The sequence below is a fragment of the Jaculus jaculus genome, chromosome 5, assembly GCF_020740685.1.
Source record: "Jaculus jaculus isolate mJacJac1 chromosome 5, mJacJac1.mat.Y.cur, whole genome shotgun sequence".
Lineage (NCBI taxonomy): Eukaryota > Metazoa > Chordata > Mammalia > Rodentia > Dipodidae > Jaculus > Jaculus jaculus.
Genome location: NC_059106.1, coordinates 5,541,685 through 5,602,632, shown reverse-complemented (window position 1 = coordinate 5,602,632; position 60,948 = coordinate 5,541,685). Strand labels below are relative to the sequence as shown.

At 47.3% G+C, this 60,948-nt stretch overlaps 1 protein-coding gene across 2 annotated transcripts; it reads left to right on the top strand.

Annotated features, from left to right (window-relative positions):
* The first annotated feature begins 5,150 nt into the window (after window positions 1–5,150).
* Ercc3 (ERCC excision repair 3, TFIIH core complex helicase subunit) lies at window positions 5,151–30,424 on the top strand. Of its 2 annotated transcripts, XM_045150687.1 has the most exons (15): window positions 5,151–5,269; window positions 5,496–5,701; window positions 6,983–7,219; window positions 10,269–10,318; window positions 12,896–13,031; window positions 13,211–13,375; window positions 14,141–14,345; window positions 15,933–16,247; window positions 18,594–18,778; window positions 22,913–23,115; window positions 24,041–24,137; window positions 26,019–26,136; window positions 26,394–26,512; window positions 27,718–27,870; window positions 30,040–30,424. In XM_045150687.1, exons 1-15 carry the CDS (start codon window positions 5,242–5,244, stop codon window positions 30,169–30,171), a joined length of 2,349 nt encoding a protein of 782 aa, XP_045006622.1. In that variant the 5' UTR covers window positions 5,151–5,241; the 3' UTR covers window positions 30,172–30,424. The 2 variants fall into 2 exon arrangements, with proteins under 2 accessions (XP_045006622.1, XP_045006623.1); XM_045150688.1 differs by lacking the exon at window positions 30,040–30,424 and having other exon boundaries at window positions 26,019–26,135; window positions 26,392–26,512; window positions 27,718–27,854.
* Window positions 30,425–60,948: the final 30,524 nt, after the last annotated feature.

The following is a 60,948-nucleotide window of genomic DNA, read 5'->3' as shown; positions in this document are numbered from 1 at the left end:
TCCAGGACTTCTGGGTAAGATGGTGGACTAGAGGCTGTTTTTGTGAAAGCTGGTGAAGAAGACTTTACCAAAAGAAATAGAGGAAAAGCTTGGGAAATCCACAAAGGATCTGGGGGAAAAAAAAATACTGGAAAAGAGAAAAAACTACAGTGATACAGAGAAGTGGGTCTTAAGAGCCTCATCTGCTTTAGTTCCCTGCCGGGAGGGGATTCTGGCGTTTTGAAAGCTGTCCTGCCTGGAACAAGCCCCGCCTCCGTGAGCCACCAACCCTGTTGTGAAGGTTGGAGTGATACTGATTCCTCTGGCAGGCAGGCCAGTGGCAGATCATGTTTTGTCACTACATGGCTTGGAGGGTGGTGGCCATATGCCTTCTTGAGAGAGAAAATATCTATTGTTAAGAATAGCTACCCTAGCCGGGCGTGGTGGCACATGCCTTTAATCCCAGCACTCGGGAGGCAGAGATAGGAGGATCATCGTGAGTTCGAGGCCACCCTGAGACTTCATAGTGAATTACAGGTCAACCTGGGCTAGAGTGAGACCCTACCTTGAAAAACCACCAAAAAATAAAATAAAATAAAAAAAATAAAAATAGCTGCCCTGAGATCAGGGGACATGAAAGTCAGGGAGCCTCCCTTTGGCCTGTCATAGGCCCTAGGGTAAGGAAAGTTCAGAGAGGCAGTTGTGGAGAGCGGCAGGGTCAGATACTGATTAACAGAAGGGTGCTTGTTGCAGGAGGCTGGCCTAGCTGGGAAGAGAATAAGAGATAGCTTCTCCCTCAGACCTCACCAACTGAAAGTACCCTGGAGTCTGAGATCTCAGAGCCTGAGACCAGTGGTTGAGCCAAATTCTGGAGCCATCTATCTGTCTGTCCTTCACTCTGAAGTTTCAGGGGAGCACATGGTAACCACAGCAGTGTTCAATGGACCCTTCCCTGCTCATTCATGTAACGAGAAGTCTCCATTTTTTGAGGACCAAGAAGCTGCCGTGCTCCAAAATTGTGTGTGTGTGTGTGTGTGTGTGTGTGTATGTGTGTGTGTGTGTGTATATGTGTGTGTTTTGGGCGGGTGCATATGTGTTAGTTTGTGTGCATGTAATATATGTATATGGCTATATACATGCTGTGACACATACATGAAGGTATGAGGACAACCTCAAGGTGTCCATCCTCCTCTTCCGCCCTCTTGAAACAGAATCTCTCTCCTTTTGCTGCTACATGCAGCGGACTAGCTGACCTGCTACTGCTGGGTTCTTCTGGCCCTACCTCTTCACTGCCATAGGTGCACTGGGGTCATGGGCGCGCACATCCCTTGGCATCTGACTTTGTGTCCATGGCTGGGTAAAATCAGTTGGGTCAGCAGGCTTGTAAGCAAAGGCCTATAACCACGGAGCCATCCTCACAGCCTCAGCATCTTTTTAATACATGCTTTTTTCTACACATTTAGCAATATTTTCATTATGTGGGCTTTGTATACTTTTGTTATTCCTCCTTGTAGATTCTAATTTTGTTTATGCATTTTTCCTTTTGTAGGCAATATTCTTTCTTTTCCTTAGGTTTTTTTTTTCTTTTTTTAAGATTTGTTTTTATTTATTTATTAGAGATGGGGGAAGAGGGAGAGATAATGGGCACACCAGGGCCTCTAGCCACTGCAAACAAACTCCGGGCGCCATGTGTCACCATGTGCAATCTGGCTTATGTGGGATCTGGAGAATCAAACCTGAGTCCTTAGGCTTTACAGGCAAGTACCTTAACTGCTAAGCTATCACTCCAGCCTTAGTTTTTGTTTTTTTAATCTGCACCCCCACAAAAAAAAATAATCACTTCAAAATGTATTAAAGTCTTAATGTAAGACTGGAAACTTTGAAACTGCTAGAGGAAAAATATAGGTAAAATAATTCAAGATATAATAGGCATATGCAAGGTTTTTCTGAACAGGGCTTAATAGCACAGGTAATCACAAGAATTGACAAAAGGGATTTCATGTAATTTAATTTAGAAGCTTCTCCATACCAAAGGAAACAGTCACCAGCATGAAGAAACTTACAGGATAGGAAAAAAATTGACAGCTGTTGCAGTTGGCCTCGCTGTTGCTGGCAGAAAACACCCAACCAACAGCAGCTTGTGGGAAGAAAGGGCTTATTTTGGCTTACAGACTTGAGGGGACAGCTCCATGAGGGCAGGGGAAAATGATGGCATGATCCTTAAAATCATCCTCCAAACTGTACTTTCCCTAGAATATATCATTTTGCAGTTGCTCAGGTCATAAATCTTAAGAGTCCTCTTTTATCATTCTTTCCTACTTTCCTAATTATCTGTGAGCAAATCTCCCTTTAAAATAAATTCAGAATGAAATCATCTTTATCACTTGTACCTTAAGGGGTTATTAAGCCTTTGGTTTCTCAACCAGAATGGGAAAATACCTACCCCTAACCTTGTAGAGTGATCCTTAATACTAAGTCAAACTCATTTTTAAAAAAGTATTTGAAGCCGGGAGTGGTGGCACATGCCTTTAATCCCAGCACTCATAGGCAGAGGTAGGATCGCTGTTGAGACTATAGATTGTAGGTCAGCCTGAGCTAGAGTGAGACCCTACCTTGATAAACTAAAAAAAAAAAAAAAAAAAAAAAAAAAAAAAAAAAAAAAAAACCCACCAAAACACACACACACACACACACACACACACACACACATCAGAGAGGGAGAGACAGTGTGATTGTGTGGGTGGCCATGGCCTCTTGCCACTGCAAACTCCAGATGCATTTCTTTGTGCGTCTGGCCTTATATGGGCATTGGAAAATCAAACCCAGGCCATCAGGGCTTTGCAACAAGGGCCCCTGAGCCATCTCCAATCCTAAACTCTCATTTTTTCTGCTCAAAACTCTGCAATGGTTTCCAATTTAGCATTGAAGTCTTTATCAGTGGTTCTCAAAGTTGAGAATAAAGAATCTCTGGGAGGGTAACTTTGTTGGGTCTCTCCTCCAAGGTTAGGATATGGCCAGATACGTTGCATTTCTAACTCATTTTAATCAGCTTCCGTAAGATGTTGATGCATAAAGAATCTGTTCTGTTTATTATTGTGCTTGGTGCCCTCCACCTCTCTCACCACTCCAGCTTGCCATGCCTAATGCGTGTGGGATTCGTGTCCTTTGCCTTGGTGTTGAGACAAGACAGTTTTTTAATAACTATTTCATTATTTTTATTTTATTTTCTAGTGGCGACAAACTCTGATAACCTCACACACCTGGATGCTGAAACAGAACCATGGGTTTTGGGTCATCTGGGGTTTCAAAGCAAGACACCTTGAAAGTAAAATTTACAACAAAAGCTGAGGAGTTAAGATTATTGTAACAGTGCTTGCCTAGCATGTGTGAGGCTGTCATCTCACTGCACGTTCACTACGCAGGAATTGGGAAGTTCTTGGGCACTAGAGGGAATAGCTGATGGCTTGCTTCAAAACCCTTTCCTGTCTGTGTAGACCCTGGTGTTGCTGATCCTGTTGTCATTCGGGTAGGCACACTCTCCCACTCCTCGGATGAAAGCTATGCTGTTATCTTCAGTGCTGTCTGTCCATCTCCAACCACGCTGGGATGATTCTCTGTACAGGCCAATGCAGTGGTCAGAGGTGCCCTTGTATCGCCTCAGGAAACTCATTTCCTCCAGGCTGCCAAACTGAGCAAGCTGGGCTCCTGATGACAGGCAGGAGGTCTGGCTGAATGTCTAATTTCTTGTGTCTTCAGGGGAGGAGGGGGGGCATTTATTTCCAAATCCAACCCAGTCTCTTGGGCCAACTTTTTGTCACTCAAAGTGCTATGGAAAGCCCAACTACATTCCCAAAGAGGCTGGGAAGAAGCAAAAGGCATCAGTGAAACCTCCATGGGAGTTACTGGAGAGAGATCCCGGCTAGACATTTTCCTTGGAGCTTTTTACCACTTTCTCCTTCTGTCAGGAGCTTCCCACACGAACCTCTGCAGCCCTCATGTTTTGGCCCAGATGGAGTCTCTGTTGCATCTCTTGTGGGATCCTGTTGGAGTTCGAAAGTAGAAACCACTGACAGACACGTTTCCAAGGAGAATAAAGGAAGTCTTCAGCACCGCATTTTCTGACTGATCAAAAATCATCTGGGTTTAGTCCTTCATTCAGTTCTTCATCCCCCAGGCGCTCACTGTGGAAAGACTCTATGAAGTAGTATTAGCAATCTTCACTTTGAGAAATACTTTTAAATATTTATTTATTTGAGACAGAAAGAGGCATAAAGAGAGAGAGAGGGAGGGACGGAGGGAGAGAATGGGCACGCCAGGGCCTCCAGCTACTGAAAACAAACTCCAGATGTATGCGCCCCTTGTGCATCTGGCTTACATGGGTCCTGGGGAATCGAACCTGGGTCATTAGGCTTTGCAGGCAAACGCCTTAACCACTAAGCCATCTCTCCAGCCCACAATCTTCACTTTCGATACGGAACTTTGTTTCCCTTTGGGCCTGCAGAAGTAGGAAAGGAAGGCAAAGGAGGAGGAGGAGGTGGTCTGAAAGGAACGGAAAGCAAGCTCCGTATTTATTTATTTATTTATTTAGGTTTTTCGAGGTAGTGTCACACTCTAGCCCAGGCTGACCTGGAATTCACTATGGAGTCTCAGAGTGGCCTCGAACTCACGGCGATCCTCCTACTTCTGCCTCCCGCGTGCTGGGATTAAAGGAGTGCGCTACCACTCCCGGCTGTCAGTTTTTAATTTTTATCTGTTGGAGAGCGAAAGCGAGCAGTATGGGTGCACCAGGGCCTGTTGTCTCTGCAAAGGGACTACAGGTGCATGCGTCACTTCGTGCACCTGGCTTTACGTGGGTACTGGGGATCGAACCATGAGCCGTGCCTACCGAGGCGGCGTGTCCCCATTTTAGAGAGGTACGCCAGCACATTTAGAATTGGCACTGCCAGTCCTTCTCGTCCCATTTTCTTTTCCTTGAAAGCCCTTTATTTCTCACATCTCCCCTCCGGAATTTAATTTTGCTCACGGACCTGGCGACTAAAGCTGCGCAGCTCCCGGCACAACAGAAAAGCTCAACAGACAAGAGAAAGAGTGCGGCGTGCGCGCAAGCGCAGCCCGACCCCGCCCTCTCCGGAGCCAGGAGCCAGGGGCGGGACTTCCGGTGTGGCGTTGAGTTTCCGGTGGTGGCCGGAAGTTCCTCCGAGAAGACGCAGGCGTCGTGGGTGTGTAGCGCGCCCTCGGCGGCTGCGTGGTGCTGTGACTGCCATGGGCAAAAGAGACCGGCCCGACCGCGGTGAGAGGCGCCGGCGGCGGGCTGTGGCCGCCCGTGGCCGCCCGGGGTCGCAGCCGCGCGGGCCCGGGGGGATGCTGGAGCTGGGCGTCCCCCGCGCCCCGGGCGGTCGGGGCCGGGTGGGCGGCGGCCGGGGACTGGCCGCCCGCGGGGTGCGGGCGCCTCTTCGCCGGGAGAGGGTGCCGAGCGCGGGGAAGCCGCGGGCTCACCTGCGCGCCGGTCTCCGCAGACAGGAAGAGGTCCAAGAAGAGGCACTACGAGGAAGAGGAGGACGATGAAGACGAGGCGCCCGGGAACGACTCGCAGGAGGCGGTGCCCTCGGCCGCCGGGAAGCAGGTGGATGAGGCTGGCACCAAAGTGGATGAGTATGGAGCCAAGGACTATAGGCTGCAGATGCCGCTGAAGGGTGACCACACCTCCAGACCCCTCTGGGTGGTAAGCGTGCCCTTTAAGCCAGACTGGGCTTGAAAGTCTGGGTGGCAGCCAAGATTTTGGCATTGTCAGATTCCGGCCCCCCCCCCCAAAAAAGGTGGAGATGCCGGGTACTGTTCTTCAGAAACGGGAGAGACAGCTTTCATGCATGCACATTGGAACAGTTGTACATATATGTGCTGACCCGACCTTGGCTTTTTCCATCGCTAACCCTTACATCTACTTACACTAATAAAAGGAACAGTTTGGGCTGGAGAGATGGCTTAAGCGGTTAAGCGCCTGCCTGTGAAGCTTAAGGACTCCGGTTCAGGGCTCGATTCCCCAGGACCCACGTTAGCCAGATGCACAAGGGGGCGCACGCATTTGGAATTCGTTTGCAGTGGCTGGAGGCCCTGGCGCGCCCATTCTCTCCCTCCCTCCCTCTCTCTCTGCCTCTTTCTCTCTGTTGCTCTCAAATAAATAAATAAAGAAAGAAAGAATTGTTTTTTTTTTTAAAAAAGGGACAGCTTGCCTTTTTATTTACTTATTTAGGTTTTTTTTTTTTGCAATTGGGTTTCACTACATAGTCTCAGGATGGCCTCAAACTTAGCAATCCTCCTACCTCTGCCTCTCAAGTGCTGGGATTGAAGGTGTGTGCCACCATGCCCTGCTTTCTTTTATTTTTATTTCTATTTTTATTTATTTATTTGAGACAGACCGATTGGCATGCCAGGTCCTCCAGCCACTGCAAACAAACTCCAGATGCATGCACCACCTTGTACATCTTGCTTACGTGGGGCCTGGGGAATCAAACCTGGGTCCTTTGTCTTTGTAGGCAAGCACCCTAATTGCTAAGCCATCCTGCCATCCCCCTTGCTTCCTTTGTTGGTAATGATAAGGTTGTCAGACTGTCTTAATCTCTGCATTAATTTTCTTTTTTTTTCTTTTCACAATTTTCATTAACATTTTCCATGATTATAAAAAATATCCCATGGTAATACCTTCCCTCTCCCCCCTGCACTTTCCCCTTTGAAATTCTACTCTCCATCATATTACCTCCCCATCTCAATCATTGTAGTTGCATATATACAATACCAACCTATTAATTTTATTTTTTTTTAATTTTTTGACAGCCTTCATACATATACATAATATACCATGATCATAATCTCCTATCTCCTTCTTTGTTTCACCTCCACTTAATCCCTTCTTTCTACCTAGGCCCTGTTCCATTTGATGTCATCATTTCCCCCTCATTATTTGCATTAGTTTTCTTGCTGATTATGCCTGCTTGATGTTTTTCAGGCTCCTGATGGCCATATTTTCTTGGAAGCCTTTTCTCCAGTTTACAAATATGCCCAAGACTTCCTAGTGGCTATTGCAGAGCCAGTGTGTCGACCGACCCATGTGCATGAATATAAACTAACTGCCTACTCCCTGTATGCAGCTGTCAGTGTGGGGCTGCAAACCAGTGACATCACTGAGTACCTCCGCAAGCTCAGCAAGACCGGAGTCCCAGATGGAATTGTCCAGTTTATCAAGGTGAGTCTCTAGCAGTTGCCTAGCAGTAATATATTAATAGTGGGTCAGATACTGTACATTGTTGATTCACAACCATGAAAATGTCACATCTCCTGTGAGAAGCATTGTAACATTACCCCAGCTATTAACTTTATTTTTTTCCTCTTTTTGGTTTTTCAAGGTAGAGTCTCACTCTAACCCAGGTTGACCTGGAAGTCACTTATGTAGTGTCAGGGTGGCCTCAAACTCACAGTAATCCTCTTACCTCTGCCTCCCAAGTGCTGGGATTAAAGGCATGTGCCACCACGCCTGGCTAGCTGTTTTGTGGTGGAAGCTATACTTCAGATGAGTTGCACCCAGCCATGAGTACTGATACAATGGGGCGGTAATTCAGGTCCATTCTGGCCAGGGACATTTGGGAAAAGAGCCCAAACTCAGTCATGCTGTGGACTGCATTCTGTATCCCTAGATCCTAACCTTCAATATATTTGGTCAAACTAAATAAGGCCCCCATCTGGTGGGATTAATGTCCTTATTAGGAGCCATTATAGAGTTGTTGTTTCTTTTCTTTTTCTTTTTTTTGGTACTATACAATTAGAAGGTGCCTTCACCAGAAACTGGATCAGCTGGTCCATTAATCATGGACTTCCAGTGTCCAGAGCTCAGAAAATAAATGTTGAGTGACCCCAAGGGTATATGATGTTGGCTGTTACAGGTAGTGAACTCCAAGGTTAAATACCTTCCTGAGACCCATGGCAAATGAGTTTTCTTAGGGAAAATCAAAATTATGCATGTTAAAGGGGGTTGCATGAGAACTGATGGGTAAATATCATTTAAAAAGGGGGAGGTGGGATGTACAGTGGCTTTTGTTGCCTTTGGCTAAAGAGATAGGATTCTAAATCCAGATGCAGAAGAGTAGTGTGGGCATCTAGTCCCAAGGAAGCTAGGAGCCCTGCAGAATTCTTTTTATGTGGAAAGATGCCCAGGAATATGGCTCCTCCTGGGATGAGTCTGCATGAACAACGGGGGCTAAGTCCAGCCTTGGTGGGGAACTGCCTACAAGAATATCAGTATTGGAGCAATACTGTGGTGAGTCTGAGGGGCAGTCCACAATCCTAGTGGTGAGTTTTTTTAATGGTCAACCCACAAGTTTGATAGGTTTCTTCCAGGGGATTGGCAATATGGAAGGATTTGAGCTATGTTCTCTGTCATCAAGAAGCTTATACTCCGGTGGGTGTGCTGTGGTAAATGCTGTGATTATGGTGTCCCAGAAAGCTGAGAGAGGAAAATTCCAGGTTTAAGGCTAGGTTGGACAATTTAGCAAGACCCTGTCATAAAGTAGCGACCATAATAAAAATTTATGAGGAGGTCGTGGGGCCTGGAGATATAGTCCAGTTGTCCTAGGTTCATTTGCTGGCACAAGGAAAAAAAAAAAAAAAGCTTAGATTTTAATTGGGGAAATAGGAACATGGATGGAAAGGCTCAGAGCCTTTGTTATGTATGTAGCAAATAGTTACTGAGTACATACTGTGTCCTACTGTGTTGTGGACACTGTAGTAATTCTACTGTGGCAGAAGGAGCCTCCAGTTGGAGTGGGGACTGTGGGCATGTAGGGGAAAATGAGATGGGAAACAGAGGGGAGATTTTAGGAGTGTTTGTTAGTCAAGAGATATGCATAAGCATTAGGCAGGGTGAAAGTTCTGTTCCCAAAAAGCTGAGGCCAGTGGGAAAAGCTTTTAGGCAGATGTGACTGTTTTAAGATTGCATAATGGAGCCAGATGTAGTGGTGCATCCCTTTAATCCCAACATTTAGGAGGCAGGGGTAGGAGGATCGCTGTGAGTTCAAGGCCAGCCTGAGACTCCATAGTGACTTCCAGGTCAACCTGTAGAGCAAGACCCTCCTCAAAAAGCAACAACAATCAAAAACAAACCAAAGGAAATGATTGTACACTGGGATTTCTTTTTCTTTTAATATTCATAGTTGTTTGCAAGAAGAGAGATAGAATGGGCACACTTGGTCCTCCTGCCACTTCAGAGAAACTGCAGATGTATGTGCCACTTTGTGTATCTGGCTTTATGTGGATACTGGGTAATCAAACCAGGACGGTAGGGTTTGCAAGCAAGTACCTTTATAACCGCTCAGCCATCTCTCAAGCCCCCACAGTGGGATTTCTTTTTGTTACTATTGTTTGTAGCAACTTTATTTATAGATGCCAAAGCTTGAAAACAAGATGTTATTTAATATGTGAATGACTAAGTAGACTTTGACATTTGGACAATAGAATATCATTGAATTATAAAAAGAAATGAGGTATATACACTTAAAAATATACAGGAGAACTGCAGAGTATATTACTCAAAGAAGCTAATCTGAAAGGCTACACATGTATGACCCTGGGACAGACAAGCATAAGGGATAGTTGAGCCGCTTGGAAGGCTGGCTTGAGCACACCCTTTTCCTAAACAGTGCACCTAGCAACCTATTGGGAACTTGGGGTCCCCACTTGTGTCCAGTGCATATACACTCCACTCTACACAGTGAACTTGTTTTCTTCCTTCCATGGTAGACATAATTTGTGATCAGTTCCTAATCAAATTGTTCTTACATAGATCAGGATTGGAATAACATGGGGCCATCCAGCCCTAAATGAACTTTTAGGGCAGAAATCCCTACTTAACATCTTTTTCTATGTATAACTAAGCATATATATGATTAAAATAAACCATAATCTGTCAGTCAAATCAGAGAGACACCTAAGTTATGTTGTTAACAGCTGGTCCAGTATGCTGCATTTTTTGTTTTGTTTTGTTTTGATTTGAGGTAGGGTCTCATTCAAGCCCAGAGTGATCTGAAATTCACTATGTAGTCACAAGCTGGCCTCGAACCCATGGTGATCAGCCTGCCTCTGCCTCTTGAGTGCCGGCATTAAAAGAGTACACTGCCATGCCTGGCTTACACTGGGATTTCCTGAGTAAACCGTTGACTTGGTTGGGAGGTGGTAAGACATGACCAGTAGTGAATGCATTTTGAGCACTGATCTTGCCTGTCTGGTGCTTTGTCTGCTTGCAGTTGTGTACTGTCAGCTATGGAAAAGTCAAGCTGGTTCTGAAGCATAACAGGTAAGAGATTCCATGAGAGGCCTGTCTAGGGTCACTTCACCCTCCACATGCCAGGTGAGAGAGGGCTGTGGCAGAAGCTGATACTATGGGTTGTCTTCTCTCACTGTCTTGCTCCTCCGAAGCCATAGATAAAGGAATAAATGATGAGGCCTAAGCAGGAAATTCATTCACTGACATGTGTTCCCTCTCGGTAACTTCAGAGCTGAGATTAGATCCTGATTAAGGCAGAATAGAAGGAGAAAATAAGGGGCACATGAGAAAAGAGCCCTTTACCCAAGTCTGGAGAGTCAAGAATTCCAGCACAGGTAACAAAATATGCTGTGGAGAAAGCTGGCCGTGGTGGCACACGCCTTTAATCCCAGCACTTGGGAGGCAGAAGTAGGAGGATCACCATGAGTCTGAAGCCACCCTGAGACTACATAGTGAATTTCAGGTCAGTCTCAGCCTGGGCTAGAGTGAGACCTACCTTGAAAAACTTTTAAGAAAAGAAAGAGCAAAATATATATATAGTGAAGATTGCCTTTGTAGAGACTATTCCATATTGTGTGCGTGCGTGCGTGTGTGTGTGTGTGTGTGTGTGTGTGTATTGGGACATATGTGAGTATGTGGAGGCCAGAGGTTGACATCGGGTATCTTCCTTGGTTACTCTCCACTTTATTTACTGAGGCAGAGTTTCTCACTTGAACCCAGAGCTTGCCAGTTCAGGTAATATAGCTAGCCAGCTTGCCCTGGAAATCTCATCTCTGCAAGGGTTGGGATTACAGCTGGGCCACCACATCTGCCTGGCATTTATTTATGTAGGTGCTTATAAGCACTTTACTTTCTGAACTATCTCCCCAACCGCACATTATTCCTTTTATGTAGAGATATTTCAAATATTTATATATTTGTGAGCAGGGAGAGACAGAGAGAAGGAGAGAATGCTAGGACCTCTAGCCACTGTAGCCACACTCCAGATGCATGCTCCATGTTGTACATCTGGCTTTATATGGGTACTGGGGAATCAAACTCAAATCATTAGGCTTTGCAGGCAAGCAGCTGAGCCATTTCTCCAGCCCTGTAGCTATTTCAAATAAAAATGTATAGTGAAGCTGGGCATGGTGGTGCACTCCTTTAATCCTAGGCTAGAACTTGGGAGGCTGAGGTACGAGGATCACTGTCAGTTTGAAACCAGCCTGAGACTACATAGTGAATTCCAGGTCCGCCTGGGCTAGAGCGAGACCCTACCTCGAAAAACTAAAAGAGGACAATGAACCATGCTTATGATCTTTGACTTTTAGCCTTCCTCCTTTCCCAGTGGTAAGCATGTAGCATTCTGAGAACTTCACAAAGAACATGAAGAGCTGTGCTTACAGTCAAAATGTATGTCCTGACAGTAGGAGGAAGAGGTTCATTGGGAGTAGGAGGGGGACAAGAGCATGCAAGGGTGAGGTGAATATGATCAAAATATGTTATATGTGTGTGTGTGAAAGTGTCAAAAATAAAGCATATATAAGCAAATACCGTCACTTCCTCCTGACCTCGTACAGCAAGGATTCCTTCTATCCTTGTGACCTTTGGTTTTATTTTAGCAGCCTGTACCACTGCACCCCTCAGGAGCCACTGTATGATCCCTTTTACTTTTTAAAAAAAAGAAAAAATGCTGATAAAAATGCTTAAACAATGAAACTGCAGAAGCCACCATGTTATGGCCTGTAGCTATTACTAAGCCCCTAAGTGTGACTCAAAAAGCCTGCACCCATGACTTCCATGCCCACTGTCCTTTTCCTAGGTGCCTCTCTCTCACCCTAATGTCCATGCTTTCCGTTGGTGTTTTTTTCTTAATAATCTCCAACTTTGCTTCCTGCTGACTCATCCTAAAGTTCTTTTCTGTGGCAAAGTTAAGAATGCTGGTTTCACCTGACTGGAAATCTTTGAAAACTTCTCAGGCTGCTGCAGGTGGCAACGAAATGTGGCTCTTGCTCCTGCTCCACTGACATGCTGATTCCAAAATGAGGTCATGGGCCTGGGAGATGGATTGCCCAGTGGTTAGAGGTGCTTGCTTACAAAACCTGCTGTCCTGGGTTCAATTCCCCAGCTGCCCACATAAAGCTAGGCAGGTCTTCAATTGCAGTGCTAAGACCCTGGCACACCCGTACACTCACATGAAAGTAAATTAAGCATTATGAAATTTGGGCTGGAGAGATGGATCACTAGTTAAGGTGATTGCCTGCAAAGCCTGATGATCCAAGTTTGATTCTCCAGTGCCCATATAAAGCCAGATGCACGAAAGTGTTGCATGTGTCTGGAGTTTGTTTGCAGTGGCTAGAGGCCCTGAGATGCCCATTTTCTCTCCCTTTCCCCTCCCTCCCTCCCTCTCTGTCTCAAATAAATAAAATATTTAGAGAAAAAATATGAGGTCTTGCTCCAACCTTTATATGTTATATTATGGCCTGTAGCTCATAGCTTTGATTGGGCAAAAGAGTGGGGAGAGTAATTACGAGGCCACTAAATCCAGACCATCTAATCAACTGAGTACAGGATTGTTCTGGAAATGGTGTGCAGGTCAGTAGGGACTTCCTTCCTCCCTGCTTGTAGGTACTTCGTTGAAAGCTCCCACCCTGATGTCATCCAGCATCTTCTTCAGGACCCGGTGATCCGGGAATGCCGCCTGAGAAACGCTGAGGGGGAAGCCACAGAGCTCATCACGGAGACTTTCACAAGCAAATCTGCTGTGCGTGGGCTCCGGGGTCCCCTGGGCGGGGTTGGGGTTTTAGGGCCTCAGCTCTCCTGTAACCCAGCACTAGCAGTCTAATGGCCCTGCTGCTTTCCTCCCTTACAACTTTGGTTCCTGTTTGAAACAGCAGCTTCAGTGTCGTGTACAAGTCTGGAATCCTGCCTTCCTCTTCACAGATCTCTAAGACTGCGGAAGGCGGTGCTGGGCCTTCCACTTCCCAGGTGACAGATGCACAGGGCAAATCAGACATTCCTACAGACCTCTTTGACTTTTATGAGCAAATGGACAAGGATGAGGAGGAAGAGGAGGAGACACAGACAGTGTCCTTTGAAGTCAAGCAGGTTCGTGGATGTGTCCTTGTGGTTGCTGTATTTACTCAGCAGGCGGTGGAACAGTTCAGCTCCTTGTCAGCTCCCTCTGTGCTCTGTGAGACAGGGACTCCCAGCAGTTCCTCACTTCTGTTCTCAGTGTCTCATGTGGGCCGTGGCATCATTCCTCCTCATGGAGTCAGGGTCTGAGTGACTTCTTCCTCAGGCTGCAAGGCTGATTTCCACTCTTCCTGAGGGGGTGTGAGGATTAACTTTGGTTCTGATTAGAGTTCATTTTGACAATGTTGCTGGTTCGTGCTGCTGTGTGTGTGCACCCAGGCGCGCGTGCACACGTTTGGTGTTTGTGTGCGTGTAGGTGCATGCATCTGGTGGTCAGAGGTTGATCTCAGTTGCTCTCTGTTTTATTTTTTGAGACAGGGTTTCTCTCTGAACCTGGAGCTCATTCATTTCAGCTAAACAAGCTAGCCAGCAAGCCGCAGGGAGCCTGCATCCACCTCCCTAGTGCTGAGTTTGTAGGGGAATGCCACCCTGCTTGTCGTTTACATATGTTGGGGATCTGAACTCTGGTCCTCATGCGTACATAGTAAGCAATGTACCAACTGAGTCATCTCCCCAGCCCCCGGGATCCTATTCTGTACTTAACCTACCTATTAGCAAGAATGAGCTGGAATTGTGTTCATCTGAATAAAATGCCAGATTTTGATCATTGAGCCTCTTAGAATGTTTTCAGCATGCTTTAGAGTTAAGTTTGTGAAACTTCTTTCATACTGACTCCAGGAAATGATTGAGGAACTCCAGAAACGCTGCATCCACCTGGAGTACCCCCTGTTGGCAGAATATGATTTCCGGAATGATTCTGTCAACCCTGATATCAACATTGACCTGAAACCCACAGCTGTCCTCCGACCCTATCAAGAGAAGAGCCTGAGGAAGATGTTTGGGAATGGGCGTGCACGTTCAGGAGTCATTGTTCTTCCTTGTGGTAAGTGAAGCCTGAATGAAGAAAGTATCAGGGCAGCTGTGTCTGCCAGCTGCCTCCCACTCTCTCACTGTGCCTCCCTGCACTGTGGTCTTGCTAGCGAATGGCCGAGGTCAGGGGACTCCCTCTCATACAGCACTTGATAGATACTGACTGAGTGCTTCCTGTGAGCAGTCCCTGGCCTAGTCCGGTAGGGCTGTAACAGAATTCATTCAGCTTGGGAAAGGAATGACTAAATAGGTGAGCTAAGCAGCCTGTGAAGTCTTGGCTGATAATGGAGGTGGTGAAGAAAACTAGAACCTGGTGTGGGTGAACAGTGATGCTGACAGGGTACTGTTGCACATTAAGTTCTTAGTCTTTGAAGTCAGTGATGTGAAGTGTGGATTTGGAGGTTCCCTAGCCTAGAAAATTCACTTATATCTCGATGGCTTGTGATGGTGTGGTGTACCCCACAAACCCCTGCCTGACTTCACTCTTCTAAGTGTCGAATCCTTACCCAGGTTCTTAGCCAGAAGCCACGGTGGACTCCTCACTGGACAGCCTCTCTGGGGATGGGGCTTCTGCGTGCAGATACTCTTGTTTGAAAGTTTTGTGGGTTTTCTGTTTTTGACTTCAAAAATATATATGTAGAGATATATTGTGTATCTTGTCTTATGAATTCAAAGAATTGAAATCCACAGACCAGAGAGTTAAGTTTATAAGTGTTATAGATTATAGGTGGGGGCTGGAGAGATGGCTTAGCAGCTAAGGCACTTGTCTGCAAAGCCAAAGGACCCAGGTTCACTTTCCCCAGGACCCATGTAAGCCAGATGCACAAGGTGGCACATGCGTCTGGGGTTCATTAACAGCAGCTAGAGGCCCTTGCCACACCTATTTTCTCTGTCTCTGCCTCTTTCTCTCTCCCAAATAAATAAATAAATTTATTTTTTTTTCTTAAGTTAAAAAAAAAGATTATAGGTGGAACATAAGGAAGGAAGACAGAACTCATGCCCAAGAGGGGGTTTGACAAGCCCTTCATGGGTGGTGGTAAAGAAAGACTCAATGCTGAATAGTTTGATTTTTTTTTTTTTTTAATCTTGATCTTTGGATGGAAGGTGTTACTAGACTTGGAAGCCCTGGGAACTTTATTTTCTGTGGTTTATCTGAAAGCTTGCACTCAGAATGCTTGAGCACTGTGTGGGGTCTGTTAAAAGCCGTCATTTGCTGAGCGTCTCCTTTGTCGAATGTGTGCTGGGTGCCCTGCCCACACCAGTGTCTCTTGACTCTGGGCTAGGCGCTCTGCTTTAGCTTTCCCCTCCCTTCTGTAAAATTACGGTGGCAGGAGCATCACTGCTCAGTGTTGGCCTGGAGATTTTTCTGCTTGAACGGGAGGCACATGAGAAGTTTCAGAAGGGCTCGGCACCCACTAAGTGTGATGGGTGTCGGTGGAGCTCCTCCGCCTAAAGAAAGCAGAAGCAGCAGTGTGGGCCTCACAGAAGTCAGTTGCGAGGGCTGTTAGAAGAACTTGGCTTAGACTGTTGAGTCACTGGTTGTTCCTGTTGCTCATTTCAACCTGGTGTTGGGTATAGGATCATCCCTGCTTTCTTGTAGGTGCTGGGAAGTCCCTGGTTGGGGTGACTGCTGCGTGCACTGTCAGAAAACGCTGCCTGGTACTGGGTAACTCTGCTGTGTCTGTGGAGCAGTGGAAAGCCCAGTTCAGGATGTGGTCCACCATTGATGACAGCCAGATTTGCCGCTTCACCTCAGATGCCAAGGACAAGCCCATAGGCTGCTCCATTGCCATTAGCACTTATTCCATGCTGGGCCACACCACCAAAAGGTCTTGGGAGGCTGAGCGAGTCATGGAGTGGCTCAAAACCCAAGAGTGGGGCCTCATGATTCTGGATGAAGTACACACCATTCCAGGTAAGTGGACAGAAGTAAATTTTCTGCTTATTATGTAGTGTAGTTTCCACTTTTTGGGGTTCGGAGAAGGACTCTTCTACCCACTCTGTAGCAACTTGCCAAGTAAAGCTTTGAAGTCATTCTTGAGCATGGGTGGGTTGAGGCTGGGTGGTGGATGCACATTCACAGCTTCCTTAATGACTGGCCTGGACAAAATACCCTTCCTTCGTCCAACTTTGTTATTGTTGCAAGTCGACCTTTAGCCTCTCCCCCCCTGTTTTTGCTTTTCAAGATAGGGTCTCACTCTAGCCCTGGCTGACCTGGAATTCGCTGTGTAGTCTCAGGCTGGCCTCGAACTCATGGTGATCCTCCTACCTCTGCCTCCTCAGTGCTGAGATTAAAGGCATGCGCCACCACACCTGGCTCCTTTAACCCATTTTTAAAGTAACTGTGTATGTGTGCATGCATGTGTGTGCACTTGTGTAAACATGTACCCCAAGGCCTCTTGGGACAGGCAAGAGTTAGGCTTTAGATGGGGATTTACATTATCTGATGAATTCAGGCAGTAGCCGCAGTGTTTGGACACGGACAGAAGAAGAGATGGAGATGTCACTCTGGTGTCCACAGGAGCTCAGTGAGCGTTTGGAAAGGAGCTCGTCATCGTCAGCCCTCAGGAAGATGGCTGTGACAGCGCGGTGGGGGCTGGGAGCAGTGGCTCGTGCTTCAGCCTCAGCAGAAGGAGGTCTGGGCCCCAGCGTGAGTTCCAGCTCAGTCTGGGCTAAAGCCTCCACCTTCAGTGCCAGCACTCAGGAGGCTGAGATAGGAGGATCTCAGTGAGCTGACGACAGATGAGTTCTAGGTCAGCCTGGGATAGAATAAGACCCTACCACAGGGTTGGGGGACACCAAAACAAAAGAACGTGATAAGATGCTTCAAACGCTGGTTAGATTGGCTAAAGCACAAAATACAATGCCAGGGCTGAGGAGGTGTTAGAGCAACTGAACAATCACACCTTGCCTGAGGGCTTGCACAGTGTACAGTCACTCTGGGAAACCGTTGGGCAGCTTATTGCAAAATTGCTTCATGGCTCATCCATCCCACAAGGTAGGTAGGTAGATTTATGAACAAAAACCTATATATACACCTTTATGAAGTCTGTTCATAATCTCCAGTGCCCATCAGGGAGCGTCTGGGTCGTGGGCTGAGGTGGGTATGTGCTAGAGCAGCACGTGCTGGAAAGAGCACCCAGCGCTGCGTGCCACGGCCTGGCTGGCTCTGCAGGCCTGCGGCTGCAAGAAGGCAGCGCCAGAAAGTTGTGTAGTGCACGGTTACATGACCTTCTCTCAAAAGACACTGCGTGCTTGTGAACAGAGGGTCGAGGAATGACCATAAGGGACAGTGACAGACAGGTGTTGGGGTGATAGATTGGTCTGTGTTCTGACTTTGGTAGGAAACAAACAAATCTGTATATGAGCTCTACCTCAGCCCATGACTCAAAAAATGTTAACCTTCCTTTAAAGTGGTAGAAGGTTTTTTTTGTTTGTTTTTTGGTTTTTCAGGGTAGTGTCTCACTCTAGCCTTGGCTGACTTGGAATTCACTATGTATTCTCAAGCTGACCTCAAACTCATGGTGATCCTCCTATCTCTGTTTCCCAAGTGCTGGGACTAAAGCCTTGTACTACCATGCCCAGCAAAGTGTTAGAAGTTTTAAAAGCTGTGCCCATCAAAATCTACATATTAATTAAGTCCTTTAAATATTTCATATCCCACTTATATATGTTGTATTTGGTAAATCAGAATTACAATGGTCATAACAAAGGTAGCAAGGAAGTTGCTGGTTGAAAAAGTGGGTTTCATTGGTCTTATTGGGAGAAGAAGGTTCGGTAAGGTGGGCGGGTGCTTGGGAGAGCAGGGAGAGGGGCTTGGGTAAGGTGGGCGGGTGCTTGGCAGAACAGTGGCCAGGCATTATTGCTCTCCTGGGCTCTGTTTTGGGAGGTGGAAGGAAGCAAAGCAGAGCTGCGCCCCCTTTCCTCAATCCCCAGCTGTACTTAGGATAAGTTTTGGGGTGAGTGGGTTTTTAGAGTGAAATTTAGATTGTGTTTCACATTGCTGTCTGCACTCTGGGTCACCTTTGGGAGGCACAGGCCGTGGTGTGCTAGCTCCTTGACTTTTTTTCTCCCTCATCTTCCCTTTCACCTCTGAACAGGGCTAAATGTGATGGTGAAACAGTGAACTATTCTTGCTTTGTAGTACTTGTTTGGTTCCATGCTTATATGGCTTAGTTCCAGTTAGCCCATGTCATGTCACAGAGGCCAGTGTTGGGTTGCAAGGCTTTAGAAAGTATAAATGTTCCCTTTGTTCCTCCAGCCAAGATGTTCCGTCGGGTCCTTACCATCGTGCAGGCCCACTGCAAGCTCGGTTTGACCGCAACCCTCGTCCGGGAAGATGACAAAATTGTCGACTTAAATTTTCTGATTGGGCCCAAGCTCTATGAAGCCAACTGGATGGAGTTGCAGAACAATGGCTACATTGCCAAAGTCCAGTGTGCTGAGGTAGCTGGGCCCAGCTGGGTGGTATGTGAGGGAGGGTCTTCTCCCATGGTCAGAGGAGGGTATCTGGTTGATTGCTCGTGGGCACATACACAGTGCAGGACCTTGGAGTACATTTCCTATCACTGTTCTGTAGTGAGTCTGAATGGGTATGCTAAAAACTCATGGCAAAGTTAAGTCTTAAAAGGAACAACAAAAAAAATCATTTTTTAAAAATACATTTATTTGCAAAGAGAATGTGTAGGATAATCTCTTGCTACAAATGAACTCCAAGCACATGAGCTATTTTGTCCATCTGGGAATCAAACCTGGGTCAGCAGGCTTTGCATGCAAGTGCTTTCAACCAGTGATTAATATCCCTACCCCCAAAAAATCCTCTCTAACACTTGAAAATGACTGTCACCGAGTGGCTAGAGCACGATGTCCTCTGAGAAGGGGCAGAAGGGGGCGTGTCCATGAGGATGCGAATGAGAAAGCCGTGCAGAGACTTGACGTGTTGACATCCTCCTGTCAGCTATGTGTACTTACCACCCATCTCAGGTACAGTGTTTCCAGAACCTCTTCCACCCTTCGCCACCGCTGCCATGCAACCTGCGTCCGTCCTTCTCTTGGTTTCCTTTATTGTTTCACCTTTTATATATATCTTCCTGAGTATGTGTTTGCCCGATTTAAAGACTTGCGTAAGCGTAATCAGCTTATGCACGGTTTTCTATGGGTGGCCTTTTCTGTTTCTTTTCCTTACTAATGCGCTGTCCTTTGATTGTTATGTAGTTGTAGTTCCCTCGAGACACTATATAATACTCCATTTTTCCATTATATTCCAGTTTGATGTATAATCAAATTCTGCACAGCATTAAAGCATCTTTTTTTTTTTTTTTTCTTCAAGGTAGGGTCTTGCTCTTGCCTGGGCTGACCTGGAATTCACTATGTATTCTCAGGGTAGCCTTGAACTCGTGGCAGTCCTCCTACTTCTGCCTCCTGAGTGCTGGAATTAAAGGCGTGCACCACCACACCCAACTCTAAGACATCTTTTTTAATTGAAAGATTTTTAGAGCTCTGCTAACTTAGTTTAATGGTAGAATGCTTGCTTAGTATGTATAAGGCTCTGGGTTCAGTCCCTGCCAATAAAAGGAAAAAATGCCAAGCTAATGTACACATCAATAAAATGTTGCCTGTTGTAAGTGTACAGTTCTGTGATTGTAGAAAATGTCAAGAGTTGTGTACCTGCCCCGTGGTCCACGATTAGAGGATTCCTACCACTCACAGTCATCTTGTGTCTGTGCTGTCGATCCTGTTTCTCTCTCTGCAGCCCTAGGCAGCCAGTACTTTATTTTATTGTTTATTTATTTATTTGAGAGCAACAGAAAGGCAGAGAAAGAGGCAGAGAGAGAGAATGGGCCATTGCAGATGGACTCCAGATGCACATGTCACCTTGTGCATCTGGCTTACATGGGTATTGGGGAATCAAGCCTCAAACTGTGGTCCTTAGGCTTCACAGGCAAGCACTTAACCGCTAAGCCATCTCTCCAGCCCTATATATATTTTTTTATTTTCGAGAGATGGAGAGAGAATTGGCATACTGGGGCCTCAGCCACTGCAATCAAACGCCAGACACTTGTGTTGCCTAATGGGCATGTGCGACCTTGCACTTGCCTCACCTTTGTGTGTCTGCCTTACATGGGATCTGGAGAGTCAAACATGGGTCCTTAGGCTTCATAGGCAAGCACTTTAACCACGAAGCCATCTCTCTAGCCCCGTGCCTGTTTTTAAAATATATAGTTTTATTTATTTATTTGCATGTGTGTGGGGGGTGCACCAGGGTTGCTTGCCACTGCAAACACACACACTACCTTGTGCCACTTTCTTTGTAGCTATGGCATTGGTTTGAAATTTAGTCAGGCACATTTGTTTTTCTTTTATTCCACTTTGGGTCTTCCGCCCACACCCATCCCTGTGGAAGCTTTATCCTATACACAGTTCTGGGAGTTAGAACCCAACACAGCCCAGCCAAGGAGCACCACTTCCTCACTTCAGCTCTCCTCTGAGCCACACTTCATTCTGTTGATTCTTCCTGGTTTCCTTTTCTGTCCTCTACCAAAGTCATGTTATAGATACTCTTTTGTGCTTTGCTTTAACAAATAATATCCTTTCTTTCTTTTTTTTTCTTCTTTCCTTTCCTCGTCTTTTGCATTTGGAGAGTACGCCATTGTATGGTGCTGTAGTAGCCTATTCAGCTTCTGTTATTGTACATTTTAGGTTTTAGTTTTGTATAATTATAAATAAGGCTGCAATGGTGATTTTCTCCTTCTCTCTCTCTCTCTCTCTCTCTCTGTCTGTCTCTGTCTCTTTTTTTCAACGTGTTTCTGGAAGTTTTATCTTCGGAGTAAATTGGGAGTGAGATTTTAAATTGAGTGGTCAGGAAAGACACCAACCCCTTGGAGACCCCAAGCAGGAATATTGTGGCACTGGAGGCTCAGCATTAAGCAGAATGGAGTACAAATGACTTGCTGAGGCCCAGAACAGACAGGCTTAAACAAGTCCCTCTGAAAGGTGTCAGCTTGATACCTGCATGTGTCATTTCTCCCCTTTGCTAGCGTTACAGATTACAGAGGAAGAGACCGTGGTGTAGAGAGTTTAGTCACTCCCTCAGTCATGCTGAGTGACTTTGGGATTGACACCTAGGCATGTCTGTTGGTTTCTGAAACACTGTACTCTGGAGCTCAGGCTGGCGTGAACTCAGGCCAGTCCTACTACCTTGGCTTCCTGAGTGCTGGGATTCAAGGTGTGCACCACCAAGCCTGGCTTTGAATATTTTTCTTAGCCTCTGGACTTGCCAGTTACGGGATTCAGTGGGTGAGGGTTTAGGTTCAGGACACAGGGAAGAATAAAACCCCCACACCACAGTGTTGCAGGTAGCCTAGCAGCAGAGCACTTTGCAATTTGCACCCAGACCCGAGGGCATGTCTGGCTCAGGTCTTGTCACATGGAAGTAGTCTAAAGACTGATGCTGCTGGAAGGGAGGGACATTGTAGGCTGGCCTGTGAGTGGAGGTCTAAGTGTTGGGGTTGCACACACCATTGCATGAGAATCGTTTTCCTCACTGGCATGAAAATTATTTCTTGGATGTGACTGCATTTAAAAATCTTTGTTAACTCAGTGTTCTGGTTTAACATTAGGCATTAGATTTGATGTATAGTTGTACAGTAGTTTCCTCTCATCTGTGGCTAATTCCTGACAAGACCACCTCCGCCATGTCAGATGCCTTGGATGGTACTTAATCCATAACTTAGGCCTTTTACATCTTCACCAAATACTTTCCATGCACTGTGGTGTAGCTTTTGCACTGTATGGTGTGATAGCAAAACCAGCATGAGTTTCTTGTTCCTCCTTCATGATTTTACAGATAGAAAATTTGTGCTTACCATGGATCTTAGCAACTTCAACATGAGACATTTTCTTTTCTTTCCTAGAGAATTAAGAACTTTTGCCTTTCTGGTTTAAGAAAGTGCTCTACAGGATGTTTAAATTGCCAGCATCACTCTGTGCTTTGGGGCTATTAGGTAAAATAAGGCTACTTAAGCACAAACACTGAAATGTCAGGCCAGCTGGTCCAGTAACTAAGTAGCTAAGAGCTGGAAAGAAGGCGCTTGCCTGCAGAGCCTGCTGGCCCAGTGTCCACTTCCCCAGTACTCGCATAAAGTCAGATGCACAGAGTGCTGTCTGTGTCTGGAGTTCATATGCAACAGTAAGAGGTCCTGGTGTGCCCACTCTCCCTCTCAAATCAATAAAAATATTTTAAGAATGAGATAGCTACTGAAAGTGGGCAGGTAGTATATGCTGTATCAATTTGCTACAGGAATGATTGACATGCTGGGAAGAATGGAGTGGGTCTGCACGAGATTTTATTACACTACTCAAAACAGTGCACAAGTTAAAACTTGGAAGTGTATGTTTCTGGGACTTTTCAGATCATGGTTGTCTGTGGTAAATGAAACCACAGACACAGGAGGGCTGCTGTACTGAGATGGAACCTACCATTTGTTTGGAGTTTTTTAAACTGCTAATTTTCTAAATGACAGAACCTCTAAAGCTTCCAATTACATGATGCTCAAATTTGCAAAATGACCTAATTCCCAGGTTTGGTGCCCGATGTCTCCTGAGTTTTACCGGGAATATGTGGCAATCAAAACAAAGAAACGGATCTTGCTGTATACCATGAACCCCAACAAGTTCCGAGCCTGCCAGTTTCTGATTAAGTTTCATGAAAGGAGGAACGACAAGATTATTGTCTTTGCTGACAATGTGTTTGCCCTGAAGGAATATGCCATCCGGCTGAGCAAGTAAGAACTGGAATCCTGAAGTCACCTCCAGATTGCCCTCCCCAGAAAGCAGGTGGTCAGAGTATAGTGTAGAAAAAAGGAGCAGTGCTGAGCAGGGTCACCTCTTGTTGGACAAACAACTGGTCAGAAGCATTTTATGGGAGGAAAGGGTTTATTTCAGGCTTTCGAATTCCAGGGAAATCTCCATCATGCGGAGAAAGTATGGCAGGAACCAGGCTCACAGATCAGTGAGGAAGTACTCTAAAGACTGAGCTTGGAACTGCCTAATAAACCTCAGGTCATTTCCTGTGACACTCCTCCAGCACGGCTTCACCTCCCAAAGGCTGACCAGCTGGGAACTGGGGATGAGGCTTAATCACAAACAGATGAGACTATGGGAAACACTTTACTTTCAGGTCCCGTCATGAATGGACTCCAAAGGTGGATGAGTGTGTCAGAGTTTCAGGCTGAACTGAGGGTGGAGTTGAAGCCAGACTGTAAGGTGATCGGGCTAGCATACCAAGCTGGTGGCCACAGTTGCTTGATCCCAAAAAATTGGGATAAGGTCAAGAGGTCTGCCTAACTAAGGACTCTGTTTAAGGTGTTATCCCACCATCGTTGTCTCAGCTTTTGTTCTGCTAGGTAGTCTGCGCAAGTGCATAGCTGTCCTGTCAGCTCCGTACAGGGTGATCCTTCCTAGACAATTGTCCTCAGGTTGAAGGTGGTTTTCCCTGCCTGGCAGACCTTAAGGTGAGCACAGGTTTAATTTATGTCTTAAGCCTTAGTGAGGGATGAGACCAGTTAGGAGACAGACACTCCTTGGTGACTATCATAACTGCAGAATCCAGCAGGAGTCTGACCAAAGGAAAGGACAGACAGTGAAGGCAGAAATAGCTTTCAGGTGGTGTGTGAGTCTGTGATTTCTAACAGCTTTGCTCCTCTCCAGACCTTACATCTATGGGCCAACGTCCCAGGGAGAGAGAATGCAGATTCTCCAGAATTTCAAGCATAACCCCAAAATCAACACCATCTTCATCTCCAAGGTCTGTGGGGCATGCAGGGTTGTGTGTGCTTCCTGGCTCTTGGGGTGGGGAGGGTGCTTAGAAGATGCACTTGCAATCCTGGACAGTGAATTTGTGTTTGTCAAAGGGCTTCCTGTGTACGTTTTCATTCCTAGGTCTGGAGATGGCAAGGGGGTACTGGCTGTGAGCAGTGCAGGGAAGCAGACGTAAAGTGTTGTGGACTATGCAGTGTCTATAAAGGCTTTTTCCTTGGCTGAGGTTTTTCCCAGCTCTTTGGGGGACGTAAGAATTTAAATTTTCTTCCCTTCATAGAGGTAATAGAAGTTCATTTCCTGCTCTGGCAAAAGAAAGGATCTGGGTGAGGTTCCTTCTGTGAGCTGGAGAGAGACAGCTTCTGTCCTGGCCCCTGCTGTGTCTTGATGGGATGGCCAGTGCTGCTGCATATGTGGACAGACAGCTTGGGAATGGCCTGCCTGCCACCAAGTGCTATGACCTGGTGATTTAAAACAGGCTTAAACGTCTTTTTAAAAATCTTAATAAATTATTTATTGGAACTCCAGATACATGCACCACCTTGTACATCTAGTTTATGTGGATCCTGGGGAATCAAACCTGGGCCCTTTGGCTTTGTAGGCAGGTGCTTTAACCACTAAGCCATCTCTCTAGCCCTGAATGATATATATACATACACATATATTGTAATGAAACTTAAGTCAGCAAGTCAAATGGCAATTTCTAAAATCAAACAATATGATTCCAAAGATACCCTTATTTGATACTACATGTTGAGGAATGACAGTGAGAAAGTATTTTTTGCTTTCCATAAGTAAAGTGTTAATGTTTCAGTAAGTGCAGGAAGAAACCTTGTGTGTAAAATTCATAGCATACAGTAGTCTCAGATCCAAGCTAAGGTGTTTTAGGCAGTGTGCAGTGTGTGTATCTTTGTGTCTTCTGAACCAAGATGGCAGTGAAGGCCTTTTTTTTTTTCCTTTGAGGTAGGGTCTCACTCTAGCCCAGGCTGACCTGGAATTTACTATGTAGTCTCATGGTGACCTTGAACTCAGTAATTCGTCTACCTGTGGCTCCCAAATGCTGGAATTAAAGGCGTGAGCCACCACGGCCAGATGTTTTTGTTTTTAAGGCAGGATTTCACTATAGTCCAGGCTGACCTGGAACTCACTCTGTAGCTCCAGGCTGGTCTTGAACTTGTGGCAGTCCTCCTATGCCAGTCTCCCAAATTCTGGGATTAAAGGAGTGTACCACCATTCCTGGTTTCACCTAGGTCCTTAGAGGCCATTTTGGAGGCCAGTGCTCTACCCCTGCTGGCATTAGCCGGGTTATAGTGCAAAGACAGGAGTGTGTTCTAAGCTGTCTTTCTATCTGACTCTTCACCTGGGCTAGGAGGTCCCTCAGTGATAAAGTATACACTTAGCATGGCCCACACCCTAATTTCTTCCCTACAACCACAATAATTAAAAATTGCCGGGGGGGGGGGGGTGCTGGAAAAATGCTCAGCGGTTAAAAGTGTTTATTGTGCAAGCCTGAGGACTGAAGCACAGATCCCAGAACCCGTGTAAAGTTGGACATAGTGGCGTGTCACACACATCTATAATCCCAGTGCATTGATGGTACTAAGAGGCAGAGGCAGAATCCGCAAGCTCACGGGCCACTTAGTCTGATGTTTGCAGTGGCAAACAACAAAAGATGAAAGGCAAGAACCAGCCAGCACCTTGAGATTGTCCTTTAACCTTCACACATGTGCCATGTCACATGGGTACCCTTATATATGTACAGGTAACAGGTACAACATTGTTAAATTCTAGGTTAGTTGACATTTTTTTCTCTTTTAAAAGTCTCTTATATAAAAATGTTCCCCAAGCTCATAGGCTTTCATTTCTATAGGTAGGTGACACATCCTTTGATCTACCAGAAGCAAATGTTCTTATTCAGATCTCATCCCATGGTGGCTCCAGGCGGCAGGAAGCCCAGAGGCTTGGGCGGGTACTTCGAGCCAAAAAAGGTAAAGGCCACTTTTGCTTTGCTGCTGGGGGCAGGAGGGTATAGGGTGCCTTGCATCCTTTATAACTGTAGCATAGGGCCCATACCCCAATTGGGGCATGGCAGGGACTGTCACTGTTGCTTAGAAATCGGGACCAGAGGCATTCCAAGACAAGGATCAGGCCCTGGCCTCAAGGCATTTAAGCAGGGGCACCCTTAGCTACTGGTATTTGAATAGCTAGTACAGCTGTTTCCCTGCCTTTTACCCTTCCCCCACAGGGATGGTCGCAGAGGAGTACAACGCCTTTTTCTACTCGCTGGTGTCCCAGGACACACAGGAAATGGCTTACTCCACCAAGCGGCAGAGATTTTTGGTCGATCAAGGTTACAGCTTTAAGGTATGTATGTGTGGCCTTGGTTAGACTGTGATGAAGACCTTTGTTGGTATGGCCTCTAAGAGAAGTTGGGCCACCAACTTGGGTCAAACTTCAGGCAAGCATATACATAAGGAGATTCAAAGCCTCAAACTCTTGTCATGGGACATTACCAGCTGTTGGTGGGCAGTGTGCTAACCTGGCAGTTCTGAGGTGGCAAGGCCTTATGGCCACACTGTGAACCTGAGTCCTTTGAGGTTCCTTTCTCCAGGTGGCGAGGAAAGCTCCCTTCCTCAGGTGATAAGACCCAAGCCGCAGAGCGTTGTAGTGTGCCCCTGAGACTGGCTGTCCTTTACTGCCAACCAGCTTGCTGCCACCATGGCAGTTTCATGGGCTAGGGCATTTTCTTTCTTTCTTGGTGACATGAATATTAAGTTTATGTTAAGATTTCATGTCTAAGTGTTCTATTAGTGATGGATGGATGGAAAGTTCTAGAAGCATGGAAGAAAATTCCCTGGTGGTCCGCTAACAGAATTATCATTAAACAACAAGTTCCCGGGTTCTTGATATGCAAAAGATAATGTATAGTCCACCTGTTGATGCATTTACCACTTTATCTCTGTGTGAGGTTCCCATTACTAGCCTTAGAGGACAGGGTTGTGTGTACTCTACTCCTTTAACCAGAGTCACTGACACCTCTAGACCCTCGGGCTGGGCTGGAGGGCTACCCACTTAGTTTTTGTTTTTTCGAGGTAGGGTCTCACTCTAGTCTAGACTGACCTGGGATTCATTATGTAGCCTTGGGTTGGCCTTGAACTCACAGCGATCCTTCTACCTCTGCCTGTGCTGGGATTAAAGGCGTGTGCCACCATGCCCAGCAAAGGAGTGCCTTTTAAGAATTGCTTAAAGCCAGGAGGCAGAGGTAGAAGGATCGCTGTGAGTTTGAGGCAACCCTGAGACTCCATAGTGAATTCCAGGTCATCCAGAGCCAGAGTGAGAGAGACCTTACCTTGAAAAACAAACCAAAAAAGAATTGCTTATTATCTATCTCTCGACACAGTAGTTACTGTCCCAGTGAAAGGTAGCTTTGGCCGCCAGGAGCTTTCCATTTTGGCCACCTGGCTGGCTGGTCCAGAAGATGTAGGGAGAGGATCAAATAAGGACCTGGGAGGAGGGAGACGGGGCCCAGGGGAAGGCAGCAGAGGGGCATGCCTGTTGGGGCCTTGCAGGTAATCACAAAGCTGGCTGGCATGGAAGAGGAAGAGTTGGCATTCTCCACAAAAGAGGAGCAGCAGCAACTTCTGCAGAAAGTCTTGGCGGCCACTGACCTGGATGCAGAGGAGGAGGTGGTAGCAGGAGAATTTGGCTCCAGATCCAGCCAGGTGAGCTACAAGGGGAGGCTCTAGGTATCTTACTTCATTGGACGGCTTTCCATATTCAGGCACATATACACACAGAGGCCAGTGCGTGCATGTGTGCATGCGTGCACGCACGCGCACACACACACACACACTCATCCTGAAGGATCTGGGGAAACCAGGAAATTCTGGAAAAATAACCCCATGAACCTTTTGGTTTACATTTGAGAGACGGAATGAGGCTCGTAGTGGTTATGATTGTCTCCTGCCTGTCCATATGACTGTCCGGTGTGTTTATGTGTATCTTAATTTTGGAGCCCAGGACCACAAATGAGTAATATCCCAGGCTTTCCCTACAGGCTCCAGGGCTGGTGGGCACTGTGTTCGTTGGCCTTGGCCTACTTGGCTCACCTCTGCTTCCCTCCTCAGCCAAGCCTTTCAGCCAGCGTGTAAGATCTGTCAAGAGTTCTGTGAAAATATACTGCTTTTCCTGTATGCTTCTGAGTACCCGCCGTGTCTTGAGGCAAACATGCATGGTTTACCCAGTGAGCTTGATTGTAGGGCATCATCAGGCCCTTCAAGGAGAGAAGTGTACTGTAGTCAAGTACTTTAGAAATTCCCTTGGTATTAAAGCACAAAGTAAGCATTGGCTGGAGCAAGGCAGGAAGGGAGCAGCAGCTGCCACCTGGGCAAGTACCACTCTTGCTGTAGCCCAGACCTTCCTCATGTAGGGGAGTCTGCACAGAAGCCCAGGAGAGCTGAGGTAATGTGTGGTAACATCCGGTCAGTCCTCTGAAGTCAGGTGTGGAGGGCCTGCTGTGAATGTCAGGTGCATGCTTCTCCTGTCATCTAGGTCCAGTGCCATGCTGGGCTCTGGGCCCTACCCTTGGTCCAGATGGTTATTATTCACACCCATCTTTGGGACAGAGGTGACTATCACCATTTTACAGATGAGGTATTTGAGGAATAGACATACAGAACTTGTCCGGGGGCTGTGGCACCACAAGTTAAACCCAAGGCTTTCTGGTTTTCCTTTCCTTCAAAGCCTTGCATCTGGTTTAGGCTCTTGCCCTTACTCTTCAAAAGGTGCTGGGTAGGAGTTGTGATGTCACTCAGTGCAGAGTGCCTGCCTAGCACGTGTAAGGCCCTGGTTTCTGTCCACAGAACCACAAAAGAAAAAAGAAAGAATTCTGTTCAGAACTTGAATGCAATGTAACATTCTGTTAACATAGACTGTATTGAGCTGGGTGTGGTGGCGCACGCCCCAGCACTTGGGAGGCAGAGGTAGGAGACTACCCTGAGGCTATGTAGTGAATTCCAGGTCAGCTTGGGCTAGAGGGATACCCCACCTCGGCAGGTGGGGGATACCCTGAGCTTGGTCAAGTCACTGAATCTCTCTATGCCTTCATTTCTTTCATTTATATATTGCCTGAGACATGGTAAGTGATCAAGAAATGATATTTTTTAAAATATATTTTATTATTTGTTAATGTGTGTGTTTGTGTACATGCACATACATGTACCAGGGTCTCTTACAGCTGCACAGGAATACCATATGAATACACTTGCTTTGTGTCCTGCTTTATGTGGGTACTGGGAAATTGAACTCCTGACCAGCAGGCTTTGCAAGCAAGCACCTTTAACCAGTGAGCCATCTCCCTAGCCTAGGAAATGTTATTTAAAGATAATGCAGGTTGGAGAGATGGCTCACTGGTTAAAAGTGCTTGCTTGCAAAGCCTGCTTGCCTAGGTTCAATTCCCTAGCACTCACGTAAAGCTGAATGCCCTGGGTAAGAACTTGGATGCCCGTGTCCACATACATGCAAAGAAATAAAAATAAAATTTAAAGCTGGGCATGGTGGTGCACGCCTTTAATCCCAGCACTCAGAAGGCAGAGGTAGGAGGATCACCATGAGTTCGAGGCTACCCTGAGACTCCATAATGAATTCTAGGTCAGCCTGGGCTAGAGTGAGACCCTACCTCGAAAACCCCCCCCAAAAAATAAATTAAATTAAAAAAATTAAAACATACTAAATAGGTAGGGTAGCTCAGATAGAGTGCTTGCCTAAGCATGCTTAAGACCCTGGATTCCTTCCCTAGCACATAAAAGAACAGAGTATTAACCCTAGTTACAAATGTTGTGAAAGGAGTTCTTCATGCTGGAGACTTACTGTGGGCTGCCTTCTCCCCACAGGCGTCCCGGCGCTTGGGCACCATGAGCTCTATGTCTGGGGCAGACGACACTGTGTACATGGAATACCACTCTTCCCGGAGCAAGGCTCCCGCCAAACACGTGCATCCACTTTTCAAGCGCTTCAGGAAGTGACGCTCACCTGCTTCCTTGGTTGCAGACTGGCCGCCTGTTAGCAGCGCTGGACAGGGCTTCAGTGCACCACATCTAGGTGCTTTCTGCGAGTTTATCCAACGCAGTGTGTTGACTGTTGAAGAAAACCAACATCAGGCTTTGGGCTCTGCTTTCATGGGTTACCCAGGGTTTGAAAAAGACTGTTCTGTTGGTCTTCCCAAATTTTCTGGAAGTGGGCTGTTCTTGTATATAAAAGTCTATATTATTCAAGCTATATTTACTTTTTCTTCCACTGAGTAAACAGAAGTGGAGCATTTGGGCTCCCTTCATCGCCGAAGCACTTTTGCTTGGTCACTGGTGTGGGTTAAGGGTGGCCAGCCTCTGGAGCCTGTTTTGCGGCACTGAGACAGGAGGACAGCTGCTGAGGAAACACAGCGGTCAGTGGCAGCAGCTTAGGGAGCCGGCGAGTGGGTGCTGCAGAGGGGGAGCTGTGAACTTGGCAGTGGCCCCACTCCCAGCTCGTGTGGTGCCTTTGGTCAGGCTTTAGCACCTGTCACTTCTTTTCTTTGTCCCATGGCCATGGCTGTTCCCCACAGGCCGCCTTGCCTGGTGGTAGACATCATAACCTCAGGTTGCATCACAGCCATGGTCCCTACCAAGCCACTGATCCCGTGGTTCCTTGTGGTCTGTCTGAAAGGATGGACTCTCATATTGCTCAGGGCTGGCTTCCTCTTGTAGCAGCAGTTTAGAACCCTGCTCTTCAAATGACTGGCCCCTTTTTTCTCCAAACTCTGGGCTTTTTTCACGTGTTCCTGGAGTAAAAGAAAGGCTGCTGAGGACAAGCCTGACAAGGCAGGAGCGCGCCATTAAGGGACAGGACATCAGCCACGGGGGAAGGGCCACTGCTGAGGAGGGCTCTGCTGGCAGGAAATGCCTCTCCTGCTGCCAGGGGCTCAGCCCTGCCCTGTGCTGTCAGCCTCCAAGTTCAGTGCCTGCACCTGTGCCTGCCTGCACGGGGCTCAGCAGCAGCCTGTGGTTGTGGTGCCACAGGCCCTGCTCGGGGGGGACAACAGCCAAGCCGCACTCCCCACATTTCTCTGAGCTGCCCCTTTGATGGCCAACAGTCCTAGGCTGGTCCAGAGGTTGGTGGTGTTCAGCTGCTGGCCACTTTATCGGGGATGACATCAGCACCCCATGAGGAGGAGAGGGTCATTGCAGCCAGATTCAGGTCCTTTCCTCTGCCAGCCACTGACCCTGATGGGCTGGTGTCTAGTTGTTCACACTTAACTGAGTCTCACCTGTCCTGCCTTTGTTCAGCACCACACACATCTGTGTTTTCACATCTCTTATACTGATGTTTTAAAGTATGTATTTGCAAGCAGAGAGAATAGAGACATTGAGAGAATGGGTGTACCAGGGCCTCCAGCTGCCACAAACGAATTCCAGATGCCTACGTCCCTCTGTACATCTGGCTTTGTGTGGGTACTGGGAAATTAAACTAGGGTTGTTGGGCTTTTCAAGCAAGCGCCTTGACCGCTGAGCCATCTCCAGCCATTTGTGCTGTTTTCTTAGATGCTGACTGTGTTGGATTTTACCAACCTCTGAAAGGTGGGAGGCTGGATGTAGGTCAGCGGTAGAAGAGAATCCCAGCTTGTGTGAGGACGGGGTTCTGTCCTAGCACTGAAAGAAAAGAAGAAAAAAAAGATGGTAAAAGGAATCCAAATCCTTTGTTCCGATAACAGCTTATTGCAAAAACACAAAACTACCCTTATCTGTGTGACTCACCAATGTCTCCCTTGTTTACCTGAGGCCAGGCGATTCCCAGGCCTTCCACATCCCCATTCTTTGTCTCCTAAGTGTTTTGGATTGCTGTTCTCCCCCAAGGATTAACTGAAACAGATTGCTTGTAACTACAGGCTGACTAAACTAAGGCCCTCTCCTGGCCTCTGAGCTATCTACCTAGAGGCCTCCCCTCTTCTGCATTGTTTGAGGATAAACTGAGTCAGGGTCGTTTCTGACCATGCTACTGCTCCTGGTCCCACTTCCTGTCATCTACTTGTTTCCTTCTCCCCAGATAATCCCACTTTTGCCTAAAGCATGAGCCATGCTATGCATTCTCCTTTCTGAAATAGTGCCCTCTTTCAACGGTCCTTTCAGGGTCTACCAAGTCTGCATTTGAGCCAGACCCAAGAGCTCCTGGATGCTTGTGCTTGGGCCATGGACCTGCCCTCAGCCTGGACACGCTTCTGCTCTTGGGACCTGCACCCTTGGTACTGGGACACACTCTCCTATCTCAGCAGCTGCTCACCACCTTGCTTTAAAGGGATCCCCTGCTGCCTGCCCTGGTAGACCCCGTTCCTGCTTCAACCTCTCTTGTATCCCAGAGCCTGTCAAGGATTCAGACATGTAACCATCAAGGCCCATTTGGTCAGCAGCCCCACTGCCAGCAAGAGCCCTGGTCCTATCTACCCTGATGCTCAGTTGGCAGCCCACTGCCGTTGAAAGCTGAGTTAGAGCGTGGAGACCCCAAAGCAGCCACAGCGGGGCTCCCTGTCCCTTGGTCTTTCCCCCCATATACTCGTATCATCCCCTGAGGCCATGACACCCCGTGCATTTGTCATAGTATCCAGCTGCACGGGGCTGCCTGAGGCATCATGTGGGTTCTCGTGACCCTCCCCACACCCCTCCTGTGGACGGGCATGTCAACAGGTGCAATCCCAAGAGTCTCTGCGGAGTTGTCCAGCTGCTTCTGATAACGCTGGCAATAGTTTGCCACTTTCAATGAGGAGGAATTTGCTATGCAACAAGGAGTAAAAGTGCAAAGGTGGGGTATGGGGTGCTAGCTATGCAAAGGGCCAGTGGGCTCCCAGGTGGTTACTCAGGAGCCCCTAATTGCTGTTCGGGGCTTTTCAGGGGCTTAGGAGGAGGAGCTAGTTGCTGGGAGGGTGAATAGTGTGGTGGCTCTGTTTTTGGTTTTTCTTTTTTATTATATATATATGCTTTTATTGACAACTTCTATACTTATAGACAACAAACTATAATGTCCCCTCTCTTCCCTTCCCCCACTTTCTCCTTCATAGCTCTGCTCTCCATCATATCCCCTTCCTCTGTCCATTAGTCTCTCTTCTAATTTGATGTCATCTTTGTTTCCTATTATGAGGGACTTGTGTGGGTATTGCTAGGCACTGTGAGGTCTTGGATATCGAGGCCAAATTCTGTCTGGACAGTTGTATGTGAGGAGTGGTACCCTTCCTTTGGCTCTTACATTCTTTCCACCACCTCTTCCGCAATGGACCCTGAGTCCTGAAGGGTGTGAGATGTTTCAGTGCTGAGCACTCCTCTGTCCCTTCTCAGCACTATGTTGCCTTTTGGGTCATCCCAGTGGTCACTGCCATCTGAAAAGAGAAGGTTCTCTAGCCAGAAGTGAGAGTAGCATTAATATATGAGTATGAACATTAAGTGTAGTGATTTCAGGGCAATTTTGTGAGAGTAATATATGCATTTATCTAGACAAGAGCAGGCTTTATACCCCTAAGGCTCATGACCTCTCCGGCCATAGGCTTTTGATTAGGTTTTCAGTACCAGGCACATATTCCCTCCCATAGAGTGAGCCTTCAGTCCAATTAGAGAGCATTTGGTTTCCCCCAGAGCAGACATGCCACTATTGCACTCGTTCAGACATTTGGCCTGTCTGGCCAAACTTGAGGTTTCCAGTGTCCACTGTTTTCACTGCTGATGACTTCTGTCTCCCATAAGGCTGCATATAGCGTAGCTTTTTCCAGCTTTCAGTTGCCTGGGCTATAGGGAGAAAGTTTTCTGCTCAGCACCACCTTGTTGTCTCAGTGACTTTGCTGCTCAGCCATGTGATGTCATCAGCAATAGGGTCCTACCATCTTTCTCATAGGGAGCCAAGGGTCTTGGCAATAGCCTGTAATGTTTTAGAGGCAATATAGACCTCCCTGGCCAACAACTCACTGGAAGGTATCCTATCCCAGGCACTGAAAATTTTCTAGTAACAATCTATGGCTTCTGGATGTTTCATTATTTTTAAAAAGTAGATTTTCATATATCTTATTCTGAATACCTTAAATTTTGATTGACCCTCTCCCCCCCCCCCCCCCCACTGTGTTTGGTTTTTCAAGGTAGGGTTTCCCTGTAGCCCAGGCTGACTTGGAATTCACTGTGTAGTCTCAGGCTGGCCTCAAACTCACAGCAATCCAAGTGCTGGGATTAAAGGTGTGTGCCACCACACCTGGCTTTATTGCCTCTTTTTAAAAACTTTTTTTTTTTTTTTAAGTTTATTTGCCAGGAGAGAGAGAGGGAGAAGAAGAGTGTGGGAAGGGGGATCGCCAGAGCCTTTTGCCACTGCAAACAAATTCTAGACACATGCACTACGTTATGCATCTGGCTGTACATGGATAATGGGTTTTTGAGCCCAAGCCAGCAGGCTTCACAAGCGAGTACCTCTAATTGGTGAGCCATCTCCCCAGCCTTGTTCCCTCGTGTTTTTTGTTTTTAATTTTATTTGTAAGGAGAGAGAGAGAAAGATAATGGGTGTGTCAGGGCTTCTTGCCACTGCAAAAAGGACGTTAGATGCATGCACCACTTTGTACACCTGGCTTTATGTTGGTACTGGGGATTTGAACCTGGTTTGAACACGGGCTAACAGGCTTTGCAAGCAAGCACTTCTAACTAATGAGCCATCTCCAGCCCATTGTTCTCTCTTGAAAAAGCTTTTTTTTTTTTTTTTTTTTTTTGAGGTAAGGTCTCACTTTAGCCAAAGCTGACCAGGAATTCAATCTGTAGTCCCAGGCTGGCCTTGAAATCACAGTGATCATCATACCTCTGCCTCCTGAGTGCTGAGATTAAGGGTGTGCACCATCACTCCCGGTTTTGTACCCTCTTCCTTAAGGGACTCTAGTCCTTGTCTGTCCATTTGGGTTTGTCCTCTGGGCCATGGTATGGCTGTCCTGGACTCTACCCTCCATCTGCCAGGAATGACCCTAAGCAGGGATGCCCAGGCAAGAACCCACTGGATCCAGGTGTGACTGTTCATGATTCTAGGGTCCCTGGAGGAAGAAGGGAGATATGATCTAGGCATGTCTGGAGGGACCGTGCACAGCCCATGGGCAGGAGCCCTGGGGGAGGGCATGTTCATCATTAGTACGTTTCTCCCCTAGGACAGCTTAACAAGTTCCATAAACTTTCATGTGGCCTCTGGGATTTTTTCTGTGTCTCTCCCACCTGACATATTTCCTGGGAGCTGCAGAGGCCAACTTTCTCCGTAGCCTCCAGGCAGGTAGACTTGTCTCATATGTTACTAAAAAGCAACCAAAATGGGGTCTGAGATTGGAGTCCCAGGGTAAGGTAGGGTTTCTGCTTTCTGATGGCTTGATACAATGTCAGGGTGTTGAGCAAAGGACACCTTTCAAAGGAGCTGGTGAGGTTACCTGTTGGTTTCAATGATGTAAACCAGGATGAGTCAGGAATCTGTTACTCAACAGGCAGAGTGCATTCGTGAGTCTGGGGAATTAGCCCAGTCCCCTGGTCCAAGGCGAGGGGACCGGGGGGCCTCTCCGTGATTCCAGCTATGACTCATGTCACTTCCGTATGTGGCCTCACCGAGCACTGCGCTCACATCTGAATGTAAGCAGTGCGGCCTAGATGATGACCACAGCCCACCTGCCTTGAGCAGTCCCGTGGGCGCTACAGGGCAGGAGGCGGGAACCTTACCTTGAAGCCGCTGGCTCTGGGGTGCACACCGTCTGGTGCACTTCGTGCTAAGCAGCACATGGAGTGCCCCGGGGTGGCACCCAGAGCTGCAGTGCTGGAGGCTTGGGGCAATGAGCGTGGTGTGTGGGAGCCTGCAGAGCCCGCACTCCCCTCAGTCAGAGCTCCCCACCTGCTGCGCTGCGGCTCTAACCCTTCCCATTTCTACTTCTGCCTGCTCAGCTCCTCCCCTCCTTCCTCCTCCTCCTCCCACTGCCTGGACAGACCAGGTTGCCTGGTCTTCCTCCTGTCTGTCCTTCCAGCTTCCCTCACAACCAACATATACTCACAGTCCCTGGTTCTCCATCTTTGGCTCTTTCTTCTGACCCTCTTAATTTCCTTAGAGCCAGGCACAGTTTAGGGATTCCACTGGATGCAAACTCCTCCCACATCTTACCACCCCCAGGACCTCCAGGACTGAGCCCCTTACACACTTGTGCATAAGTTCGAGGTCCCACCAGATGTAAATAAAGACGATGCCCATTGGCCAGGGATGTAACTCCTCCCATTTCTCATCTCCCTTGTCCTGAGCCTTTGTCTTTCACACCTCCCCTCTGCTGGGCACAGCTTCCATTCCCTTCCTCCTCTCTACTCCACTGTCTTCCATGCCCTCCCCAGAAAAAGTTCCCCATCATTTCTACCACAGCAGCGTGCGCCTCTGCACACCTGCCTGGCAGTCACCTTTAGGTGACGAGGTGACAGACACACCCCTTTCAAAGGTGGTTACAATGAAAATCGTGGTGTTATACCACCATCGCATCCTGCCCAGGACCCGTAAGGCTATGGACACCACCCTGCCGTCGATGGCCATCACCTCCACTCTCTGCTTGTGTCTGCCAGCTTGTACACACAGGCAGTTTGGGGACAAAGTGCAACTTGTAAATTTCATACTGGAGCTGGCCTGCCACCTGCCTCTGGGTGGATACGTGGACAGCGGCGTGACAGCTGGGTCCCTGGGAGGTCCTAAGCAACTCTGAAGAAATCAGTGCACTAGCGCCACCAGCAGCCCAGCCTCTCGGTGGTGACCCAAGGCCGCTGCGCTCTGCAGGCCGGACGTCAGCCACTGTCTTTGGCACACATCTCTCCAGCCCGGTGCTTCACACAGCATCACACCCACCAGTGGCTTCACACTCACCACAGCAAGAAGGGTTCCAGTTTAGAGGCCGGAGAGATGGTTAAGGTGCTTGCCTATAAAGCCTAACGACTGGAGTCTTAATTTTCTAGTACCCACACAATGCCAGGTGCACAAAGTGGTGCACACATCTGGAGTTGGTCTGCAGTGGCTGGAGGCCCTGGCACATCCATTCTTTCTTTCTCTGCTTGTAAATAAATTGTTTAGAAATTTGTTAAAGAAGGTCTGGTCATGGTGGTGTATGGCTTTTAATTCCAGCACTCACTTGGGAGAAGCAAAAGTAAGAGGATTGCTGTGAATTCAAAGCCACCCTGAAAATAATTTCAGGGGAGCCTGGGCTAGAGTGAGACCCACCCTCTGAAAAAAAGGGGGTTCCAGCTTCATACACATTTCCCCATGTGCCCTCAAGTGTGATGCGCATAGATTGTTAGTAAAAAATTTTCAGTGCCAGGGATGGGATGCCTTCTAGTGAGTTGTTGGCCAGGGAGGTCCCTGATGCCCCCAAAACATTACAGGCCATTGCCGAGGCCCTTGGTTTCCTACCAGGAATAGATGGTAAGACCCTATTGCTGAAGACTCCACATACTTGGGCTGCAAGGCCACTGAGAAATCCTGCTGGAACTGAGCTGAAAACCTCCTCCATGTAGACAAGCTGACAGAAAACTGAAAGAAGCCGCATTGCATGCAGCTCAAGGGGGGAGAGAGAAATCACTAGTGAAGATACTCAACAGTGGACACTGGAGTTTGTCTGCAGTGGTTGGAGGCCCTGGCACATCCATTCTTTCTTCTTTTTCTGCTTACAAGTAAACTTAAAAATTTTAAAGAAGGGCTGGGTTTTAATCCCAGCACTCACTTGGGAGAAGCAAAGGTAAGAGGATTGCTGTAAATTCAGTCACCCTGAAAATAATTTCAGGTGAGCCTAGGTTAGAGTGAGACCCTACCTCAGAAAAAGGGGTTTCCCGCCTCATGCACATTTCCCCATGTGCCCTCAAGTGTGATGGGCATCTTCCGTGGCTTCCTGTTTTGATTTCGATATGACTTCAGTGGGTACGCATGTTGGAAGCTGGGTCTTCAGAGCAGCCCTGTGAGAGGTAGCACCTTTAAGAGCCCAGGCCTCAGGGAGGTGTTTGAGTTCTTTGGGACAGATTCAAGTAGTTCTTGGGAGGCCTGCTTGTGGCGCAAGTCACTAGCCTGCTCCTAATGTAGCCATCCTCTAAGAACTCTGCCAGATAAACTGATTGGGCGTAAGATGGTCCTGACGGTTTTCCTGAGCACGTAATGTCCCCACATCTCATAAAGACCTCATAATTATGTAGCAGCGGGGACGGGGAAGCCAGGTCTTCTACCCTTCACTTCCCAGTGAACATGTCCCAAAACTGGCAGAGCCATCAGAGGACTCTTGGATAGCATCTCGAGCCAGCAGGGTCACGTCTGCTGCTCCTGACGGGAACTCACCTTCCCTCCTAGAATCCAGAAGCAAGAAGCGCTTTGTTCGGAGGCTGATCAAACATTAGATAAGAAAAAAAAAAGGTGCTCCATGCTACCCATCGCCTTAAAATTACTACTTGTTTTTCTTCTTCTCTTTTTCTTTTTCAAGGTAGGGTCTCATTCTAGCCCAGGCCGGCCTGGAATTCACTATTCAGGGTGGCCTCGAACTCATGGCAATCCTCCTACCTCTGCCTCCTGAGTGCTGGGATTAAAGGTATGTGCCACCACACCCGGCTTTATTCTTAAACTGTGCACATGTATGGACCTATGTACCTGCAGGCTGGAAGTAGACATGGGGTATCTTCCTCATTTATCTATACTTTTTAAAATTTTTGTCTTAAAAAATTTTTTTTGGTGGTGCACACTTTTTTATTGACAACTTCCATGATTGTAAACAATATCCCTCTGTAATTCCCTCCTTCCCTCACTTTCCCTTTTGAAACCCCACTCTCCCGTCATGCCCCTCCCCCTCTCAGTCTCTCTTTTATTTTGATGTCATGATCTTTTCCTCCTATTATGATGGTCTTGTGTAGGTAGTGTCAGGCACTGTGAGGTTATAGATGTCCAGGTCATTTTGTGTCTGGAAGAGCACGTTGTAAAGGAGTCCTGCCCTTCCTTTGGCTCTTACATTCTTTATGCCACCTCTCCCTCAATGGCCTTGGAACATGTGATAGAGATATTGCAGTGCTAAGCACTCCTCTGTCACTTCTCAGCACCATGGTGCCTTCTGAGTCATCCCAAGGTCACTGCCATCTGAAAAGAGAAGCTTCTCTAACCAAAAATGAGAGTACCATTAATATAAGGGTATGGACATTAAAAGAAGTGCTTACTGAGTAGTTTGATGAGCACAGTATATACATGTAGCCAGACAGCAGCAGACCTGACACCCCTTGGGCTCATGACTACCCCTATTGTAGGTTTTCAATATCAGGGATATATTCCCTCCCATGGAGTGGGCCTCCAGTCAAATTAGAGGGCAGTTGGTTTCTCCCGTAACAGACATGCCACTATTGCACCCATTGGCTCATTTGGCCTGGCTGGCCAAATATAAAGCTTGCAGTGTCTACTGTTGGGTATCTTCACTGGTGATTTCTCTGTCTACCATTGAACTGCATGTAGCATGGCTTCTTCCAGCTTTCTGTCAGCTATTCTACATGGAGGAGGTTATCAGCTCAGTTCCAGCAGGATTTCTCAGTGACCTTGCAGCCCAAGAACATGGAGTCTTCAGCAAGAGGGTCTTTCCATCTCTTCCTGGTGGGAAACCAAGGGCCTTGGCAATGTCCTGTAATGTTTTGGGGGCATCAGGGACCTCCTTGGCCAACAACTCACTTAAAAATTTTTATTTATTTATTTGAAAGAGGGAGAGAGAGAGTAAGAGATCCAGGGCCCCTAGTCACTGCAAATGAACTCCAGATTCATGTGCCACCTTGTATCTGGCTTATGTAGGCCCTGGAGAATCAAACCTGAGTCCTTTGGCTTTGTAGGCAAGTGCCTTACCACTAAGCCATCTCTCCAGCCCACTTTTTTTTGAGACAGGGTCTCACTCAATTTGGATATCCCTGATTTGGCAGAATGAGCTAACCACCAAGGCCCAGAGATGTCATCTCTGTTGTTCCTGGATGATTACAGACTCGTGTGCTGCTGGGAACCCAAACTCAGGCCCACCTGGTTGTGCAGTGGGCACCTCACCCAGTGACCCATTTCAACAGCATCATTTCTTTTTCACCCACTTTTTCTTTTTCTTTTCTTTCTTTCTTTTTCATTTCTTTTCTTTTTTTTTTTTTTTTTTTTTTTTTTGAGGTAGGGTCTTGTCATATAGCTTAAACTCCTTTGGAGTCCCATATGTAATATGTATCACAGGCTTGAACTCATGATCCTCCTGCCTCCGTGCCTGATAGGGGCACTCACTACCACGTACCTAGCCCGTGTGCTTTTCTGTGAGATAGGGTCTGGCTGGTCATTACTGGGCTCTGGCTTGTGGGCTAGAGTGATGCTCTCGCATTAGCCTCCCCAGAACCAGGAGTACGGTAAGCACCCTGCTTCAGCGCGATCCTGTAGTCTCACAGGTAGGCCTGGTCTTTCTGAGTCTTTGGTAGAAGCTTCCTTTGGAGCAGCTGCTTTCCTCAAGTCCTCATGGCAGATCTTCCTGTCCTCTCAGCTCTCCTAGCAGGGAAGGTTTCTTCTAAGGGACTCAGCTGATTAGATCAGGATACGTCTCTCCTGCCAATGATCTCCCTGTTAATTAACTTGATTAGTGATTTTAATTACACCCTGAAAAGTCCTTCCAGCTTCCCTCTGAAGAAATCTAATCTTAGAAGTGAAATCCCCTCTCGGGGTCCAGCTGTGAACACCGGGGCGAGGGGCTCCAGGCTTCTCTCCAGCTTCCTTCCCGCAGTGGGGTCAACAGGAGTTCGCCCGGCGTCACAGTGCCAACTGCCCACATGGTGGACGCTCTGCCGCCTTCTTTTCTGGCATCAGCACCCTCACATCTTCAGTTTCTGATTACAGCAAGGCTTTCTGCTAACTGTGAGGACGAAATAGTTTTGGTCATTACTGACTATGTACATTGAAAAGAAGGTAAGTCGTGTGTGGTGGCACACACCTTTCCTGTCAGCACTCGGGAGACAGAGGTAGGAGGATTGCTATGAGTTCGAGGCCAGCTACATAGTGAATTAATTCCAGGTCAGCCTGGGCTAGAGTGAGAGCCTACCAAAAAAAAAAAAAAAAAAAAGAAAGAAAGAAAGAAAAGAAAGGAAGGAAGGAAGGAAACAGGGATCAATAGCTCAGTGAAGTGCTGCCTTGCTTGAAAGCATGAGGCCCTGAACCCGAGTTTGAGTCCAGTACCCTTGGCAACATGAACCTGGAATTGCAGGGTCGGGGCGGTGGGCACGCAGGATGCCTGGGGCTTACTGGGCAGCCACTCTAGCCTAAGTGGTGAGCCCAGTAAATGAGAGACCTTCAGAAAACAAAATAAAAAACAAAGCTGGTGGCATTCCTGAGGATGACACCTCAGTTTGTCCTCTGGCCTCCACATCTCCACATATATGTACCTGTATACACACAGCTGCATCTATACACACATACATTAAAAAATCATTCACAGCCTGGCGTGGAAGTGTACACCCTTAATCTCAGCACTTGGGAGGCAGATGTAGGAGGACTGCTATGAGCCTGAGGCCACTCCAAGACTGCATCGTGAATTCCAGGTCTGCCGGGGCTACAGCGAAACCCTACTTTGAAAAACAAAAACAAATCATGTACAATTACACATACGTACAAACGTGTGGTGGTTTGATTCAGGTGTCCCCCATAAACTGTGGTTCCCAGCTGATGGAGATTTGGGGATGAATGCCTCCTGGAGGCAGTGTATATTTGGGGGCAGGCTTATGGGTATTCTTGCCAGTGTCCCCTTGCCAGTGTTTAACATACTCTCCTATCACTGTAGTCCATCTTGTGTTGGCCAGGAGGTGATTTTCACCTTCTGCTAATGTCGTTGTTTTCCCTTGCCATCATGGAGCTTCCCCGTGAGTCTATAAGCAAAAATAAACCTTTTTTTTTTTCCCACAAGCTGTTCTTGGTCAGGTGATTTCTGCCAGCAATGCAAACCTGACTTCACCAACATGCCCCTTATGAAACCCCTTATTTTGTACACTAAAACAGTTTATTTTAAAAAAATCTGCCGGGTGTGGTGGCGCACGCCTTTAATCCCAGCACTTGGGAGGCAGAGGTAAGGAGGATTGCCGTGAGTTCGAGGCCACCCTGAGACTCCATAGTGAATTCCAGGTCAGCCTGGGTTAGAGCGAGACCCTACCTCAAAAAAAAAAAAAAAAAATTCAAAGAATCAAAAAAAAAATCTATGGCCAGTTGTGGTGGGTCATACCTATAATCCCAGAACATGGGAGGCTGAGGTAGGAGGATTGCCAGTGAGTTTGAGTCTGGGCTACAGAGTGAGTTCCAAGTCAGTCTGGGCTATTGAGACCCTGCTTTGAACAAAACAAGCCTTTTCCCTCCTACTATGAGGGTCTTGTGTAGGCACTGTGGCACTGTGAGGTCATGGATCTTGAGGACAACTTCTGTTTGGAAGATTGCATTATAAGCAATCCTACCCTTCCTTCGGCTCTTATATGCTTTCCACTACCTCTTTCGCAATGGACCCTGAGCCTGGGAAGGTGTGGTAGAGATGTTTCAGTGCTGAGCACTCCTCTGTCACTTCTCAGCAGTATGATGCCTCCTTAGTCATCCCAAGGTCACTGCCATCTGAAAAGAGAAGGTTCTGTAGCCAAAAGTGAAAGTAGCATTAACATATGAGTATGAATGTTAAGTAAAGTGCTTACAGGGCAGTTTGGTGAGCACAGTATATGCAGTTAGCCAGACAAGAGCAGGTGTTACACTCTAAGGGCTCAAGACTTTCTCCGTATAGGCTTTTGATTAGGTTGTTTTTTTTGGAAGGGGGTTATTAAAGTTTTTTCTTTTTTTTTTTTAACAGACAACTTCCATAATTATAGATAATAACTATGGTCTTGCTACACTATCTTGACCTCAGAGGCAGGTTAAAAGCCTGGGGAAGAAAGTGGAGGACATCAGAGGTGCTGGGGAGCACTCCTCGTATGCTTCCTCTGGAGCACGTTGGTGTGCTGTGACACCCTCGAGCCCCAGCTGGCATTATTTCTAAGCTGGGCAGTGCTGAGGGCAGTGCTGAGGGCAGTGCTGAGGGCAGTGCTGAGGCGCCGCTCAAGGGGCAAAGTGAGATGCCATGAAGCACGGGGACGGAGTCGCGTGACAGTGGTGAGCACTGAGCTCATTTGGTCACGGGTGAAGAAACTCCAGGTCAGAACAATGCCAAGGACAACATCACAAAGACAGGAATTAAATCAGAGGATTACGGTCTCAAAACAGACAAAAAAATAAAGAAAGAAAAAAGTAAAGAAGGGCTGGAGAGATGGCTTGGCTGTTAAGGTGCATGCTTGTGAAGCCTAAGGACTCAGGTTCGATTCCCCAGGTCCCACGTAAGCCAGCTGCACATAGTGGCACATGTGTCTGGAGTTTGTTTGCAGTGGCTAGAAGTCCTGGCATGTCCATTCTCACTCTTTCTCTCTCCCTCTTTCTCTGACTGTAATAAATAAATAAAATCTTTTTTAAAAAAGGAAAAACTGCTTTAAAAAAAAGAAAAGAAAAACAAAGGTCCTAGACCCCATGGTGTGACGAGAAGGGTGGTAGGTGAAGTAGCAGACAGGAGTCCTTCCCAGGGTGGGTGGGGTGGGACTTCCCACGTCCCAGCTGAAGCGCTGAAGTGTCAGGAAACAACCAAACTCGCCCCGGCAGAGGCCACCGGAAAGACCTGAGGCTGCAAACCCAAAGTACCTTACCTGATAAAAAAAATCCGGGGTGCAAAGGTCCCCTGCCCCCCGACCACGGAGAGGACAGACCTAACCACAGATGTACACAGACCTCTGGGCAGAATGGACCCTCCTTTTCATATTCCCCCCCTTCCTGTGTATTCCTTTTCTCCCACCTCTGCCCCCATAAAAGCTCAGCCCGGCTGTGCCTGAGTGCACAGCCTCCATTCCGCCCTTCATTGTTCCAATAAAGAACATCATTCTCATGTCGCCCCAGTTAACCCTGGGCAACACCAGTGCTTGGCAAGCTGAGGATGACCCTGAGGGTGAGGCCAGCCTGTCTCACAAATGTGAGAAAAGAGTCATCTCATAGAAGACATTGTTTCACATGCATTTTTACATACACATTCAATTTTATTTTGCGCCAGGCATGGTGGCGCATACCTTTAATCCCAGCACTTGGGAGGCAGAGGCAGGGGGATCGCCGTGAGTTTGAGGCCATCCTGAGGCTACAGAGTGAATTCTAGGCCAGCCTGGGCTAGAGCGAGACCCTACCTTGAAAAAACAAGAGCAAAAAAATTATTTTGCTACAATTTATGCAATGCTGCGTGTACATGCCTGTAACCTGAGTGCTCAGGAGGCTGAGGCAAGACAAGCGCTAGTCGGTAGAGTCCTCCCGGGCTACAGAGAGAGAGAGTTCCAGGCAAGACAGGCGCATACTGAGACCTCGACTCAAAAACAAACTAGCAGGCCTGGGCATGTAGGCCAGTTGGTGGAGTGCGTGGTTAGATGCATGGAGCAATGGGTTTGACCCACAACAGTGCATAAACCAGGCACGGTGGCACGTGCCAGTACACCTAGCACCGCGGAGGCAGCCATGAAAGAAGCTGAAGTTCACGGTTGTCCCCAGCCACACAGCCAGTGTGAGGTCATCCTTGGCTATATGAAGCTCGCTCTCAAAACAGAAAAGAAAAACAAACAAACAAACAAACTTTAAACTAGCTAAATCTTCCAGCAATGTGTTCAAGCAAGAAACCATGTCCCCATGTTCTCTCTCATATGTGGATCCTAGCTACAGATGACTGGGCTTCTGTGTGAGAATGAAAATACTTAGTAGCAGAGACCAGTAAGCTAAAAAGGAGACATAAAGGGAAGAGAAAGGAAGGGAGGAGGATACTTAATAGGTTGATATTGTATATATGTAAGTACAATGATTGTGATGGGGAGGTAATATGATAGAGAATGGAATTTCAAAGGGGAAAGGGTGGGGAGGGAGGGAATTACCATGGGATTTTTTTTATAATCATGGAAAATGCTAATAAAAATTTAAAAAATAAAAAATAAAAAAAAAGAAACCGTGTCCCAATAAACAAGGCAGACAGCGATCAAGGAAGACGCTGGATGACAGCTGACCTCAACACTCTCACCACTTACATGCAACCACACAGATGCCAATATCTGTTTTGCTACCATTAAGCTGACTTGTGTTGCTAATGCATTTCCTGTGTCTTCACATAAGTCATTCCAGAGAAATCAAATGCAGCTCCATCTGGTGAATCAAAATGTTCAAGACCAGCTGTCCAGAGATGGACCTTTACCAGGTAATCTCACAAGGCATACTGTACAATTTTAAAAAATTATTTATTTATTTATTTGACAGAGAGAGAGAGAGAGAGAGAGAGAGAGAGAGAGGGCACCCAAGGGCCACCAGCCACTGCAGACAAAGTCCAGATTCATGTGCCCCCTTGTGCACCTGGCTAACATGGGTCCTGGGGAATCGAACCTGGGTCCTTTGGCTTTGCAGGCAAATGCCTTAATGGTTAAGCCATTCCTCCAGCCCTACTCTACAATTTTAATAATTTGGTTAAGTTGTGGACAGTATTGTAGATATCCCATAGGTAAAATGATGAAGAGATCTAGCCATACTTTTCAGGAAGTATAGTGTTAATTTATCATATGTATCATGTATATATATACATACATACATGCACATGTGCACACAAAGAAGGAGTTCAGGGAGATGGCTCAGATAAAGTGTGACAGGAAAACATGTCACCACAGCCACATAAAGTAGGGTACTGCTGTGTGTGGACCTGTACTCACTGCATTTGAGCCACTGAGGCAGAGGGACCCCAAAGGGCATGCTAGCTAGCTAGAGGAACCAAACTAGTAAGCTAGGGGCTCTGTGAGAAACTCAGTCTCAATAAATTAGGTTGAGCAGGAATGAGGAGAACAGCTGGTCTTGACCTCTGGCGCCCACACCCATGTACAAACATGTACATGTGACCATACATGTGTCCCTACCTGTGCATACAAACACACACACACACACACAAATGAAAATCAAAGGAAGGAAAGAAAATGTGGAATAGCTGCTATAAAGGCCATACAAGATTAAATATCTGAACTTTTAGGTCACAGTTCCTCAGCCATGCATTCACATATTGCAAGTTTGTAGACCAGACAATTCAATGGGAAAAGATGGTCCTTTTATTTATTTTTAAATTTATTATTATTATTATTATTTTTAAATTATTTATTTATTTATTTGAGAGCGACAGACACAGAGAGAAAGACAGATAGAGGGAGAGAGAGAATGGGCGCGCCAGGGCTTCCAGCCACTGCAAACGAACTCCAGACGCGTGGGCCCCCTTGTGCATCTGGCTAACATGGGACTTGGGGAACCGAGCCTCGAACCGGGGTCCTTAGGCTTCACAGGCAAGTGCTTAACTGCTAAGCCATCTCTCCAGCCCTATTATTATTTTTTTGATTGAGAACTTTCATAATTGTAGACAATAACCCATGGTAATTCCCTCCCTCCCTTCCCCTACTTTCCCCTTTGAAACTCCACTCTCCATCATATCCCCTCCCCCTCTCAATCAGTCTCTTTTTTTATTTTGATGTCATCATCTTTTCCTCCTATTATGATGGTCTTGTGTAAGTAGTGTCAGGCACTGTGAAGTCATGGATATCCAGGCCATTTTGTGTCTGGAGGAGCATGTTGTTAGGAGTCCTATCCTTCCTTTGGCTCTTACATTCTTTCTGCCACCTCTTCTGCAATGGGCCCTGAGCCTTGGAAGGTGTGAAAGAGATATTTCAGTGCTGAGCACTCCTCTGTCACTTCTCAGTGCCTTGGTGCCTTCTGAGACAGCCCAAGGTCACTGCCATCTGAAAAGAGAAGCTTCTCTATCCAAAAGTGAGAGTAGCATTAATATACAGGGTATGAACATTAAGAGAAGTGCTTACTGGGCAGTTTGATGAGCATAGTATATACATTTAGCCAGACATCAGCAGATGTTACACCCCTAGGGCTCATGACTACCTCTGCTGTAGGTTTTCTGTATCAGGGATTTATTCCCGCCCATGGAGCAGGCCTCCAGTCCAAGTAGAGTATGGTTGGTTTCCCCCATAACAGACATGCCACTATTGCACCTGTTGACCCACTTGGCTGGTTGGCCAAATTTAAGGCTTACAGTGAGATGGTCTTTTTAAAATACAGTATTTGTGGGGGAGGGGCTGGAGAGATGGCTCAGTAGTTAAAGGCATTTGCTTGCAAAGCTTGTTGATCTGGGTTCCCTCGTACCCATGTAAAGCCGGAAGCACAATGTGGTTCACGCATCTGGAATTCATTTGCAGTGGCTTGAGACCCTGGAGCACCTATATCCTATCAAATAAATAAATTTAAAAACTTTTTTTAAATTCAGTATTTGAGCAGCTGTCTATCCATGTGAAAATGGTTCTGTATTCCCCCTCAAACTATATGGAAGAGTTACTATATGTAACTATATGTAAAAGTTACTATATGTAACTATATGGAAGAGTTACTATATGCAACTATATGGAAGAGTTACTATATGTAACTATATGGAAGAGTTACTATATGGAAGAGTTACTATCTGTAACTATATGGAAGAATTACTATCTGTAACTATATGGAAGAGTTGATCAACAGCGGAGGAAAGGTGGCTCAGTGGTAGAGTGCTTGCCCAGCAAGCCCAAGGTCCTTTTTCCATCCATATCACTGCAGAGAAGTAAACAATGAACCTGCGTCTGTGAGACCTTAATCTGGGGGACTTTGTTTTTTTTTTCAAGGTAGGGTCTCACTCTGGCCTAGGCCAGCCCCAGACTGGCCTTGAATTTATAGGTATCTTCCCCACGGGAGGGCTGAGATTAACGGTGTGCATCCCCATGCCTTCCAAACCTGTGGGAGTTGAAGAAGGTGCAATGTGCTGAGCCAGGAAACCCTTCCTTAGACCCAGCAGCGCCAATGGGAGAGCTCAGAACAAACTCAGCCAGGTGTGGTGGCCCAAGCCTGTACCCCAGCACTCAGGAGGTACAGAGGGAGGAGGATCAGGAGATCAAGACCAGCTACAAGGGACCTTATCTCAAAACAAACAAACAAACCTAACAGCAACAACAAAAATGCCAGGTGTGATGGCCCATGCCTACAATTCCAGGACTGGGTGGGGAGGAGGCGGGAGGATGTCAGTTAGGTCCCTCTGGACTACATAATTCCACCTCTCATAAATAAATGCATATGTTTAGGAACACAACAGAGATGGCAAAGTACAAACTGGAAAGGAAACAGACACGTTTGTGGTTTTGCCTCTTTTTAGCACAAGGTCTCTGCTCCAGGCTGGCTTCCAACTTCCTGTAGCTGAGGAAGCCCGTGGACTTCCGGGCCTCCTTCCTCCACCTCCAAGTGCTGGGCTGAGAGGCGAGCACCGCCACACACCCGGTTACGTAGCGCTGGGGATGGAACCTCGGACCTTGCATGCTACACAAGCACTTTACCAGCTCAGTACCTCCCAGCCCCTAACTACCCTTTTGTTTTTCTCCTTGGAGCTGGAGATCAAACCCAGGTCACTGCACTTGCTAGGCAAGCACTCACCATTGAGCCACACCCCACCTCTGACACACGCCCAAACTGAAAAAAAAGAACCATGAGCAAGAGACAAGATACAAATTACGTCACTGGGTCCTACCCAGTTGATAGAAATGCAGTTCCATATCCACAACAACTTGGATCGCCTTGTCAGAGGAGATGAAGAAATTCCTAACAGCAATCTTGAAGCTACTCACGACGAAATGCAGACATGCAGAGATGGCGGGGGAGGGGAAGCTGGCAGGGGGTGAAGGCACCACGTGCACTTTCATGGTCACACCTGGATAGGCTTGTGTCTTGTGACAGACAATCCGTGTGTGGGTGGCAGCATGAGAACCCTGATGCTGGGGAAACCACACGGGAAGAGAGCAGCCGTCCTCTTGAGCACTCAGTGGTCCTCTGGACCATTTCCTTGCAGTTGCCACAAGACCCGATCACTTTGCATAGCGAGGCTTCTGAAGACCTTGGATGGTTTTGTTTTTGGTTTCTTGGAGGTAGGGTCTCGTTCTAGCCCAGGCTGATCGTGTGCTCACTCTGTAGTCCTGAGCTGGCCTCCAACTTACAGTGATCCTCCTACCTCTGCCCCCGCAAGTACTGGGATTAAACGCGTGCTCCACCACGCCTGGCTTTCTCTTCCACTTACTGGAATCCCCTTTAGATAACTTCATATATGCGTATCATTTATTTTGATATTCACCCCATATTACCCTTTACATCCCTCTCTCCCTGAACCCTTTCTTCTTCTCAACCAGTACCATACGCTCATGTGTGTGTTTTGTGACACATTCAATAATTGGGGTTGCTTGCATAAACGTGGGTGGGGCTGCTCACCAGAAAATGGGCAACTCACCAGTGGCTGCCGCTGAGGAAAATTATTCCCCTTCTCGTCACTCATCACTGCCGGTGGCTTCTCAGGAAGGGGGAGGGCATCATGACCTGCCCACAGAAGACAGCTGACAGACCTAATTTTGTGTAGGCCTTGTGCAGGTAACCACAGCTGCCATGTCCTGCAATGGCCATGTCCTGTCCAGACGACATCATGTCACAACACTCCTCCCCACCCCCCGGCTCTTCCATTCTTTCCAGCCTCGGAGGGAGTGGCATAAATGCCCCGCTTGGGGCCAGGCATGCAACAGAAACCAGTTGGTTACCTCATAACAGTCCTGCCACTATCACACCAGTGGGCACATCTTGCCTGGCAGGTCAGTGTTGCCGCATGCAGGGCCCACAGCTGAGGAAGACTGTGGCTGACTTCCACCTCTAGCAGCCTGCACAGTCCCTCTGGTACCATGAAGCTGGCCAGCAGGGAGGAAGCTTCCAGCTCAGTTCCAGCTTGAGTTCTCCATGTCCTGCAACCAAAATGCATGAATAGCCAGAATAGAGGACCCAGATGTAAGCCACCTGATATTTGACAAAATGCCACAAATACTCATTGGAGAAAAGACAGCCTCTTCAGCAAATGGTGCTGAGAAAACTGGAAATGTATCTGTAGAAGGATGAAAGTAGATCCTTATCTCTCTCCATGTACAAGATTAAGCCCAAATGGATCAAAGACCTTAACATCAGACCTTGTTTTGAATGGGTAAGACTTTGACAAGACTACAACACATCTCTCTGGAATCAAGTTCATAGCTTCACATTCTCTGTGCATCTTTAGGTCTCTGCCCCCCTTTGAGGAACTGGGGTTACAGGCACATATAGCCATCCCCAGTGATCAATGAGGAAATCTGGGGATTTGAACTCAGATCATTTCAGGCCCTGATGCTTGTGCAGGAAGCACACTTCACCATTGAACCATCTCTCTAGTTTGAGCCATGGGTTTAAAAAAAAATGGCTGGCAGGGGATGGGGATGTTGATACTTACAGCTATAATCCTAGCAGCCAGCATTCAGGGCGCTGAGGCAGGAGGATGCCAAAATTTAAGTCAGCCTGGGCTACATAGCAAGTCCCTGTTTCCAAAACCCAAGGGGGAGAAAAGGTAGGGGACTTGGCTGTGGTGGCATTGTGTTTGAGCTGCGAGGCGGTGGTGCTGGTGGCAGCTGCTGTGACTAAGCACTTGGCACAATGTCTCACCGTTTTGCTGGTGTCGCCTGCCCCAACACCAGCAGGTAGAACTTAACGCTGACTGTGAATGTGTGAATGAGCGCGTGGAGGGAGTTTGGAAAGTATGCGGAGAACATCTGAGGAGAGGGACGCCTCCATCACATATAATATCAGCCAGTTTCTTTTTCTTTTTTCTTGCTTGTTTTTATGTATTTATTTGAGAGTGACAGACAGAGAAAGAGGCAGATAGATACAGAGAGAACTGGTGCGCCAGGGCCTCCAGCCACTGCAAACGAACTCCAGATGCGTGCGCCCCCTTGTGCATCTGGCTAACGTGGGTCCCGGGGAGTCGAACCTGGAGTCCTCAGCAATAGGGTCTTTACCATGTATTGCTGTTGGGAGAATAAGGGAATTGGCAACGGCCTGTCGTGTGCTCTCATGTACTGTGTATATGTGTGCTGCTCGCATTGTGAATCACATTCAAATACTATAAACAGACGGTTAAGAGAGAATTTTGTTTTGTTTTGTTTTTCCAGGTAGGGTCTCACTCTAGTTCAGGCTGACCTGGAATTCACTATGTAGCCTCAGGGTGGCTTCGAACTCATGGCGATCCTCCTACCTCTGCCTCCTGAGTACTGGGATGTGCCACTATGCCTGGAAAGAGGTAATTTTTAAAAAGTGCCTCGAAGTGAATTTTTCCAATCCATGAAGACAGGATAAAAGAACAGAGAAGACAGAGAAGACAAAGGGAGAGCTAAAACTGAGCTGGAGAGATCTGAACATTGTATTTGATGATTTTTGCATATTTATGATGCTTAAAGTATGTATAATGTAGTGAGGAAATGTTACATGCGCCCTGACATCAGTTATAGCATCGCTCTAACAGGAAGCTGCCAGCTCTCATACTGTTTTTGAGAGAACTGTGACATGGCTGTTTTCCTCCCGTTTTTATATATTTATTTTCAAATTTTCTGTAGTGTTTGATAATGTTGAGGAATCATTGTTATTTTGGGGGTGTCATAATGGAGGCATTGATGTCAGATGTTGCAGCATCTTGGATTCACTTTAAAATAGCCGAGCTTGTTGTGAGGGGTGGGTCATGCATGTGAAAGAAGGTAGGGAGGCGCTGGGAGGAAGAGATGACCCTAGATCAGGCAAACATTGCTGACTATTGGAGTGAGGCCCTGGACACACATGTGTGACCATTTTGGTAATAAAAGTGTCTTCAAAAGCAAAAGCCCCATGGGCTGGAGAGATGGCTTAGCAGTTAAGGCACTTGCCTGCAAAACCTCAGGATTCACGTTGGACTCTCCAGGTCCCACGTAAGCCAGACTCACGGTGACACAAACACGTGAGTTCGCACAGGAGCACAGGGGGCGCCCGCATCGGGAGTTTGGTTGCAGTGGCTGGAGGCCCTGGCGCACCAGTTCTCTCTCCCTCTTGCATTTAAAAAAAAGCCCTGACTGACAATAAGCTCAAGGGTCATTTGGGTGTCACTCCTAATCACAAGTTACTATTCACAAGCCAGGAAACTGACTGGGCCGGGGCTGCATGGGAAGCTCTGTCTGCCCTTTGAGTTCCAGTTAGGAGCTGGTGTAACACTCTATGGTAAGAATGTTCTGCCAGAATCTGGATGACCTGTGGGGCTCACCCACCTCTCCAGGCTAGAAGGCAAGGCAAGGGCACATCCGAGATGGCAGCGAGGGAGGATGGAGCAGGGTCAGGCCCCAAACCAAGCATGTGGCTTGTATCAGACCACTCGGTGTGAAGCAGTAGAGGGCAGCGGGCCAGCAGAGGGCTCTCCTCGCTCCAATGTATTCCAGCTCCTTTTTTGTTTGTTTTTTTTTGAGGTAGGGTCTCACACTAGTTCAGGCTGACCTGGAATTCACTATGGAGTCTCAGGGTGGCCTTGAACTCACAGCAATCGTCCTACTTCTGCCTCCTGAGTGCTGAGATTAAAGGTGTGTGCCACCACGCCGGGCTTTCCAGCTCTACTTTTAAAGACATGCTGGTGGCGCATGCCTGGGCTGCAGGTCAGAGACATTAAACTGGAGCTGAGCTGAGCTGGAAGCCCCCTCCTGGTGACTCGCTGTCAGGATGTTGGAAAGAGCTATGCAGCCTGCTAGGGGAGAAAAGTCACCAATGGTCTTAACCAGCAGTGGGCCCTGCGAGCTTTATGGATGGACGGCCAGGCCAACTGTAACAGCCAGTGCAATAGTGGCACGTCTGTTATGGGGAAACCAACTGCTCTGTGCTTCTGCGGCAAGTGCATTCTGACTAAGGACCTGCCCCATGGTGGTCTTTATTTTAATGCCATATAACTCCTTTATAATGCCTGGAGTCCTTCTTTTCTTCCTCCATACTTCCAAACACAACGGCTTTACAATCTGATCCTGTTGTGCTCTCTTCTGGAGTGCTCAGGGGTCTAACTCTTTGGCTGCCCTGCCTCTGGCCTTGAAGATGGAGGAAGAACCACATGGGAAGGAAGCTGAGGGGTTCTAGAAGCAAGAAATGCTATTAAAATGGACTATTATACCAGCAAAGACCATTCCCATGCCAGTTAGAAAATGAGTTTATGTTTTCTTAAGCCACTAAGGTTGGGGTTCTTTGTTATTGCAGCAATAAAAACCTAATACAGCTGGGCATGGTGGAACACGCCTTTAATCCCAGCACTTGGGAAGCAGAGGTAGGAGGTTCCTTGTGAGTTTGAGGCCACCCTGAGAATATAGAGTGAATTCCAGGTCAGCCTGGGCTAGAGTGAGACCCTACCTCGAAAAACCAGAACCAAACAAACCAAAAAAAAAAAAAAAAACTAATACAGTACTAGAGAGATGGCTGAGTGTTTAAGGCACTTGCCTGCAAAGCCAAAGGGCCTCGTTCAATTCCCTAGGGCTCACGTAAGCCAGATGCACAACGTGGCGCATGTGTCTGGAGTTCATTTGGAGTGGCTGGAAGCCCTGCCACATCCATTCTCTCTCTCTCTCTTCTATCTCTCTCTGCTTACAAATAAATAATGATGAAATATTTAAAAATTCTTTTGTTCATTTTTATTTATTTATTTGAAGGTGACAGACAGAGAGAAAGAGGCAGATATATATAGAGAGAATGGGCGCGTCAGGGCCTCTAGCCACTGCAAATGAACTCCAGACACATGTGCGCCCCCTTGTGCATCTGGCTAACATGGGTCCTGGGGAATTGAGCCTCAAACCGGGATCCTTAGGCTTCACCGGCAAGCGCTTAACCGCTAAGCAATCTCTCCATCCCCAATGATGAAATATTTTTTTTTAAAAAGTAATACACTGTTCAAAACATCTGGCTCTCAGTCGTTTCTTCTTTGTGAACTCCACACATTGTAAAGGATATTTTGAGCTTATTCAGTATTTCTAGGTATTTTGTAATGAAAAGGTTTTCATGCCTTAGTGTACCATATTGGTGCTAATGTTGGGTTTTCATTTTAGAAACATTCACAATGTCATTCATCTCTAGGCTTCTTTTTTTTAACATATTTATTTACAAGGAGAGAGAGACACAGAGAGAGGGGCGCACCAGGGCCTCCTGCCATGGCAACCAAACTCCAGATGCGTGCACCTCTTTGTGAAGCTGGCTTTATGTGGGCACTAGGGAATTGAATCAGGGTTGTCAGGCCTGGCCAGCAAGTGTCCTTAACCACTGAGAAGCCCTTCCAGCCCGTATGTTTATTTATTTATTTGAGAGAGAGAGGGTCAGACATTAGGAATATGGGTGTGCCAGGGCCTTCTGCCACTGACACAAACTCCAGATGCACTTGCCACTTTGCATCTGGCTTTACATAGTTATTGGGGAATTGAACCCAGGCCTTCAGGTTTTGCCAGCAAAGGCTTTTTCCTACTGAGCCATCTCCTTAGCGCCCCTCCCCCCCCAACTGGCCTCTTGTCTCAGAATGTCTCCATTGTATTCCTCCTTCCCCATTGTGATAGTTAATATTGTCAACTTGCCAGCCTGTAGACTAATTTAGGAGACAAGTCTCTGGGCCTGTCTGTAAGGGCTTTTCTGCATTAGGTAAAGTGAGGAGATGCAACCGTCACCATTCCATTCACTGAGGCCCCTGGTTGACTACAAAGAGGAAAGCAAGCTGAGCACCAGCGTTCACCTCCCTCTCTGCTTCCTGACTGCAGACACAACGTGACCAGCTTACTTCACGTGCCTGCCACCAGCCTTCCCTGCCAGGATGGAGTGCGTCTTCTCAAACTATAGGCCACAATAAAACTTACCTTTTTGAAGTTGTTTCATTTAAAACTTAAAAACAAAATTATTTATGTATTTGTAAGCAGAGAGAGAGAGAAGAGAGACAGACAGAGAGACAATGGGCGTGCCAGGGCCTCTAGCCACTGCAAACAAACTCCAGACACATGTGCTCCCTTGTGCATCTGGCTTACCTGGGTCCTGAGGAATCAAACCTGGGTTCTTTGGCTTTGCAGGCAAGTGCCTTAACCACTAGGCCATCTCTCCAGCCCCATAAATGGATTTTTAAATTATGCGCTTAGTAAGAACTAGGATTCCTGTGTCACATCTATAGCCCTTCCTGGTCTCCCATGCCTGAGTCACAGACATCATCAGTGGGACCAGGATGGGTTTGGCAGGGAGCTCCTGTTAGCATGAGACATCAGCATGACTCCTAGCCCAGTCCCCAGGGTAGACCAGGATGTTTGAAATTGTCTTCTGTGACAGAAAATATGGCCAGTAATATTTTGTACAAAACTAAATTAAAAAAAATATTTATTATTATTTATTTATTTGACAGAGAAAGAGAGAGAGAGAGAAGAGAGAATGGGCATGCCAGGGCCTCCAGCCACTGCACACGAACTCCAGACGTGTGTGCCACCGTGTGCATCTGGCTAACGTGGGTCCTGGGGAATCAAACCAAGGTCCTTTGACTTTGCAGGCAAACGCCTTGACTGCTAAGCCATCCTTCCAGCCCCAAAACTAAGTTTTTAAGAAGAAAACAAGAATAAAAGATGTTTCTGCTTTTGGTAGAAATTAGGGAGACAAATAACACACTCCTCCAGAGCGTGGAAGAAATTTATATAGGTAGATTATTCTGGAGAAATATGGGGCTCCCTGAGCAAACACCACCAGAACCTGCCTCAGGGAGGCTGTGAGTGTTTCCCCATGGAGGGGTCAGCAAACATTGCTGCAGGGATGGTTGGTACCAACGTCTCAGTGGAACCGAACTTCCCCAGCTGTGGGCAGCTGTCCATCAGACTGCCCTTCCACAGGTTGAAGGGTCCCCAGGGTGCTCTCCCTTCCCATTCCAACCACCGTCGGGTCTGCCATCATTCTCTAGAATGATTCACAGAAGGCAGGTAAGCACAATACTTAGGGTTCCAGTTTTCTTTAGCACAAAAGATCCAAATCAGACCATACCCGAGGCTTCCTCCTCTCCAGCACACACTGTCCTGAAATGGGACCTGCTTTGGGGGTTCAGATGCAAACCCCAAACCCAACTCATCTCTGCTTTACTTAAAGAATTGAAATCAAGCAAGACTGAGAAGGATCACCTTTGTGAATTGTTATATTTATTCTGCAAGGTTCAGGAAGGGTGAGGGAGATTCCATGGACCAAAACAAGGGGGGATGGCAGGGGAGGTTAGTTTGAGAACCAAAGGTGAGAAGAGAAAACAGCCACTTGGTCTGGGGACCCATGTGTACCTTTTCCCACCCTGGCAGCAGCTAAGTTCTCAGAGTGGGAAGGCAGATACCTTATTAGTGGCAGAAAGCTTAGATGCTGAGAGATGAACAGCCCAGGAGCTGAAAAAGAGGCAAAGGCCCACCCAAAGCCCTGTGGCCTTGACGATTCCATTTCTGCCCAACATGACCTCCAGCCCATCTCCTCTACTCCAAGACCAGGCACGCAGCTGACGTGCCCAGCTCCCCTCACCCCGAACCACCTTGTTAGCATCGCCTGTCAGCTTTGCCCAAGAGACCCACTGCGGACAACACTGGGGGAGTTCCAGCAACAGTCCGCCTCTTAGGAGCGGAGGGCAAGGAAACACCCACCAAGTTCTTGTTCCAAAGCACTTCCCAGTTCCACTGGTTTTCCTCTCCCACCACTCCAGGACCAGGCACCAGGTCCTTCTTCCAGCAGGCAATGCCACGGGTTGGCAGCCAGCCTCTGGGCAGGTGCCTCCTAGGTCTCCCCGAGCGGGAGTGGGACGGAGGTGAGGGATAGGAGTGGGTCACAGGATGCCACCCTGCCTGGCTGCCGAATCTCCATCTGCTGCTGTGTGCGGGCAATTAGCCTTCATGGGTTCCAGGGGCAGTAAGTTCTCCCAAAGGCCATGTGCTAAAAGCCCATGGTGCCATCAGGAAGTGGGGAGGGGTGTCTTTAGGAGATGGGGTCTAGTGGGAAGAAGTTTGGTCAGTGGAGGGCCCTCAGGAAGGGGATGTTGGGACTCTGGCTCCTTCCCGGCTGCCAGACATGAACAGGGCTCCCTTGCCACATCTCTTGCCATGATGCTCTACGCCACCAGCGTCTGACAGTGAGGCCATAGGACCATAGACTAAAACTTCTGAAGCTGTGAGCCACAGTGAATCTCTGTTGATTACCTTCATTTTTTATTTTTGAGGTAAGGTCTCCCTCTAGCCCAGGATGACCTGGAATTCACCATGTAGCTTCAGGCTAGCCTTGAACTCACAGTGATCTCTACCTCTGCCTCCTGAGTGCAACCTCAAGTATGTTGCCATAACGATAGAAAGCTGACATAGTGCTGAATTAGCCTATCTGCTACATGAGGGAAGGAATGTCTATAAAGAGGCCATGTGGGGGCCTTTCTAAAATTTTTATTCCTCGAAGTCCCTTGATATCATCTACTTCTCTCAGGGAGGCTCATCCTCACTCTCTTTCCTTTTTAAAAATATTTCTTTATGGGGCTGGAGAGATTGCTTAGTGGTTAAGGTACTTGCCTGTGAAGCCTAAGGACCCAGGTTCCATTCTCCAGGTCCTGCATAAGCCAGATGCACATGGTGGCAGCTCAAGGGTCTGGAGTTTGTTTGCAGTGGCTAGAGGCTCTGGTGTGCTTATTCTCTCTCTCTCTCTCCCTCCCTTTCTGTCTCTAATAAACAAATAAAAATAAAAAAAATTATTATTGCACAGGTTCAATAGTGGCATGTCTGTTATAGGGGAAACCAGCTGGTCTCTGATTGGACGAGAAGCCTGTACCGTGGGAGGGAATGCATGTCTAGTACTGGAAACCTAATCAAAAGCCTATGGAGGGAGGTCATGATCCCTAGGAGTGTAACACAAGCTCTTTTCTGGCTAAATGCATATATTATGCTCACCAAACTGCCCTGTAAGCACTTTTCGTAATGTTCACACCCATATATTAATGCTACTCTCACTTTTGGTTAAAGAAGCTTCTCTTTTCAGATGGCAGTGACCCTGGGATGACTCAGAAGGCACCATGGTGCTGAGAAGAAGTGACAGAGGAGTGCTCAGCACTGAAGCATCTCTATCACACCTTCCAAGGTTCAGATTCCATTGCAGAAGAGGTGGCGGAAGGAATGTAAGAGTCAAAGGAAGGGTAGGACTCCTTACAGTGCAATATTCCAGGAACAAACTATCCATGGCCTCGCAGTGCCTGGCGCTACCTTCACAAGACCTTCATAAGAGGAGGAAAAGATCATGACATCAAAATAAAAGAGAGACTAATTGAGAGAGGGAGGGGATATGATGGAGAGTGGATTTGAGAAGGGGAAAGTGGGCGAGGAAGTTGTCATGGTTTATTGTCTATAATTATAGAAGTTGTCAATAAAAAGTTAAAAAAATATTTATGAGAGAGGGTGGGGGAGAGCATGGGCATTCTAGGATTTCTTGTCTTTGCAAACAAACTTCAGATGCATGTGCCACTTTGTGCATCTATCTGACTTTACGTGGATTCTGGGAGATCGAACCCTAGGCCAGCAGGTTTTGCAAGTACCTTTAACCACTGAGCATCTCCCCAGTCCCTTCACTTTCTTTCCTTTTCTCTTCTCTTGTCTTCTTTCCTCACCTCCCTCCAGCCCTCTCTTCCTTTCTTTGAAGATTTCTTCACTATTGTCTCAGACTTGTCCATCCCTCCTGCGCACAGCCTGGTCTATGGGTCTCCCTACTTGTAATTCACTGTGCTTTGTTCTTTTCAAGGTAGGGTCTCACTCTGGCCCAGGCTGACCTGGAATTCACTATGGAGTCTCAGGGTGGCCTTGAACTCACAGCGATCTCCCTACCTCTGCCTCCCCAGTGCTGGGATTAAAGGTGTGCACCACCACAGCCGGCAGTAATTCACTATGCTAAAGCTGGACAAGGAGTCTTTTCTAGAAATTAAGACATCAATTTGTGTTTGTCTCCAAAAGGACAAGAGTATGGAACTCCTGCTACGCTGATCCTGAGGGAAGGACAGTATTATCCAACCAAAATAAGCTGTAACCCACACTTGTAATTTTGAACCAGAGAAATGCATCTGGAGAGCAGTTTCTTTACTAGAGAACTTCTCAGAACTCTTAGTATGTCAATATCCTTGTGACTATCTAAAAGTGGGATGTGTCTAGAGTTTTTCAAATGTATTTTGCTTTAAATCTTTTCTTTATCCTTCCCTTCCTTCCTTCCTTCCTTCCTTCCTTCCTTCCTTCCTTCCTTCCTTCCTTCCTTCCTTCCTTCCTTTTTGTTTTTTTGAGGTAGGGTCTCACTCTAGCCCAGGCTGACCTGGAATTCACTTTGTAGTCTCAGGGTGGCCTCAAACTCACAGGGATCCTCCTACCTCTGTCTCCCAAGTGCTGGGATTAAAGGCATGTGCCACCATGCCCAGACTAAAGATTTTTTTGTATTTATTTATTTATTAGAGACTGAGACAGGGAATGAGAGAGAGAGAGAGAGTAAGAATGGGTATGCCAGGGCCTCCAGCCACTGCAAATGAGCTCCAGATGCATGTGTCACCATGTGTATCTGGCTTACATGGGACCTGGAGAATCGAAGTTGGGTCCTTAGGCTTCACAGGCAAAAGCCTTAACCACTAAGCCATTTCTCCAATCCTTATTATGATTTTTTTTTTTTTGTGAGGCAGGATCTCTAACCCAGGCTGATCTGGAACTCACTCTGTAGCATCAGGGTGACCTCGAACTCAGTGATACTCCTACCTCAATCTCCCAAGTGTGTTACTATGTCCGACAATCTTCTCTTTTTAAAATTTGTTTATTTAGTTAAGTGTGTGTGTGTGTGCACGTTCATGTGCCACAGCATGCATGTGGAAGATAGAGGACAACTTCGAGGCGTCTGTCCTTCCTTCCACCTCCTTTGAGACAGGTCTCCTGTGGCTGCAGATGCCAGTAGCTGACCCTTGAACTTTGCATTCTCCTGGCTCCTCCTCCCATTGTCGTAAGCATGTTGCGATCACGGACACCTGGGCCGCTTTGCCTTTGCCTTTATGTGGGGTGTGGGGAATCGAACTCAGGTTGGCAGGCTTTGCAAGCAAGTGTCTTTAACCACTGAGCAACCTACCCAGCCTATTGAAATCTTTTCTAAAAAATGCCTCCAGGAGAGGTGGGAAACACCTTTGTGAGCTCCCTACTATTCATTCTAATGTGTGTGTTTGTGCGCGTGTGCGCGTGTACGTGTGTGTGAGAGCTCAGGCACAAGTGTCACTGTTTGTATATGTTGGCCAGAGGACAACTTCGGGTGTTGGTGGTCCTCCTCTCCCACCTGTTGGAGGCAAGGCTTCCCATTGTTCAGGGCTGTGTTTGCCCGGCCAGCTGGCCCAGCTTCTGGGGTAGTGTGCAGTCTCTGCCCCCTCCTCACCTTAGGTGCAGTAGAATTGCAGGTGTTCATGACTTCTGGGGATCCGAACTCACGTACTCCCGCTTGTGTGCCAAGAGCTCTATCCCTGTGCTGCTGCCCCCCAGCCTCAGGCGAATTCTCTCAGCCTTTCCTTTTGTCTCATATGCAGATCCTACATCAGAAAGGTTAAATAAATGCATTTAAGTGGGAGTTAGTGTGGTGAGAAGCCAAGGTACTAGAAAGGGACCCGCAAGACAGGGTGACATGGGGCGTGGGGAGAGGCCTTAAGGGAGGGAAGGCAGCAGAACATATAGCTGTCAAAAGGGAAAAGAGAATTACTGGGAGAGGCAAGATTCAGAGGG

Bases quoted from the DNA above. Each gene is read 5' to 3' on its own strand.
- Ercc3 (XM_045150687.1), top strand. From the start codon at position 5,242: ATGGGCAAAAGAGACCGGCCCGACCGCG. The intron at 5,270-5,495 runs GTGAGAGGCGCC...CGGTCTCCGCAG, and splicing joins AAGAGACCGGCCCGACCGCG to ACAGGAAGAGGTCCAAGAAG. The intron at 26,513-27,717 runs GTATGTATGTGT...GGGGCCTTGCAG, and splicing joins ATCAAGGTTACAGCTTTAAG to GTAATCACAAAGCTGGCTGG.